The sequence below is a fragment of the Onychomys torridus genome, chromosome 2 (assembly GCF_903995425.1).
Source record: "Onychomys torridus chromosome 2, mOncTor1.1, whole genome shotgun sequence".
Taxonomy (NCBI): domain Eukaryota; kingdom Metazoa; phylum Chordata; class Mammalia; order Rodentia; family Cricetidae; genus Onychomys; species Onychomys torridus.
In genome coordinates this window covers 67,817,447-67,889,344 of record NC_050444.1, presented here as the reverse complement: position 1 = coordinate 67,889,344, position 71,898 = coordinate 67,817,447, and the positions used below count along the sequence as shown (strand labels likewise).

Genomic DNA, 71,898 nt, shown 5'->3' with positions numbered 1-71,898 from the left:
AGGACTCAACTGGCATAGCCCACCAATCCCGAGACCGTCACCTCTGACCTCGCAGAGACCCTCCCTCTCTGACCCTGGAAATCTGGAGTGAATTTGGGGGGAATTTAGACGGATGTTGCTCTTGCCAGTTTCCTGTGGAAATTAAGTGAAGCCAGGAGGCGACTCATTCAGAAGAGAGGCTACAGACTTGAGGACAGCAGGGGACCTGAAGGCAGGAGGTGTTTGTTTGCAAAGCTGTTGGTCCTGCTTTACTGGGCCCTTCTCAGGAGGAAGAAGACCTTTGGCAGGGCTTGTCAAGCAAAGCTCATCCCTGTCCAGCCAGCCTTCCATTCTCAGCCCCACCCTGGACTCTCCCAGAGTGCCCATGGCCCTGAGTCCACAGATCTCCACACTCTGGCTCTTTCAGGCTTCTGAGCCCAACACCAGTTGCTTCCTCTGCTTGGAACTTGGGGACAGATGGCCTTGACTCGTACCTTGGCCATGGCTACTAGACAAAATGCTGCCAAAGTATACCACCCTCACATCTTTCCTTCCTTAATGACAAGGTGCCAGCCAGGAAAGCTGAACTTACCAGCCTCCTTTGCAGCTAAGGAGTCCCAGGACCCAGGTCTGAGCTGTTCCTATGATCTGTGTGACACAAACAAATCTGCATGTGTTTCCTCTTCCTCAGGATGGAAGTGGGTAGGCAGCTGAGAGACCAAGGCGTTATGCTGATATCCTGGATACAGTTATACTTGAAGCTTGACTTCAGTACCCTAGAACTTAACCTGTTTATGTTAGGCATGAACTTGAGTGACGTCCTCTTACATAAGGAGAAGCCTCCCCTATGACTTGCCCCCTGCCTCTCGGGTTTATAGTACTTGCAGCTGAATACATTTCTCACTGGGTAACCCAGGGACTGTACATCTTAAGCCACACTTTGGGTGGGGATTCCCCAGCTAGCACATGAAGGTCGCAAGAGGACCCAATGGGATCCTGGGAAATGTGGCTCAAGAATGAAGGATGTCCACAGAAACGATGGGGAGGAAGCCTTGGGCAGGGGGATCCTTGTGGCAGCTGTGAGGAGAAAGAACTTAAGCAGAGATGGGGATAGACAGGGTCAAACAGAGCAAGAGGGTGTGGGAACATGAGGAAGAAAAGTCTTCAAGGGCTTGAGCAAATGAGACCCGTGACCTTGGCAGGAAGGTTCAGCTCAGGACTGGGGACAGAAGCCAAACCACACAGTATGATCAAATCCCAGCTTTGTGCAGCTCACTGAGGGAGGAGTGGGGGACACACACTCAAGGAAGGGTGATGCAACACAGAAATAGCTCCAGGGCCAGCTGCAGCCATGCTCCCTTGCAAGTCCACTTCTCCCCACCCTACATGAACTTTCAGCTCATCTGGCTGCCAAGGCATGGTCCTGACACAGGTGTGCCTCCCTCCCTAGCCCCATGTCCATGATGCAGAAGCTCACTGTACATTAAGACTTCCCTGTATATTAAGGCCTACTCACTGGCCTTTCCTGGTAGCCTATCACCCCTACTCAGACAAAAACCAGACCACACCTTCCTCCAGTCCCCTCTTTGGACCATGCTGTGTCCATCTGGAATCATAATTGGTGGGGCTCAAAAAGTTTGGTTCCTCAGAATGGAGTCAGTGTTGGCACTTGTGTTGGTGAAGAGCCCACGGCTCTGGTACACTTATGAGTGTCAATAGCCTTGGTGAGTGTCAGGCCCACAAGACTGTGGGGACCTGGATATCTCCTAGGCTCTACCAGGCCCTGTCATTCCTCAGACTTGGCCTCAGACATTCAGGAAGGAAGCGGAAGGTAGAGTGGCCTGTGGTGCATCCCCGCCCCTTTGCTGTTCCCTGTAGGGCCTTCCCAGAGGACAGCTGCTTCCTTTGACTCATTTTAGAACCAGAAGACATGATTATGACCAAATTTAGCAAACAACCAAAAATGAAAATCCAACCCATATTTTAAAGTGTGCTTCTGCAGCTCCACCCCACAGAAGGGAAAGTCCCCTCTGGGCCATGTGGCTGAGGAATGGACAGCTGAAGAGGCAAAGCCATGCTGTGTCATGATTTTGAGGGCAGTGGACATGGGCGGGGTCTCCTCACCAACTGTAGACAGTTGGCAAGAGCAGAGCCAGGCATGGGGCCCAGGGACTCATAGTCAAGAAGGTGCCTCTTGATTCTCACCAGAGACAGGGAGAAAAGAGGCTTCTACAAGCCAGGTCAGACACATGCCATCATGGGACACCCTCTTTGGTTGGCTCTACTTTTGGCACGTTGTTCTACTTCGCTGGATGAGGAGGAAAGCCCAGGGCACTAAACAGTGTGACCCACCTTACACTATCATAGTATCCAGGCATTAGGTGCTGAACTCGATAGACAAACTGGACTAGGGGGAATGCAAACTGTTGTTTCCAGGAAATCTGAGTTGAGCTGTCTCCAAGAGATTTTTTTTCATAAAGGAAAGAAGGTGTGTTGGAGTCAGAATGAGTGAGGTGGGTGCCCTAGGCACCGGTGCAAAGGCTTGCTTCACAAACCACTGTATTTGAGAGCCAGGACTGCCACGGCTGTCCTGAGAACCTTTGTGTCCTCTGGGTACATTAGGAGACAGAGTGGCTGGATTAGAGGAGGCTAGAATCTCACTGAACTCAGTTCCCATCAGCTCAGATAAGACCCAATCTACTAGGACTTTCTCCTCCTGAAACTTACAGCTAGAAAAACACAGCAGGGCCAGCAAGATGACTCTGTGAGTAAAAGCTGCCAAGCTGGATGACACGGATTCCATCCCCAAGACCCACATGGCAGGAGAGAAGTGACTCCTCCAAGTTGTCCTCTGGTCTACACACAGACAAACACAGACACACACACACACACACACACACACACACACACACACACACACACACACACACACACACACACACACACACACACACTGATGAAAGCATACATCTATGATGTAAAACAGCTCCATTGTGAGGTTGCCATAAAAATTCCACAAAATCATTCATGAAAATCAGTCAGGACAGTGTCTTACAACATCACACACAGCAAATGGTATACATTATTCTAGTTGTTAGAAACTTTGCCATTTATAGCAAAATTGACAGCCAGGTGTGGTGACATACACCTATAACTCCAGCCCTCAGAAGACAGAGGCAGGAGGATCAGGGATTTGTGGCCAGCCAGAGTTACATGAGATCCTGTCTAAGAAAGAAAGAAAGAAAGAAAGAAAGAAAGAAAGAAAGAAAGGAAGGAAGGAAGGAAGGAAGGAAGGAAGGAAGGAAGGAAGGAAGGAAGAAGGAGGGATGGAGGGATGGAGGGAAGAGACAAATAAGATAAGGCAAAGTTGAGGTATTTCTTCCAGGATTGGGAAGAGTCTGGAGGTGCGGGATGACTTTGTGCATCTAAACCATGAATATAGAGGAGCCTATTCTACATTCCCTGAGGGACAGTGCTTACTGGGCATGAGGGTCTTTGGGGGGGGGGTATTGTTTGTTTATTTTGTTTTTTAAGACAGGGTCTCTCTACAAAGCTCTGGCTGTCCCGGAACTCACTATGTAGCCCAGGCTGGCCTTGAACTCACAGAAATCTGCCTGCCTCTGCCTCCCGAGTGCTGGGATCACCCCACTGGGTAGGCAGCCAAATGAAAGGAACTGTGGGAAAGAAAAAAGACTGGTAGGATCCACTCTGATCCAGCTACACCACACTTGAGCACGTGTACCTGAAAGTCTCCAAGTCGCATACCACAGAGATCCTGCACATCCATGTCCTCTGCAGCACCACTAAATGGCTAAAGAATTGTGGTGCACATGCAGGATGGCATTTTTCTCAGCTGTAAAGAAGAATAACATTCATTTGCTGGAAAAATGAATGAACTAGATAGAGATCATCACATCAAGCAAAATAAACCAGACTCAGAGAAACAAGTGTTTCTCGCATATGTAGAATCTAGATTATGTACATGATCTATCTATCTATCTATCTATCTATCTATCTATCTATCTATCATCATCTATGAATATGACATAAAAGTAAAATGACACTCATTCCCTGGGGTAAAAAGGAAAACAGGGAGTCATGAGGAGAGGAGACTATGAACAGGGCACTTTTTTAGTTAAGACATGTTCACTCACACACACACATACACACACACACACACACACACACACACACACACACACACACACACACACAGAATAGCTTTATAGCTCAGTGGCTCCTTCCACAATGCAGCAGAAAACATAAACAGAAGACTAAAGGGAAATGCTTCAGTCTGTTGCTGCTGGACACAGAAAACTCAAGTGGTTTCTTAATGTTTTTCTAGTTTCCAAATTTTCAGCAGTGAGCTTGAATTTTTACTTTTTTATTATTAAAAAACTTGGAAATAATCGGGCAGTGGTGGCACACGCCTTTAATCCCAGCACTCAGGAGGCAGAGGCAGGTGGATCTCTGTGAATTCAATGCCAGCCTGGGCTACCAAGTGAGTTCCAGAAAAAGGGGCAAAGCTACACAGAGAAACCCTGTCTCGAAAAACCAAAACCAACCAACCAAACAAACAAAAAAACTTGGAAATAAAAACATCATATACTAATTAACTAGATTCAAAGATTATGCAACTTAAATGAAGTTATGTATTGTTAGAATTGGCTCATATTTTGTAATGATCTGGTGAAAATAAAGTGTTAAAGATGCCCGTTCACACATCAGGAACCAGCCCAATCTGGTTGTGTGCTGTAGAATGTTATTTTAAGATGTTACATTTGTTTATGCTGTGGAATTTTTAATGATGCAAAGATGTGTTGCATTCTTCTATGTTGCATTTGTTTAACTCTGTGAAGCTGTGTTACTTTGCCTGTCTAAAACACCCGATTGGTCTAATAGAGAGCTGAACAGCCAATAGCAAGGCAGGAGAAAGGATAGGTGGGACTCGCAGGCAGAGAGGATAAACAGGAGGAGAAATCTGGGAGGAGAAGATTGAGTAGCAGGAGGAGAGAAGGACATTAGGGGCCAGCCACTCAGCTACACAACCAGCAATAGAGTAAGAAAGAAAGGTTATAGAATAGAGAAAAATAAAGTCCAGAGGCAAAAGATAAATGGAATAATTTGAGTTAAGAAAAGCTGGCTAGAAACAAGCCAAGCTAAGGCCTGGCATTCATAAAAAAGAATAAGCTTCTGTGTGGTTAATTTGGGAGCTGGGTGGTGGGCTCCCAAAGAGCAAGAGTCAAATAGAAAAGAAGTTCAAACTACAGGTGTGGATTTAGTTCCCAAGCCCCCAAGCCAAAATCTACTCCCAACACAGACACACCAGCAAGCATGTGCCCTGACCCCTGTATCAGACCCACTCCCCTTATCCTTGGAAGGGAGACCACACACCCTAAACAAGAACCCATGAAGACAGTTCCAGGGTATGAGGGCCAAGGGACGTGTCACTGCGAGCCTAGGAGCTCAAGTGGCATGGTGGAGAGGGGCTTCTTTTCCATTCTAGTCAGCGGCAGCATGGCTCTACCATAGGGCCAGCTTTACCATCTGCAATGGTGAGTGTTCACAGAATCACCCAGGAGGTAAGGCTCTAGAGGGCCATGCCTGTGGGGGATTGTCCTAAGTTCATTGATGTAGGCATCCATCTTGATTGTGGGCGGGGCCAGTCCCTGGGCAGGGCATTCTGAACTGTCGGAAATGGAGGAAGCCCGCTGAGGACTAATGCGCGTGTACCCCTTTCTGCTTCTCAGGTTCTTCAGCTTTGACTTCCCCACCACAACGGACTGTGCCTTGGGCTGTGAGCTAAAACAAACCCTTTTTCTCTTCAGTTGTCTTTGTCAGTGTTTTTACAACAGCAACAAGAAAATAACCAAAGACACCAGAAGATGGCAGAGCCTAGCCTGCTTCTCACCAAAGACAGTCTTGAGCTGGGGCAGACCTTGGACCAGCCGCAGAACTGAGATTCCTGGTGCTGTGTGACACTGGGCTGGTGCCTCCCCAGTCTGGGCCTCTGCTTGTCCATCTGTAGTTGCTGGAGTTGGACAGAGTGAGTTCTCAGCAACTTCCCAGCTTGGAGGCAGCAGCTGACACCACAGAGCCTCGGCCACCCTGTCTTCATGGCCCAATAGACTGAGTGGATACCTTTGGGCTCTATTGTTCTAGCCCTGCCTTTAATGAGGCCACATCTGGAGTGGATCTCCTCTGAGCCCTGTTGTGTGCAGTTCCTCACAGCTGGGTCCCCATAAATCAACTGGTTCTGTGGACAAGTTCCCGGAATCATCCAGAACCTGACCTAGAAAAGGCAGTTTTTATTTCCCTCTAGTTTCTGATTCCAAAAGCTGTGAAATGAACTCCATCCATATCGGGACAAGCTCCCAGCTCCTCCAAATTCCAGCCTGGAGGATTTTAGAGGGGCCACGTGTCTCCAGGCAGGAAGCACGAACCAATTGGCCCCTTCTGGTTCCCTTTGAGGGGTGGGAGTGGCACCCCAACTCCACAGTAAATAGATTAGGCAGAAATGACCCAACCAGAATTCCTATGGCTCTCAGATTCTTATTCCCCCCAGAGCTGAAGTAATTATGGAGGACAGGAGTTGAAAATTAATATCTCTGTGGAGGGAGGGAAGCCCATGCTCCTCGGTTCAGCAATGTATTCTCTTTGCTGCTCCTGACACTGTGCAGTCCCCAGCTCTCTAGGTCTAAGACGCTGGAATCTGTCTGCAAAACATCTGCACTCCCTCCCTCAGTGAGTGCTCCCTGAGCACCACCAAATAGGCATAGTGCTGTTTCCATACTAACACATATAATGCTCAGTGCTCCCCTCCCAGCCCAGATCCTATTCTTATACATGGGGCAGAGGGTGGCTCAGCGGTGAGGTGGGTTGCCCAGAGTCCAAGCAGTCAAGCTCCAGTCCCACCTACTGTAATTCCTGATGTCATCTCTCCTGCTGAGCAAAGTCCAACCTTGGTCTTCAGTTGTTTCTGTCATAATGAGGTTTGGAATCAGACTCCATTTAGATGAATTCTTAAAGATAATTTTTGTTTTGTTTTTATTTCTTTTGAGAAAGGATCTTGCTATGTATCCCAGGCTGGCCTTGAACTTACTCTGTAAACAAATCTGGCCTCAAACTATGGCAATCCTTCTGCCTCAATCTCCCCATGGAAAAGAGTTGAGGCTTGGCCAGTTCTTATGTAGCCCAGGCTAGCCTCTATGTGGCCATGGATGAGATGATATTAAACTCTACATCCTCCTGCTTCTACCTCCCAGGTGTTGGGATTCCAGGTAGGTATCACTATGCCCAGCAGGTCTTTCTTTCTTGTGTTATATACACACACATCACAGCCTATCGATGCCCCTTTCATCAGCCCCGAGGTGTCTGAGTCCAGCCTGGACCGGTCGGCAGTGGAGCAGTACCAAATCCAGGCTTCTAGTTAAATGTAGAAGATTTAATGCTGCCACTGGCTTCTCCCCCTGGAAACCCATGAGACCCACACCCCACCAGGATGGTGGAAGAAGCAAGGCTAGCTGGCTGCGCTGGAGCAGAGGAGACTCTGGACATCTCCAATTTAATGGACTACCTACCCAGAGGCTAAGAGCAAACACACTGGGTGGTCTCTGAGGAGATCCAGAGCAAGAATGAAGCCCCCGGGGGGACCCATCCCAGCATTACCAGGAAGTGGGTGTCATGTGAAGACTGCTGCTCACTGGCAGGAGACAGGCTAAGGTTGGCTGACCACATGACTGGAGACACATATGAAGGGTTCTTGCAATGATGGGGAGGTGAGCATTTGACTTCTGGAAGTCTCTGTAGAATCTTCTACAGTTACTTGCTTTCTTCGCTCACAGCTGCCAATGGGAGTCAAATGGTGCTTTGCAATCCTTCTTGACTTTGCACCAGAGCAGTACCAATGGGCATTTGCATCTACTAATTCTTTTGTGGGGTGCTGAAATCTCTCTTAATGTTCTTGTGAACACTCTCTCTCACTGACCCCTGCCTTGTAAAAACTTCAGGATGATTCACAGAAGTTTCATGATTCAGCAGTTGGGTCAGAGCTTCCATTCCATAGGGACTGAATCCTTGAAGATGGCTAAGGGGTAGATGGAGCAATCACAGCTGATTTGGGCTCTCACTGTGGTCTCTCTGGCAGGACAGCAAGGATCTTACAAGGCAAAAACTGAAGAAATACCTCACCCAGTCTATGCCATTTTAAAGAGAGAGAGGGTGGAGGGTGGGTGAGGTCACAAATGATATTCTACCTAAGTGCACTCACACAGAGGGGCAGTCTGGCCCCTATGTGGCTCTGCGTGTGGGTCATGGTCCCTGGCTTTTCTCCTTGACTTGACACTTTCCACAGAAATGTGCTTGCACAGAGATATAAATCAGTCGCAAAATCTCCTGTGCTCTCCAAGTGGGGCAAACTCATTCATTCAGGCTGGAGCTAACAGTGTTATGTAAGTGGGCTAAGAGTGAGGGGATGGACCTACTCCAGGGGGTGGGAGCTGTGGGACCCTCAGGGATCTGTGAGTCACCTCTCCCTACTCTGAGAAGCAAGAAAGAGCAGCAACCACTGAGCTCTGGAGTAAGTCCTAGGTGCTATATGGCCTCAGACCAGTTCCCTGCCCTCCCCAGTATTTTTAACTAAATCAGGGCCAGGGTTTGTATGGACTGGCATCTTGGCAGGTATTTTAAGAATCTAGTGAGCTCACTGGTAGGGCATTCTTAGAACAGTGCCTTAATTGTGGTAATCATCATCATCAGAAAAGCTACACATGGGAGGCCACAGTCCTTTCCCACAACCAACCCGACAATCCAATGCCAGTAGAAAGCAAGCCTCTGAAACTACCCTTAAAGAAAGAAATTGAGGATACAGCTTATTTCGATTTTAATTTTATTCTATGTCTATGAGTGTTTTGTCTGCATGCCTGTCTGTGTATCTACCACCTTCATGCCTGGGTTTTGACGGTACAGGAAAGGGAGATGGATCTCCAGGTACTTGAGTTACAGATGGTTGTGAGCTGCCATGTAGGTTCTGGGAATTGAATTCAAGTCCTCTGGTAGAAGAGTCAGTGCTCTTAACCATTGAGCCATCTCTCCAGGCCACTAGGAAACAGGCCAGCATTTCCAGCCACATTTATCAAGTCAATATTGCAGCTGTGATGTGCCAGACCAGATGTCAAAGGCCTCAGAACCTTTTCTCAAGACTGGAACTTAATACAATCTAATGTAGCAAGCCAGTTTGTGAAGGGGCAGTTTTAAAAGAAGACCGGTTGACACTTCCAGAACTTCAACAAAGCCGAATTCAGATGACAGAAAATGTGAGATCCTGATGCGGAGAAGTCAGCTCTAGTTTGCTCTGGCTGCAAACACACCCTTCCCTCAACAGCCTCCACATCCCCATCAACTAGATTTGGCCCTGGGTGGCCTCTGGGTGTCTCTCAGTTATTCATCCATCTCATGGCTCTCAGACTTGCAGGATTTTAAAAACCCATTGACTTGTCTACCACAAAAGCACTGTCCCATTTCCAGGCTGACACCACCCCCTGGCATGTCACACAAGGAAGGCACGCCTCTGGAGGCTGGCCCCAGCCTCTCTTTGCCTTTCTTTCTTTTCAGGCAGCATCTCACCACAGCCCTGTCTCCTTCTTTGTCTCACTTCTGAAGGTCTTTGCGGCTGAAAATGCAGCCCCAACAGCAGGCAGGGGCCCATACCTGTCAACTCAGCACTTGGGAGACTGAGGCAGCCTGGGCTACATGGAGGATTCAAGGCCAGTCTGGGGTACATCATGAGATCCAGGAAAGAAAGAGAGGGGAAGGGGGAGGGGGAGGGGGGAGCCAGAGAGGCAGACACACAGACAGAGACAGAGGGGTTGCTAGTTGCAAGAAGACAGGAAAGCTATGGAGGAAAGGGGGCGGGATGAAGAAAAGCAAACGAAGGAAGAACGAAGGAAGAACGCGGGAGGTGCAGGAAACCTGCAGCCCAGAAGCATGAGGACCCTCCGCACGCGTCCCCCCCCCAAACGGCCATACCCACTGGGCCTGTTCTCCAAGTGGCGGTGATTCCCTCAGTGCACAGGAATGTGTGAGGAGCTGTCCTAACGGGAGGGGAGGAAGCTGCAAGGACAGGACACTTCAGCTGAGCAGATACTCAGTCCATAAAAACACTATATTACAAATAAACACAGTTTATATTTTTGTTTATATGTAAATAAGTTACATATCAAAATATAAACACAATAATCAGCCTTATAAGTGAAACAAGTCCCTTCTTGAGCAACAAGGTGCTTGTCACGTGAGGAAATTTTACTCCTTAGGAATTTTTAATCCGTCTCCAAGATAGAATCTTCTAGAATGGTCAGTAGGCATACCAGAGGCAGTCATCCCTGGTACCCCAAGCTGCACATATAGTGTCTGTGTTCCTACGATGGAAGAAAAGCACCGGTGTCTGTCTGCTCCTAGACCTTCAGCCTGAGCTTGGCTCCTAGAGGCCATCCTGAACCCTAGCCACAGCACACAGCATAGCAGCTTACTTCTTCACAGCCAGCAACATGTTCTCAGCAGTGACCTCAGTGAGCTTCAGTTCCACAACCACAGGGACTGATTTCCACTGTGAGTGAGCTGGGAAGCAGAACCCATGTCTTAGAGGAGATGGCAACAGGCCACATCTTGATTTCACTCAGAGACCCGGAGCTGAGAAACAAGTAACGCTGAGCACAGCCTGCCCTATGACCTACATGGGGCTGTGAGAAAGCAGGTGAGTGCCAAGTTCACCTGCTAACTTCTCGGCTGCAATAGGAAATACCTACCGACATCTGGAAGGGAGGCACTACTGTACCAGGCCTACAGCATGGCGGGGTGGGGCAGACTGTGAGAAGCCTGACAGAGAAAGCTTGCGGCTCCTTAAATAGACCTTTGGTAAAGACTGGCTGTTGGAGCTGCTGGATTACAGAAAGACGTGAGGGCCCTGTAGTGATAGCCGGAGGATGGGCATCCTTGTCACAGCAGAAAGTTCTGCAATCTGACTCATGTTACACGGACCCCAGTCCTAGAATAAACATATCTGTAAACTCAGCACTTGGGAGACTGAGGCAGCCTGGGCTACATGGAGGATTCAAGGCCAGTCTGGGGTTCCAAGGACGGTCCTATACCCATCTAAACTACCCACCTCACAAACACGGAAGGCAGGATAAAAACATCCCCAAATAAGCAAAGAGAGCCTGCTACAAACGATCTAACCACCCCTGTGAGAAGCACTATTATCCTTACAATGCAAGCAGACAATACGTGGAGCCTCAGAGAGCAACTGGTACATATGCCAGGAGACTAAAGGACTATGTGAGCACACTCTTGTCTTACTGCCAAAGCATAACTGTGCCATTCTGCTGCTGTGTTTATAAGCCATACCATGTCCAGAACAGAAAAGAGGGGGGAAACGGATTGATCCAACTAAGTTTTGCTAGAAATAATTCAACAATAAGCTGAAAACTGTGAAGCATATTGTGATTTCTAAGACACGTGCTTAACAAGTAACTTAAGAATGTAGCTAAGAGGGCTGGGGCTTGGTGGCAGAGCACTTGCCTAGCATGCACAAGGCAGTGAGGTTGATCAACAATGTGTGTGTGTGTGTGAGGGAGGGGGGAGAGAGGGAGAGAGGGAGGGAGAGAGAGAGAGATCACAAGCTACACTTATGCCACCATCACATAGATGGGCAATAAACCTGTAGTGGCTTCTCATCCTATAAGAACCATTATCTAAGTTAGATGATACTGTATGCACATTGTCTCAGCCTCCAGTGAGTATAGGGCTAACTTGCTCATACCAGAGACAGGGGCGGTCACCCTGAGCATCATTTCCAGCTCTTTTCTCCATCCCTAGTTCCTCAGTCTGAATTGTACACCCATCTCCTGGAGATCACTCTCCTATGAGACTCACCCCACCAATCCCCACAGGCAGTGTAGACTGCAGGTCTTCTGTGAGGACCGCCTGTCTCGGTGTGACTTTGCACAGTGCCTCAACTCTGACACACCTGCTGAACCCTGTGGGGGAAAAGTGCTAAGACAACACCCTGAACCCCAGCAAAGGCTTTGGTCACCAGTACCCCCACACCACACTTCCTTTCCACTCCCCGCTGACTGTGTATGTCCCTGACAGCTCCCTCTTCCTGCTGGCCCCATTGTCACCTTGACTACATCTAAAATTTACTAAACTCAAGTGGCTGGGCATACCTGAGAGGGTTTTTGTTTTGTTTTTTTTTTCTTAATTAAATCACTTGAAGTAGTAAGACCCACTTTTTAATCCAATCTTTTGAGGTGTGAAGACCCACTCTTAATCTGGGCCATACCTTCTGCTGCCTGTATAAATGACATGGAAGAAGAAGCTTGCTCTCTGCCTGTCTGCTCTCACTCTTGCTGGCAAGTCCATTCCTTCACGAACATTACAGCCTACTTCTTTGGGACCCTGGTGTCTACTAAAGACCAGCTGAGACATCCAACCTGGAGCACTGAGCAGCTACTGGGTTCCTGGACCTTCCACTGGTAGACAGCCATTGTTGGATTAGCGGGGCCACAGCCTGTGAGCCATGCTAACAAACCCCTTCTGTCTCTCTCTCTCTCTCTCTCTCTCTCTCTCTCTCTCTCTCTCTCTCTCTCCTTATCCTATCAGCTCTGTTCCTCAGAGCACCCTGACTAACACAAGCCCTGCCCCACTCCTCCAGATCTGTGATACATTGCTGTTTCATGTGATTTTCCTTCCCTCCCTATGGCATGCTGGCTGATACCCCTAACACTCACCTCACTTGGTTCTTTCCAGGTCAGGGCTCTCCCAGAGAATGGCAATCTTGCTAGTTATATTAGACTCGAGAGAGAGAAGAACCACAGCCATCTGCTAATAGAAACGAATTCTGTGAAAGGGACACTTGATCATTTGGGCATCAGGCTGTCCTCTAGGATACAGAAGTCATCCATGCAAAACATACCCTAACATCCACCATCAAACACTCAGATCCCCAGGAGGCCAGGCTAGGCTGACATTCCCCTGAGAGCTCCTCAGAGAAACTAAAAACGGAATCCTAGGCCCCAAGGCAATCTGCCTCAGCAACTCGGCACACCAGCACTGCATCCACACCTTCCCGTGTTCAGGTGGAGATGGGAAGCCACGGGCAAGACAGCAGGGGCGTCTCCTCACATCCATGGGGCCTTTTTTAGACCTGCTACCCATCACTGCAGGGAAAGCCTCCTCAAATATTGTAATGTTTCCAAAACTAAGAGGAGATTATTTTTTTGCGATCTTCTCAAACATTAAAGCTGACTGCTCCTGGTGGAAGGAGTAAGTGAGCTGACTCCTCCAGCCAAGCCAGCTGGCGGCCATGCCTAGGATGCACAGACACAGGTGCAGCCGCCCACACTCTGGGCACATTTGTGGACTCCAGCTTCATGTCTGGCCCACCCAGGCTGTTTTCCTGGGTATGGGGAGGGGTTCCTCCTACATCAGACACCTGACCCTACACTACAGAAGGCAGGGGGAAGCGGAGCAGTGGTCCCTCCCCTGACCTACAAGTCTCCACAGCAGGAGCAGGGGAAGGCCAGGCCCACCCTGCCCTCAGCCTGAGAGCTGAGCCACTGCCCTACCCCACACTCTCCCTGCTCAAGAGCTGCCTAATCCATAACGAGAAAACAACTGCATTATTTTGTATTTGCTCCTCAATAAACACCTGCTGACATGCATTGTGTTTTGTATTTTATACAGGATGTTCATGAGAATCTAAAGGGGTAGGATGGTTCAGTGGACAGGGTGCTTGACTTGAATGAGTGAGGAGCAGAGGATGGATCCCCAGTATCTACAGAAAAGCCTGACCAACATGGAGGTCTGCAGGGAATGATCAAGGAAGACACCTTAAGTCAAACTGACCTCTACACATATGTGTCCAGATATGTGGACATGCACATATATATACACACTACATACACTTGAAAAAAAAAAAAAAAAGGCAGGGAGGGACTCAAAGCCAATGTCTCAGAGCCCCTCCCACATACCCCAAACGAGGCTAAGCCCTCATCTGCTCCTGCCCCTGAACTCTGTTTCATGATCTCCATCTTACTTACAGGAACCGGAAGTACAGAGCAGGTAAGGTGCATCGGCGGATCCAGGCAAAGCAGATCTGTCTCTGAGGAGCTATTAGCATCATTCTAGAAAGATCTCCTCGGGGTAGAAGGCTTGAGAGAAGAGCTAGGGACATGAGGTGGCACTTTTTAATGAATCACATATGTGTTTTCACAACTGACTGGGACAAAAACAAGATCCACAGTCTACCTTCTCACTCATGTTTTCTTGAGACAGGGTCTCCTGTAGCCCAGGCTGCCCTCAAACTCTCTGTGTAGCCAGTGATAACCCTCAACTTCCTACCTCGACCTACTAAGTGCTGGGATTAGGGGTGTGCTACCAAGCCTATTTTAAAAAAATGGGGTGCTGGGAACTGAACCCAGGGCTTTGTGCATGCTACACAGACACTCTACCAACTGACCTACACCCCGAGTTCACTGACGGTATTTTTAATCGTTCCTATTGGCTTTAACAACTCGGCGAGCTCTGGGAACTGATCTAGGATCATCCAGACTTCTGAATTACTGAGCAGTATCCACAGCAGCTGCTTTATCACAAACCCTCACACTGATTTAAATAATCAAATACTATTTAAGAACCAACTTTAAAACTGAGTTTCATGTAGAATATGGCATTTCTCTCTGGCACTACCTAGTGATAAAAATTAAAAGTTATACAAACATGTTTTAAAGTCACAGTGGGTAAGTACTACTAAAAGCCACCCGCCACCCTCCTGTAGGCACTGTCAGAAATATACTCTCAAGTTTGGATGCTCTTGGTAATCCATAGTGTTTCTTTGAAGTTTCAGGTTTGGTTAGTCTGTTTCGGTCCATATGAACATTATGAGAGAGTTTTAACTGTGGCAGGAGCACATAAGTAAGCAAAAAGCACTCTTTATTATATAAATCTAGACCATCTCACCTAACTTAACACCTGAGCAAAAAGCACTCTTTATTACATAAATCTAGACCATCTCATCTAACTCACACCAAAGAAATCAACACCATGTTTCTAGTGTCCATCTCATCCCACTGCAAAAACTCTTAACTCGACATTTGAGGTATTATCAGTTTGTGCAAAGTACACATACCCAGGGATCCTTGTAAGTACCAAAATAAAATATGTTCCTTCTTGCTAGTGAGAATAAAAGGCACCATTGTTAAATGCATATCTTGATAGGGAAAAAAAAAATCCTTATCAGCCTTTCCAAATACCAAAGGTAGGATTGCCCTTAGAAAACAGGGTACTGGGAAACGTTTTCAAAATCTGTACAAAACTTATTCACATTCTTGTGAAATCCAACACATTCACAAATGGCAACCATGAAATTCATCCATCTCATGGGTACAGAGTCCATGGCCATGATGGGCTTCTTCCTTGACGAGCTGATACACTATGACACGTGTTCCTTGAAGACCCATTTCTGTTTATCTGAGTTGGTGCAGTCCCGCAAGAGTGGTACAAAGCCGTGGCCAGAGTCCTTCTTTGTGGCTTCGACGCATTTCCCGGTCTGTTTGTGAACTAAAGTGCCGTCCTACAAATGATAACAGACATTGCATGTTCAAGATGATTTTTAGCGACTCCTCAGAAAAGCCTCATTTCCTGTAAGGCAGATTCTGAAGACCCCAGGGAGTGATTTTTAGCATTTCAGAAATGTGTCAGCCATGCAAAACAGCGCCACCTACTGGCTACTTAAGAGGATGGGTCAGAACCTCTAGCTTGTCTCCCCCAGAAATCACAACTGAGATTCTTTATTTACCTCCCTTGTGTCTCTTCACTACCTAACTCCATCCCTGATAACTTCCTTCTCCTGAGCATTTTAACAGAGTCAGGAGACCTGGCCATACTCCTAACTTGGCTGCAGGTGAGGGCCCTGAGTGCCCTGGCTATCTGTTCCCAGCCTGGGTAAGAGGCAGTGGGTCTCACAGGATGTGGGATCTTTAATGGCCCTGCTTCTCTCTCCTCACCCTGGCCCAGGGCATGGGAAGCCTGTCTTTGCTGTGTCTCTTGTCTCTCCCTCTCTCTGTGGTATAAGCTGTATTCCTGTAAGGAACTTAACAAAGGCCCAGTCAGAATGCATAATCTCCCAGTTCTGAGGGAGAGGCCTTGTAAGCAGCTAGATGCTGCCGACCCCAACTTTTCCAGGGCCCCCCAAGTTGCCTCCTGAGGAGGCTAAAAGTAAGTGACTCACTATAGTACCTCTCGGCCCTGCCTTCTACACAAACTTACTTCTTAAGTGATCACTAAATTTTAAGGTAAAATTATTTGTGCGTGCGTGTGTACGTGCGTGCGTGCGTGTGCATGTGTGCGCACACGCGCGCACACACACATGTGTACACATAGGTGTGTGTGTGCACACAGAGACCAGAGGAAGACATGGCGTCACCTCCACCTTCTTTACTTGAGATAGGGTCTCTCCTGAATCTCATGCTCACCGGTTTAGCTGGCCAGGTTGCTCTGAGGATCCCCGAATCCCAAGCACTGCCTCCCAGGTGGATACCTCCCCAGTTTGGTCTTTTTAGGTGCGTGCTGGAAATCTGAACGCCTATCCTCTTGCTCATACGGCAAGTGCTGTATCCAGTGAGCCATCTCTCCAGCCCTACAGTGAAACTCTTAATGCCGCCATGTGAGGCCAACCTTGTTTCTACATTGTCCTGTCGCTCTCTGGGGTTCGGCACAGTTTACAAACGGAAGAAAAAAGACTTTTTTACAAATGGAAGGAGAACAGATTGTAGGGTGTATGGATTACACTTCCTAGTTGATTTTAGTTTAAGACAGGGTCTTGCTGGCCTGGAGTTCACAATCCCCCTGCCTCAGTCTCCCGAGTGCTGGGATTATAGGAGTGCAACACTACAGGGCTCAGCTCTTCCAGGGAGCCTGCAAGATCCACTGCTTATTATTACAGATTTCAACTTTGAGCGGGGTTTCAGATTAACCCATTCATGAGCAGTACAGAGCAAATCTCTGTCCATCCCTGGGGCTAGTCAGGAATAGATACTGGAAGATAACTCCTTTTGTTTGGACTTACTTCCTCCAGCACTTGGTAAAGCCTGCTGCCGGTGGGCTAGGGGCCTGGGCCTTCTAGGTGTGTGATGACACCAAACTCTCAATCAACAGTATCTGGAAAGCCAGTTCCATCCCAGACTGTCTGCTCGGTTACATCCACGAGTCTCTATAGGGCCTCGGCTTCCACAGGAAGTCCTGGGAACCCACTGAGTCCTTCCTGGGGCAGGACAGGACTGCTGTTATCAAGCCCATTTCAGAGCAAGGGTGAAATGAGGCTCAGAGAAGCAGGGCAACTCATGCTTGGGTCTAAGCTCATGTTCAAGCGATTAGACCACTATGACACTTGAATTAACAACTCCATCTCACTCCCATACATTTGTGATAACTCTACTTCCTATGACAACCTGCTGTCGCTCATGGTGTAAGAGCAAATACTGAAAGAGGAAAAAGCCCCACTGTCACCAGAAGCTAGACTCTGACCCTACATCACCTCCCAGAGTCAGTGTCAGAGACGCCCTGGGACCAGGCTAGAGAGGACACCTGGCTTCCACGCTGTCTAACAGACCTGGATAGATGGCAAGGAGCTACACACCACTGACCTCATGTAGGATGAACTCCTGATTCTCTGGGACGGTGTCTTGGCAGAGATGCATGATAAGGACATCCTTCCCTTCCTCCACAGCTATGCAGGCCTCAGGCTGGCGGGTGTTGTAGCGTATTTCTTTCTGGGATGTATACTCGAAAAACTAACAACAGGGTGACCAATAAGCATCAGTTTACCTTGTGATATGGAAGAAGATGCCCTGAACAAGATCATGCAGGGCAGCAGTTCTCAACCAGCACATTAAGGGTTTTCATCACGATTCACAACAGGAGCAAAACAGCAGTTATGAAGCAGCAATGAAAATAATTGTATGGTTGGGGGTCACCACAACATGAGCAACTGTATTAAAGGGTCACAGCATTAGGAAGGTTGAGAACCACTGATCTACGGGGAATAATGGGGTGGACTGGGTCACCACCACCCCACCCCACCTCTGCCATGACCCTGTTAGGGCTCCAGGTGTCTTGGGGCACTGAGCTGGCCTCTAATGCAGTGCATGGTCAGTGTGGTGGAGCTATCCTCTCTTGTCCAGCCCACTTACTAGACAGGGAGGGTGGGCTGGGGCTGGGCGGGAAAGAAAATGGGCCTGTCTTAGGGGCTGTCTGCAACCTTGAGCAGCCAGCCACTTCTCTGCCTCAGTCTCTCCCTCTTCCAATTAAACGGCTATAAAAAAAGGCCTGGAAGATTTGGGGCATGAGGAACAGCTCAGTGGTAGTGCATTTGCTTAGTGTGGGCCACCACACTGGCCTCTCACTGCATTAGAGGCTTAACACCCTACCCCACTCCATCCCCCCCAAACGAAAGACTTCTCTCATCCCAGGCAACATGTTTCCTACTCTGGTGTGCTTGGCATCTTTACAATACTTGGGAAAGATGCTGGTCCCTGGTCCCACTGCAGAGTGGGAATAAGGGTTCTTTCTCAGAAGGGCCCAAGAAGCTATACTTCTTAGCACTTTTGACAAGGCACCTTCTCCTGCCTCTAATCAGGTGGCCCCAAGGCAGACGGTGCAATGCTTCTCCATCCATCTCTAAAGGGCTCATCAAACAGGAGGCTAGGATTCGGGGTGAGATGGGCCTGAACTCTGAGGGTTGGAGGAGCAGGGCACTAAGAAGAGCCCAAATAATCTAAGGCTGGGGGATGGGGTTGGAATGATGGCAGTTCGGAAGTTGAGGTTAGGAGGAGGCTTATAGTCAAGTGGTAAGCAGGAGTGTCTCCTCCTCTACATCTCCGGGTGTCCAGAGGTCCTCAGAGCAGTGTAGATCCCAAACCAATCCATCCCCAACATGTGCGTCCCTGGTGGTGACCCACTCTGGCACATCAACCTCTTTCCTGGGCTGTCTCCTGCTCTAGTCCTCAGAAAACCTAAAAGTGAGCCTCTCTGCCCAGCTTGACCCACAGCACTTAAACCAGAACAATCTGCCTGGGCCCCCCTGAGGCAATTTCCCCAATACTGTTTTGTTACCATGTATCAAAACTTATTTTATTTTAAGAATTAATTCTGGGGCTTTTTGCCACCGAGCCTGATGGCCTGAGTTCAATCCCCAGAACCCCCAAAGTAGGAGAGAACTAACTCTCACAAGCTGTTCTCTGACTTTCACACTCATGTCTTGGCTCATGTATGCTCACGTATACACACACACACACACACACACACACACACACACACACACACACGATCTTTAAAAGAACTTTAAAGGAACTAATTCAAAGGAATCCTATAAAACATAGATCTATTACTTCTTTCTGATCCAAGTTAGTGACAGAGTTACTTTCAATGACAAAAACAGAGAGGCGAACGATCAGTTACCTAGACGATAATGAAAGCACCAAATCAAGTATCAAGAGGCCACATGAAGTGACACCTTCAACGAACCCCTGACAGCACACACGTGACTAAGTTAAAGCAGTGTGGAAGCACCGCTCTAACGACTCCTAGCACGTCATAGAGCTTTCACGCCAACGCAGGAGGGAGAACACGTAGGTTCAATTCAGGTGTCCTGAGCCTCGCCACTTACCCCTTCCTACTGTTTATATTATAATCCTCTGATGGATGGGCAAGTGGTGATGAGCAAGAAGGGGGCTTCCCTGGAGGAAGCATGTCTAGGGGGCATGTCCTTGGGACTGGATCTTGCCCTGGCCCTCTACTGCATCCCTTTTCTCTACCTTGACACCATGATGGGAACTGCTCCACCTCACATTCCTGCTCCCATGATGCTCTGCCCAGGCACACAGGGCCAAGCCACCACAAGCTGAATGCTCTGAAGTCCTGAGCCCAAAGGACCTTCCTCCCTTAGGTTCTTCCTGTAATGGTGACTCCAAAGTAACAGACACCAGTGAGTCCCACCCGCCAGGCTAGTGCTCTGCCACTAAGGCATACTCCAACAGGAAAAGCAAACAAAACCCAAATATTTCATTTTCTAAAGAACACACAGAGGGCTGGTGAGATGGGTCAGCTGGTAAGTAAAGGCTCTGAGGGCCTGAGTTCTATCCCTGGGACCCACACAGTAGGAGGAGAGAACAAATTCCAGCATTTGCCCACTGTTTTCAACACACACACTGTACACACACACGTACACAAATAAATATGTAAATAAATACAATAAAGTTTTTTTAAATTAGAGTGACAAAGCTTGCCCCTTCCCCACTGAGGCCCACACCTACCTGGTTCTGCCCCAACCCGTGGCAGAGGTACAAAAGGACCTGGGAGCCGTCGATCTGGTTTTCATTAGGAGGGTTATAGTCAAAGCAGTACCCTCTGAGACCTTTGTTCTGGAGCTAAAGGAGACACAAAGATGGCACCTGGGTCCAGATTTCTCCACACCAAGAGATGTCACACAAGGTTTAGTGGGGAGAACACAATGAGGAGAGAGGCGCCATCGGCCACCCCAGGGAGAGGAGCCCCGTGCCTCTGTTTAGCTCTTTCTAGTCATAAATGCTTTCCCGTGTTGACAACAGGTGGGAACTTGGCCCCACTTTAAGATGGCAAACCTCCCCTGAAAGCTCACATCTCGTTCTTCTCTGGGTCATGGCCTCACTTCCATGGTAAAGAAATATGGAGAGAGGCGCAACTTACAGACCGTACCTTGAGTAAAACCCTCCAGACAAACAAGCCTGGTACATGTAGTCATTAATGAGAAAATGTGGAGGTGTGACTCAGGCTTACGGAGCCTTCTGAAGTAAGATGTGACAGTCCAACACAGTGTGGGGATCCCCACTAGAATCTGCAACCACCCAAAGAGCAAGCCGAGGAATTGGAGGAGTGTGCATTACCTCAGCAGAGCAAGCAGCAGCTAGGCTGAGTGGTCATGTGGTGGGCCATGGTAGGTCTGACCCCTAAGATAATGCCGCATTTACAGGGCTGCACTCTCAAGAGCGTAGGAGCAAATGACATGACCCCTGGGGTTTGCCCCAGTAGATAAAAACCACCAAGAGTGGGACAAGGGGAAGAAATCAAGAGGAACAGAGTCTTGACTATTCTAGAATCACAGAGATGAGACTCAGTATTCCTGTGTTTTGGTACACTGGAACATGGAAAATATAAACTAACACTAAATCCTGGCTTTGCACTTATCAAAAATGGAACACCAGCACTTCAGACAAGCAACCGTGGAGAAGGCCACATGAGATGGTCTAGCTCCTAGCAAAAGCAAGACTCTTGTCTTAGTTGGCCTCAGTCCATAAATGTTTCTTTGAGGTTTTCCGAAGTACTGGAAGTGAGTCTCCTGTCTCCACTATCGAGTTTATGGTTCCTAAGGGTTGGGAATGACTAACTGGTCAGGGACATTAAGACTAAAAGTAATCTGAAAATAGCAAAAAGTAAGACACAGAAACATACAAGCCTCACCCCCATCCCCAGAACAGTAATTAATTAGCTGGAGAGACACTCGGTGGGCACAAGCACTTCCACACAGGTCCAACGACCCGAGTTTGATCCCTGGAGCCCACAAAACGACAGAAGAGAAACCACTCCTGAAAAGTTGTTCTCTGATCCCCACATATACCACAACACCCCACACCCCAGCAACAACCAACAGTAGCTCATCCTGGCCAATTTCCAGGTGCCTTCCAGCCCTGACATTCCGCACCCAGAGTCAGATGCTCATGGGAAAGGAAAACAGTACACCATCACACACGGTTGTGGGATGGGGGAGGTCTTCAGAAGCCACAAATGTGGAGTTTCTTCCCCCAGGGTCATTGTTCAGACCCAAGATGTGGCAACATCCAATCTGCCATGACCCACTGCTTACCATCCCGAAGAACCCAGGCCTGTCCTCTGGCACGTGCAGTTCTGGGTACACTGTCTCCAGGAACCACCGGAAGTCTTTACACTGGAGCTTGGCCCGAAGCTTCCTCCTCTCCGTCACGTCCCCAAAGGGTTCCTGAGAAAAAGAAATGCTTGAGTCCTATGGTCCCTGGAGCCATCCTCGCTGAAGGCACTAACTAACGTATAACCAATCCATGGGCTTTCACTGAGCTGGGTGCTGGGCACAGAATGTTCAAGCAACCATAGTGTTTGCTTGTGAGGAGGCAACTGAATACCACCAATTGTCCTCCGACTTCCATACATGCACCAGGGCATGTTCACACACACTCCCATAAAACAGATTACATGGATTACTTTTAAAAGAAAGAACTGGGGGACAGGAGTGTGAGGTACCCCTGGAACTTACTTGCTGCCCTTTGTAGGGGATCAAGTGTCAGCCTTCAACAGAGCAACACATTAGAGCAGGGACAATTACATCAGAGGCAACAACAGAAGCGACTGTCACACTGGCAGGCTATAGGGGAGTCTAGGAAGGAGAATGGTATCAGGAGACAAGGCACCCGCAGACAGAACATGGGAGCCAGATGCGAAGCCTGCATCGGCATCTCAGACCCATGCATTATGGGCTCTGACCACAGGCCACCCTCCACACCCAACCAGAGGAATGCCATGACTTAGCCTGTACCCTTCTTCCAACTGATATCTGAGTATTCATTTTCAAACACAGACTTGGGTCCTAGATATTATCGTGAGTGATCTGCATGTTCAATGTAGTGAAGTACAAATGTGTACTGGACACTTAACTTATTAATATGAGACCAATGCTGGGGTAAGCAAACTTCTGCAAGTCTGACTTCGCAGGCAAAGCCCCTGTGCCCATGACGCCTGCCACCACGTGGCACAGCAACTGTCTACCCAAGAACAATGGTGAGGACTGAGATACGAGTGTCCTTGCTCTGATGTGTCACCCTGTGGGAGACTGACATGTGACACCAAGGAAGGGCAGCAGTGTCTGGGTGTCACACTTCTAGCCCCCAGTTCTTTTTTAAGTAGTGTTTAACTTATGTTGTATGAGTATGTGTACACATGCCATGGTGCACATACAGAGACCAGAGAACAACTTGTGATTGTTACTTCTCTCCTTCCACCACGGAGATCCCAGGGATTGAACTCAGGTCTTCTCACTTAGTGGCAAGCCCCTTTATCCACTCACTGGCCCCAGATGTCCTTTCTTTAATGAGTCACTGTGGCCTAGCGTTGACCAAAGCCCATCTTCAAACACAGCCCAACAGGCATTGAGCCTACAGGTGCATTCAGCACCCCTCTCACATGTTCTGAGAAGGGGGGTGCACTCTGAGAACAGCAACCTGGAGTTCCAGGCAGGGTGGCAGTGAGGGGCAGGTGTTTTAGTCTGTTGCACTAGATAGGACACAGGAAGCTGAGGCAAATGACCGTGGAGTCCCTGACGCACAGGACCATGCAGGAGATTGGGCTGTTGGCTCTTGGGTTCAGCAGACCTGAGAGAGAGACACCCTGGAGCGTGCAGGCCCCAGGCTTGCTGCCACATCCTGTAGGCCAGCAGGCCTTGGGTAGGTTCCTTCAGTTTCTCAGTCTCCCCTCCCTCCCTCTTCTTCCTCCTTCTCTCCCATCCCCCGCTCTTCAGATTTCTCATCTATCAAATGAGGATTTGGTAGCTACCCTGCAGGACTGCTGGAAGGCCTCAGGAGAAATTTCCATCGAGGGCCAGGGCAGATGCCTTGGAGAAGACCTCCCTGCATTGCCAAGTGGCCCTCTGGTGTGCAAAGCTGGCATCTGATCTATAGAGCTTGGTGGTATAGAGCCTATGGGCCCAAAGCCTTGTGGGGAGTAAAGGGCAGATTCATAGGTCCCTAAGGCAAGGGCAGATGAGGCTCTGAGGCATAAGCAGCCCCTGAGCTATAATCCTAAGGAGAGACATTGGCTCACTCTCAGTCAGTACAAGGTCCATGGGCTCAGCTCTGCTCAGTGTGTGGCTCGAGTCCATGGGGGCAGTGATATAGGTGTGGAAGAATAGGCACATGGACTCAACCAAGCTGGTTACAAAGAGGAAAGCCAAGACACCTGCACCATGGCCAACAGATGACACTGCACAACCCAGACTGGCTATGCCAGCACAGTCAAGCCTGGCTAGTCTCTGGTTCTGTACTTGCGAATTCACCTCCACGCTGAGGTTGGTTTGTGACCCTACGTCAATTCTCATGGTGCTTTCAGTCACGGACACTCATAAACAAGACCTTCAAGTTATTCAACACACATGCTTCCAGAAAGGTCTAACAAGGCCATCTGTTTTGCACTCACACTGTAAATGTGTGTCTTTCCCATGATCCATTGTTTTTCACCATGCGTTGCTGACTTTACCAGTCATCAAAACTGACTCCACAGTTAGTGCTTCTTGCATTCCTAAATCTAAGAAAGTGATGTGGGGCCAACAATATGGATGGTCCAGCTGTTGTGGGCACTAGCTACCAATCTTGACAACATAGGTTCAATTCCTGAACATACACACACACACACACACACACACACACACACACACACACACACGGGGACATTTATGCATACATGCATGCACATGCAAGAACACACACACATCAATAAATAAAGGTAAAAGAAAAATAGAAGGTTGTGATGTGCCTCATAGGGAAAATTTTTGTTAGGTAAGAGCTGTTTAGGCATAGGTTATAGTGCTCTTGGCCATGAGGTCAGTGTTGATGGACCCGCAATGTCTATTAAATAAAGTGTCCTGAAACAGAAATACACATAACTATAGTCCCAACTGGTTGGTGAAACTGTTGTATCTGAGTCTCACAGGAACCTAATCCTGCTAGGAGAAATGACATGGAAATCACTAATTCAGTATTTGCAGAGACTATAAACCACAGCTCTGTGGACAGTGAGAATCCACTGGGCATCACCATGGATGAAGAGTAGGCTTTCCCAGGCTCTATCAGAAAGGCCCAGTTTGCCCCTGGTCTTAGAACCAGATCCACTTTGCTGGAGAAGTCAGACTACGGTGCTTGGTTCCCAGGAGGCTGCTTGTGTACAGATGGGCAGAGACTCACCAGGCGGGCCCGGGTATTGCGGTGATAATAGAGTTCTTTAAACTCATCCATCCACACTTCAGCAGCTCGGACACTGTTGGCCAGGGCCTTGCTGCGCGAATAGGGAGCTTGCTTAGGAAAAACATGGCCTACGTGCGAGCAGGGGTGTGTTTCCAGAGTGCCACCACACTGCCAGATCTGCAATGGAGGTAGAGAGAAGAGGCCACAACAGTGAGTAAGGAATGGCTGCTGGTCCACAGGGAGACGGCACCCGCCAAGACACTCAGCCTCCACGGGGACAGAGGCCACTTACCAGCCTGCACTTGACCCCAAGGGAAAGAACAAGAAAGCAGCCCGAGACAGACAAGCCACAGGAGCTAAGAACCCCAAAGACCAGGCAGTAAAGCTCATGCACTTGACCGGGGAGGGCCCGAAAGACCTCGCCGGCAACCCACTTCCTCAGCGGGTCAGACATGTCTTCATTACCTGATGCCACAGAGAAGAGAGCAGCAAGGAGGAAGAGAGGTTGGAAAGGTAGAGAGGAAGCTTCTAGAAGAGGCAGACTATCCTGACACCTAGGGAAGAGGCAGAAAAGCTGTTAGCATTACACCCAAAACTCGGCGGGCAGGGTCATTTAGGGCTTCATTTTCCCAAAGATGGTCTGAACAAGCATCTGGTGTTTCTAACGTAGGGTGTGAGAGCTGGAGGAGGGAGGAGGTCAAATTCTTCTCGGTTAACTGTTTCCAAGGGGGTAGAACAACAGACAAAACATCGCTAGAAATCTTAAGTTTTGATTCTTAAACATGTAAGTAAGTTTCTGCTGACGAGGAAATCACTGACATGCTAAGGCTTTGTGGAGGGGTTCCCGGGCAGCAGCAAGGCCTGCTGCAGAAGGCCACTTCCACCTCACACTAAGTCTGTCCATCCCAGCTGACTGTCTACGGGAACCTGTGAACCTGCGTTTTTTAAGACAGTTCCCCGAAGTTATCCAGTGTGCTACACCCAGAGGCTGCCTCCTGAACAGCTGGCCAGACAGCAGCTCCAGGTGGACTCCGGCTCTGGTATGTCAGTCCAAGCTCTGCCGTGGACTCTGAGTGACCACAGCACACTGAGTCAAAGCCCTCCTCCCAGCCTCAGATCCCCCCCCCTGCAGAGTGAGAAACTGAGAGACTTGGGATGTCCTTTCCAGCCCAAGTCTTACGGAAATGCAAAAATACACTTCTAAAATAGTTATATAAAAAGCCAAGCATGTTGATAAGATGCATGTGTCACTGTCTTACAGAATAATGGGGTACACCAACACACAGGAGGGAGGGAGGGAGGGAGGGAGGGAGGGAGGGAGGGAGGGAAGGAGGGAGGGAGGGAGGGAGGGAGGGAGGGAGGGAAGAGAGAGAGGAAAATAGGGAACACAGGATGAAATCCAAACAGAAGACAGGATTACTTACCCTAAAGGAGAACTCCAGGTTTTCTCCGCCCCAGACTTCCATTCCTGTATCGTAAGACCCCAGATATTCAAAATATCTCTTACTCACAGCAAACAGGCCCCCGGCCATTGTTGGAGACCTAGAAAAAAAGTGGTACCCATATTTTAATGGAAGAGGCACGAAGCCCTCATGAATGGCTAAACGACCCCCCTCCTGGAGTCTATGTCCCCGGAAGCCGAGCCCTTTCATGCATTCATCCATCCAGAAGCACACCTGAACTCACACTCTGTGCCCTGCACCAGTCTGAGCCTGGAGGCACAGACACACCCCCTGTAGTCCCTGCCTTGACGTTCACAGACAGCTCAACAGACAAGTCCCCTGTGTATGACACACTTCCACAAAGGCCACCCAGAGCTCTGTGAGGCAGGGAGGGGCAAGGGCAGGGAGGGTAGAACCAAGTTTCCCTGAGGAGACAAGGTCTGTGGGAAGAAGTGAGCTGAAGAAGAGGAAGGGGATGCAACCCCACCCACTGACATGAATAATGGCGGTGGGGGATGGGTAGGGGGAAGTAGGGGTGGGACGCCTGTGCTTTTAGAATATTAGAGGCCGGAGGCTGGAGAACTAGCCTGGCATGTGTGAGGCCCAGAATTCAACCCTCAGCACCACCAGGGAAAAATGAAAATTTGAACTTATACATATGTCCTCCATTAAAATTTTCAATCAATTAGCTGAAGCATACCAATATAAAATCTACTTGTGTAGCAAAGATACTTAATAACATAAATGCTCTGGGGAAACAACAGGTAGGGAATGGAGGCTGACAGCCAGTCGTCCATCCCTCCCTTAGGATGGCTCTGAAATGAGTAGCCAGGAAGGCAGACCTGATAACATCAATCGGGGACCGCATCGACTCCCGCTCCCGCTGGGGAACCACGTGCCACGTGAATACCAGTCGCCAGTCAAAGCCTCCAATCTGGGGCTCTCCAGCGTTGCCCAGATACTCGAAGGTGTTCCAGTCAATCACATCGATCACGGGGCACACCACTGCCGACTCCTTCTCGTGGATCCTGCAAATACCCGACACATCCAGGATCTGTCTCAGTTCCAGACGGCAGGGGGACCAGCCAGGAGTTCCAGCAGTCCAGGGTGAGAAGACCAGCCTCCCTTACTCAGGGGTCTGGGCCATGCTGGGGGCCACCACGGGACATGCTGAGAAGGCCAGAGGAGCCGGAATAGAACAGCCCCACAGTCTCTACCTTCTCTAATCCTGTCCATGGACATTCTGGCTAAACTCGAATGAATCCCTTTCAGAGGGTCAAGGTGTGAGAAAATCAAAGATGACTTTTAAAACAAAGCAGGTGTTCAATTTCTTGGGTGTGCAAGAGGTTCCACTACAATGAAACACCTTAACATCAAGAAATATTTATCTCTGGCCAGCAAGATGGCTCCCCAGGGGGAGCCAGGAAAGACTGACTCTTCCAAAGTGTCCTCTGTCTGTCTGTCTGTCTGTCTGTCTGTCTCTCTCACGTAATTGATTTTTTAAAATAAAAATAATTGTCTTAGGAACAGAAGATGTGCCAGGCACGGTAGTGTATGCCTTTAATCCTGGCACTTCAGAGACAGAGGTGGATCTCTGAGAGTTTTGAGGCTAGCCTGGTCTACATAGTGAATTCTAGGACAGCCAGGGCCACTAGAGGAACCATGTCTTTAAAAAGGGGGGGGGGACGAAGGAGAGGGGAAGGGGGGGGGAGGAGGAGAGTTAGAAGAGAGGAGATGGGGAGGAGGAGGGGAAAGAGGAGAAGACAGAAGAGGAGGAGGAGGAGGGGGAGAAGGACCGGGAGGCAGTGGGGGAAGGAGGTAGCCTGAGCTAGCAGGTTAGAGCTGCTTTAGACTCTCAGTGCTCCTTATTTGCTGTGTTAAATGCTCCTTATTTGCTTAGCCAAGTCACCTGACGTCTCAGAATCTATTGCCTCTATGGTAACAAGATGGAGATGTGTCCTCACAGGGCTACAGTGAGGATTCCCGAGGGCTGGTTTGCAAGCTCCCTGGCAGAGAACCTGGAAGGAACCAGTGCTTTTCTGGTTACCTTGAAATATGTGGTGAAAAAAAGAACTGTCATAACTCCCGTTTGTACGAATCAGCCTGTACATATCTTGGCTTTGCTCTCCACCAACACTGTTCCAAAGCCAACTGTCTGTCAGCACGCTCCTCAATGATGCCATCACCCATGACACCACATGGGGAGGGGATGAGCTGAAAGGGGACCCCCTCCTGAGGACTCGTTTCTGTGGGTTATGTTGTGGGGGCAGCTATCTCAAACGTAAGCCCTTCCAATCTAAGAGTCCCAGCATGGAGGACAATGAAACAGAGGAGCACACTGGGGCCAGCCACGTCCTAGACTAACGAAGAAAGTCAGAGAGACCTCAAGTGCCACCCTGAGGTGAGACTAGCAAGGTCAGGCCAGGTCAGACACAGGATCAAACCCAGGAGCTCACCAAAAGGATGAGTCTGTAGAGGAGGCATCTACCAACACTACCCTTCAAACTAACTGAGGGGTTGTTAGAGGGAGGCGCAGGCCGAGGACAGACCTGTTTGGCTGCTGGCCACTGGCAAGGCTCAAGTCCCCCATGACCTGCCATCCAGCTGGCAGGAACCTCAGACAGCCCAGCTTCACACAAAGAGGAATGTGGGGGAGGGTCAGGCTGATACTTGGGTGCAGGACTCTGTCTCAGAACTAGAGGATGTATTCATAGAGAAGTTTCCAGAATTAAGAGCTGAACCCTCCATTTGCATAACATGGATTACTCAGCATCCTTAGCCTGCAATGTGCCAAGAATAATACCTACCATGACAACCCAGACAGACAGCTCTATTTCCATAGGCCATCTGGAGGGAGGGGCCGTGATATAGTTAAGACTTCCTAGGCACAGTCTACACAGGCCTATGAGTCTCACTCCAGTGTATGCCAAAGTCCTGGTGAGCTCTGAAAACATCCAGAAGCCAGCAAAACCCTAAGAATCAGATGCAAATGTCCCCAGGATTCTCAATGGACCTGCAGGGTGGACAGCTCCTCACTGATAGTGGCCTTGCTTCCAGGGAGGGGCTGCCCTGATAGTCCAGGGTCTATCAGCTCATCAGCTCAGGAGAAAGGGTGGCATCCTCAGATTTCATACTAGTCCAAGGGTAGCCATCTATATGCACAGCAGGGGAAGGGGACAAGGGAGCCTGCCACAAGGGTGACATTCCTCAGAGGCAAGGGAGAGAACGGAGATACTGTCAGACCCCGCAGGGGACAAGGAGCCAGACCACAGGAAGCAGCAGAGTGGGGGCAGCTTGGCCTCATCCAGGAAGAGACTAGGGAAGGTCCCTAGCTCTTCCAGTCAGACACTGGCAACTAAGAGTCACAGGCCATGTAACAGGGTTGTCTGGCCTTTGACCTTTTGTCTGCCTGCAGAGGGGAACCCAGAGCTTCCTCTGGGGGAACTCCTGGCTTGCTGTAGTAGGCAGCTGAGAAAACATGGAGATCAGAGACTGGGAGAGAGACACAGAGAACCACAGCCAGAGCCACAGTGTAGACAGCTAGGTAAGAGGCTTGGGGTGACGGGGAATAGCCTTGAAGACGTGTGTGTGTGTGTGTGTGTGTGTGTGTGTGTGTGTGTGTGTGTGTGTGTGTGTGTGTATGTGTGTGTATGTGTGTGTATATGTGTGAGTGTGTGTGTGTATGTGTGAGTGTGTGTGTGTAAGAGTGTGTGTGTGTATGTATTACTAAAAAAGTATACTTTACAACTAAACTAGCATAAAGATGAAAATAATACAGGCTGGGTTCATTTATATTAATATATACTTGCATTTTTGTTCTGATTTTTAAAGAAATTAATATTTTTTTAAAATTGTGGGCTCTAGGGATATGCCTTGCATACATAAGGCCCTTGGTTCAATCTCCAGCATTATATACAAATATGCACATGTATACACACACACACACACACACACGCGCACGCGCACACACACGCACACGCACACACACACACAAAACTTCTTTTAGGGTCTCTGAGTTTCAAGGACCCCAAGCCTTGTACTTGTACTGAGTAAGTCCACTATCCACGGCTAAGTGAAGCCATGCTTGAAATAAATATATCCAAATGCATATCCCCATGAGGCTCTATCCACAACTCTGTAAGCCTGGGCTGATGACATTCTCTAGGTAGACTATAAGAAGCTGCAGCCCCCGCCCCCAAGCTGACATATCTGAGCACCTTCCACAGGTATTTACCACTGTGCCACCACAGAGGTCCTGCTGAAGGGTATCTGATGCAGGCACAGGCATCCCTCCAGCAGCCAAGACGAATCTGTCCCCGCTGCCACCCAAGCACCCTCCCCCCATGAGTGGCCCACACACACCTCCGCAGCAAAGGCTCCAGCCACCCCTCATGGCATTCACAATGACAGTCTAGGAAGGTCAGCACTTCACCCTTGGCCACAGAGGCTCCCAGCAGCCGGGCTCGCACTAGACCCTCTCTCTTGCTGGCACGGATCAGGCGCACCTTGGGCAGCTGGGACAGCTCATTGGCCAAGCGCTCCTTCAGGTGCTCTATGGACATAAACAGAACAGCAGTCACTGGTTGACAGCCTTGGCAAGGCACTCATCCCAGGTCCCACCATTTAGTGTTTGCCTGATCCTCTTAAACGACACCCACGGTAGCCTCTTTTTCTTTGTCACCCAGGACGCCCAGAACCAAGGGCAAGTTGGAGATCTGTCTGCAGACACACACACACTCAGTCACAGGCTTTATATAGGGGAGTGTTATGGTACCTGAGTATGACTCAGTAAAACTGATGCTAAGAGAATTTCATAGGGGACTGGAAAGAGGGCTCAGTGGTTAAAAATACTTGCTGCCATTCCAGAGGACCAGAGTTGGGTTACCAGCACCCACATCAGGCTGCTCATAACTGTTCATAACTCCAATTCTAGAGGACCCGGCACCCTCTTCTGCCTTCCAGGGGCACTGTACATACATGATGCACATACATATACTCAGACACAGGCACACACACATACACACACACACACACACACACACACACACACACACACACCCCTATTGATTGATTTTTAATGTTATATTTATGGGTGTTTTGCCTACATGTATATTCATGTACCATTTGCATGTCTGGTGCCTGAAGAGGCCAGAAGAGGGCATCAGATGCCCTGGAACTTTGGTTGTAGACCATTGTGAGCTATCATGTAAGTGCTGGGAGCCAAACCCAGGTCCTCTAGTAGAAGATCAAGTGATTGCTCTTAACCACTGAGCCCTCTCTCCAGTCCCTAAATAAACCTTTATTAAAAGCCCTTCGGGGCTGGAGAGATGGCTCAGAGGTTAAGAGCACTGCTTGTTCTTCCAGAGGTTTTGAGTTCAATTCCTAGCTCACAACCATCTGTAATGAGATCTGGTGCCCTCTTCTGGTCTGTGGGTGTACATGCACACAGAACACTGTATATGTAATAAATAAATAAATACATCTTTTTTTTTTTTTTTAAAAAAAAAGCCCTTCATAGGTTGACTTGTGCACATTTAAATGTGAATTGAATATTGAATATATTCAATATACCCATTAAACATGGTCCCTTGCACACTGTGATGAAAGTTTCATCACCAGGATGGGGCTGTTGAGAGGTGGTAGAACCTGCTGAAGGTGGGGCTGTGGGGAGGCGCTGAGGTTGCTGTAACAGTGCACTCCTAGGGGACACAGGACTCCTGTCTCTCCCTCTGCTCCTGGCTCCAGCTATGATCACCAGCTCTGGCACAACTTTCCACCAATGCCTTCCGCTATAACATGCTGAGAAGTGAGCTGGTAATGCACCAAGCCCTTGAACTCCAAACGTTATAAGCCGGAGAAACCTCTTCTTCCTCCTAAGTGGCCTGCATCAGGTGTTTTGTTATAGAGACAGGAAGCTTACTGAGACATGATTTTTATTAAGACAGTAATTATATTAGTAGACATTTTCTTTATATAGAAGCAGCACTCTGTAGTAGCAGTAGCAACAGCTTGTCAGGGGGGACTACACAGCCTAGGCTGCAGAAGAAATTATACATGGAGATGACAGACCCACAACCAGCCTCCAGGTCTCCTAATTCCAGGACAAGGAGTCACACCGTCAGAGGGTCAGGTGGAGGGAGGTGGGAACTTATTTGGGCCAAAGAAAAGGAAGAAGAGAATTTCCCTCACCAGTGTAGGTTTGGGTCCAAAGTTCTCACCTATCAGAGAATGTTCAAAGTATTTTCATAATGAATTTCTCTAAACAGCCTTAACACTTAGAAATATTCTTTGGTTGATTTTAAGCTCTAAATGACCTCCTGTGAGCTGCTGGCAGAAGTGAGGAAGGTAATTTTGCAAGCCATGCCAGTTAACCACAGTGTGGTGTGTGCACACTGAGACACGGGTGTGGCCTGCCTTCACTCAGGTGGATTTGCCAGAAATGACTCTGGGTGGGCCTGTGCTGTCCTCCTGGGCTAAGGAGCCAACCCTCCCCCTTACCAATCACTTCAGATAAGCAAAGAGGAGGCAAGCAGAGCTGCCAAAGGCATTCCAGGTCCTATGGCTTGTCCCCTACTCTCCAAGTAGCCACAACAGGACGAGGGGAAAGCCTGGGCCACCCCTCCCCACTGTGAAGGAGGGCACACTGTCCCGTGCCTCTTCCTGCTCAGGAGCTGCCTAATTCCACACAGATAGTAAAAGCAATCTGATATTTGCTTTTGGGTTCATATGTTTCTAACTGGAGTTGGTGTGGCAGACAAGAACTAAGTTTACAACTCTGAAAGCATTTCATTCAAACACAAGTTAGCGTTTAACAAGGCTTAAGTATTTGCCAGGCAATAACACAACACACATCCCTGGCCTTGTCTCATTTAGTCCTCAGGTGGTCCTACAGTGTAGGAATTATTACTACTTCATTTATAGAGGCTGAACTGGTTAAGGCCAGTGCTCAAAGCTGTAGAGTCCCTGGGGTTAGGGGTGGGGATCCTGGCCCACCCAGAGTGACATGGAGCAGGGTGTACATGACTGCATTTATTTTTCACTATAATTCCCTGACAGGTGTGGATAAATCCATTCACAGGTAAGAAACTGGGACTCAGAGAAAATGAGTGACTTGCCCAAGGTACCATGATGGTGTGGCCAGATCATAGTATAGCTTGCCTCAGACCCAGGAATCCTGATCCTGGCCCTGGGCTCCACTCAGCACCAAACTCCAGCCTGACTTGCAAGGACACTGTTGCTTATATCCTAGTCTCCTCCATGCCTGAAGAGTCTAGCTAAGCTCACAGTCACCAGGATGAAGACTAGTCCCTGACTCCCTTGCAGCTAGGTGTGGCTGTGCCACCATGCTCTCTACTTGACTGAAGAAGGTGGGGAGCTTCCAGAAAAAGGGTACAGTCCTTGCCCCCTTTTAACTTCTCTGGCAGTCTAGAATGAGCAAGAGGTGAGGAGCCAGCCTGGGCCAGGAAGACCACAAATGTAGAACCCTCCCAAGGTGAAGGCATATATTAGAAGGAGACAAGTCCAGACACCATCTTGACCTATCGCACAAACTTCTGGCATGAGAGAGAGCTCAATTTCTACTCCAGGTAAATCCCTGTAATTCAAAGGTTTGTGAGAATAGCTCAACACACATGCAGGTCAGAGCACACTCACTGCAGTTAGACAGCCCAGAGCAGAGCCCACAGGCAGAGGCTGCTGAGTCCATGATGACCCAGGATGATAATTTGGCCTAAAACTGCCCCCAGTAATGAAGCTCACAGTTATCTATCTGTTGCTGAATTCTTGACATTTCCCCTCAGTTAAGCCCAGCAGTCCCTACCTTAACCAGTCACCCAAGATCTACTAGCTAAAGACACTCCATGGATAGACTAGTCACAGCTAAGCCAATGCTGTCCTGTGCTTGAGCAAGAGATACTCCTCCCCTTCCTCACTTCCATCCTGGCCCAGCCCTGCGCCCGTCCTTGGCCATTTCTCACACAACACACTAACGCTTAGACTGACTAGACCCACTTGTCCCTCTAAAGCTCTGTGGGTGGCTCCTACCAGGCTCTTGAAATCCCAACATCCTATAGTGATTCCTAAGGCCCTCCTTGACTTGGCCAAGCTCCCCATATAGCCTCCCCTCTCCACTGGCCAAAAGTTGACCCTAGAGTATGTCCCAATTATTTCTGGGCACACTCTAACCCCTCGTTCCTCACCTCTCACCCCAACCCTACACAGGGCTTACCTCTGTCACTGTAATCATCAACCAGAATGACCTCTTCCAGCAGGATGTCAGGAGAGGTCTCAAGGACACTGTAAACTGTCCGAAGGAGAGTTGACCAGGCTTCATTATAAAAGGCTATGACAACAGACGTCTTGGGTAAATTCTCATAATCATATTTCTCCTCTCTGCACCTGTAAATGGAATATAACTTCAACAAAGTTGAAGAAGCCAGAACTGTTAGCCCTGGGGATGGAGCAATGATGGAGACACGGGTCACAGTCTTTAAGCTTCTCCTGGGAATAATCCACTAGTGGACCTCCCACGAAGAGCCCCAGAAGACACTTTAAAAAGTTGTAACCATAACAATGTTGGCTTGTGGGATATTGGTTTTAAACTATAAAGCAATGTGCAGATTTGAGCAACACACCAACTAGACAGAATCTGAGGGATAAGAGACCATTACTCCCTCAGCCCATGGCTGTCCTGTCTGTCCACCCCATTCTAACCCAGACTGCTCCCTCCTCTTGGCTGTTCCTGCTTCTCCCTCCCTTCTCTACTTGGCAAGCTTCCTGTGCTCCCCAAGAGCAGCTCAGCTGCTCCCCCAACTCCTCCAGGAAGGAAAATGTCTGTCCTGGGGAGTTGGTGGCCACAGAGTGCTCTTCCAGTCCCTGATCTCCTCAATTTCAGCAGGTGCAGATCACTCTATTCCTGTCCCTTGAAGGACTGAGCCAGCCTTCCACAGCACCTGGAAGTCATTATGCCTCAGAAAGGTGGGAAGCTGGACATATAAACCAGATGTGTGGCTAGAATGTCAGGTGGCAGCCTCTGGGGGTGGCACTGAGACCATTCAATCCCAGGGGTGGGGCCAAGATTAAGGCTCATGGGAGTCAATGATCGCCCTGTTTGTTCGGGAGACTGCTGTCACCTTGTACTGGCAGCTTCCTAGTCAATGCAGCATTCTATCCTCAGAGTGACAAAGCAATCTCAGTGCCATGGGACTGACCATGGGCAATGCCCGGAAATTATTAGCAGGAAGCGTTTGATGGCAAGATGGAAGGATGCCAGGAGACCACAGTTTAAACACTGAGGCCAGACCACTAGCTACACAAGGAAAAGCTAAGCATTGGAAAGTAGCCTGGCTACCAGTTTCCTGGCAGTCAGGGGAAGGCCTCAAAAGAGAGGTGAGTGACAGACTGGAGAGCCACAGAGCCACACAGAAAGAGGAGCACAACTCACAACTGCTAGCACTGTCCTGTGGTCCCCCTTAGTCAGTCACCAAGTATTTCCTGATTGCCTGCCATGTGCCAAAATAGGCAAGGGCTGTAACCCATGGAGCTTACCTTCAGGGGCAGTCATCAGTCAAGCAAATCAATAGTCCCCCAAATGACCCATGCTATAGATAAAGTCAAAGAGGGTAGTAAAAGAACAACGAGGGAGGGGTGGGGAGGAAGCAACCATAGCCTAGTGAGGTAGAGGGCCCTCTGCAGAGGTGACATTTACAATGACGCTCAGGACTGCATTGTAGCTCAGAGCGCTTGTCTAATATGCCCAAGTCCCTGGGTTTGACCCAAGTACCACATAAACTGAAAGCCCCCCCCCCCCGGTCCCAATAACTTAGCCTAAGAAATGCCATTCTGCAAGGCAAGCACCAGAAAAACAGGAGTTCATAACTATGGTCGGCCACCCGGCCTTGGGAGAGATAACTATGGTCGAACACCTGGCCTTGGGGAATAAATAGTTGGGCTTGGAAAATAGCCACTGTACCCTAGACAAGGCCAGGTCGGCCACACACAACACATTTCTGAAAATTAAAGATATGTCCCCAAGTTCACCCTGGCCTTATTTGAATCAACCAATGGGAACCCTGTAACTATGCTTCTCGCTTCTGTAACTGGACCTCTGCCCCTGGGATCCTATAAAAAGTCCCCTTTACCCTGGGAAGGCGCGCAAGTCCTCCGAGAGACTTTGTCACCCCAGGTACCTGTGCATTTAAATAAACCCTCTTGCTGTTTGCATCTGATCCGTGGTTTCGGCGTGTTCCTTGGGTTCGGGGTCTCTCCTGAGGGAAGATCTCCCATGGGGGTCTTTCATTTATAGGGGTCTTTCATTTGGAGGTTCCACCGAGATAGAGATCCCTCCCTGGGACCACCGACCCACCGTCAGGAGGTAAGCCGGCCGGCCTCGGTATATGTCATCCCTGTCCTGTCTGAATGTTGTCTGTCTGTCTGCGCGCATCTGATAATCTGTCTGTGGCGGTGGAAGCAGAAGGAGCTGACGAGCTCGGACTTTGCCCACCGTAACCCTGGAAGACGTTCCACGGGTGTCTGAAGTCCCCTCAGGGGCACGGTTTTTCGGGGCCACTCACGTATCCAAGGGATACATGGTGTTGGTTGGAGACGAGGGGTCTGGACCCTCGCAGTCTCCGTCTGAGTTTCTGCTTTCGGTTTGGAACCGAAGCCGCGCAGCACGTGTCAGTCTTGTTTGCGTTTGTCTGTCGTTCTTCATTTTCTGTTTAACCATTCTCCTCTCTGCCTGAGATTTCTGTTACTCTCTTTCCACAATGGCTCGCACCAAGCAGACGGCCCGCAAGTCCACCGGCGGCAAGGCCCCGCACAAGCAGCTGCCCACCAAGGCCGCCCGCAAGAGCGCCCCAGCCACCGGCGGCGTGAAGAAGCCGCACCGCTACCGGCCCGGCACCGTGGCGCTGTGCGAGATCCGGCGCTACCAGAAGTCCACCGAGCTGCTGATCTGCAAGCTGCCGTTCCAGCGCCTGGTGCGCGAGATCGCGCAGGACTTCAAGACCAACCTGCGCTTCCAGAGCTCGGCCGTGATGGCGCTGTAGGAGGCCTGCGAGGCCTACCTGGTGGGTCTGTTTGAGGACACCAACCTGTGCGCCATCCACGCCAAGCAGGTCACCATCATGCCCAAGGACATCCAGCTGGCCCGCCGCATCCACGGGGAGAGGGCGTAAAAAGTCTAGTAGGACCCACCGCCATACCCGGGGAATCGGGGACCAGAGGAACCGCGGCGGCGCCAGAGGGACCGGCGGCCCCCGAACATCCTCTGCAGAGACAGCGGGAGGAGGAGGCTCCGGCTCCCTCCCCAATTGCCGGTCGCCTACGAGGAAAGCACAACGAACCAGCCAAAGAATCCAGGGCCTTCCCCCTCCGGGAGGGCCCCAATCACCAGCTCCAATACTGGCCATTTTCGGCCTCTGATCTTTACAACTGGAAGCAGCATAATCCTCCTTTCTCTAAGGACCCTGTTGCCTTGAGACACAGACCGAATGGTGTTCGGACCAGTTGTCTCCCTCAACCCCGCAACCCTGCTGCCCTTGCCAGACCCATCCGAGGAGCACAATTGCCTCCAGATTCTGGCAGAGGCCTATGGCACCCGCTCCGACCTAACAGATCAACCGCTGCTGAACCCAGATTTCATCTGGTTCACGGATGGGAGCAGCTTCCTCCAAGAAGGAGAACGGAGGGCTGGAGCAACCGTCACCACTGAATCAGAGGTAGTTTGGGCCTCGCCGCTGCCGCCCGGAACATCAGCCCAAAAGGCAGAGCTGGTTGCGCTGACCCAGGCCCTCCGGATGGCAGAAGGTAAACCTCTTAAGGACTTTGTTCCTCCCACATCAGCTCAGCATTATGCATTGTCCTGGGCACCAAAAGGATGACTCTGTCGTAGCGCGGGGAAATCGGCTGGCCGATCTGACGGCCCGGACAGTCGCCTTACAACCCCCCAGGGGCGACCAGCTGCTGGTCTTGCAGGGCCAACAGCCAAGTAGGGATCCCATGCCCTACAGCCCGGAGGACCAGGAACTAGCAAAGAAAATGGGGGCGGGATGGAGCCCCAAGCGACAAGCTTACATCATGAATGACTTTTGGTTTGAGGAAACAGTTTAAAATATAGAAATTTGATGGCCTAGGCATGTCATGAGGGTTTGAGTATGTGATATTTTGGGTCTGAGGAAGTAGTTTGAGAAGTTTCAGTAAGTTATGAGGTTTGAATATAAATAGAGTTTAAGATGTAAAGATTTTAGATATGAGAATATAAAAGGAATATTTTGGAAAAAAGGAGAGTTTATGAAATGTAAATTACTGGAATGTGTAAAAGCAAGTTATGAAGATCTGAGGATGAAAAGGCTTAAGTAATGATGATAAAAAAAATGACTTAAGGTATATAAAAGAATGTTGCTTCTATGCAGATCATACTGGAGTAGTCAGGGATAACATGGCTAAATTGAGAAAAAGATTAAAACAGAGACAACAACTATTCGAGTCTCAACAGGGATGGTTTGAAGGATGGTTCCAAAGGTCACCCTGGTTTACCACCCTTGTCTCCACCATTATGGGCCCCCTAATCATCCTCCTGCTCATTTTATTGTTTGGGCCATGCATCTTCAACAGATTGGTACAATTCGTCAAGGATAGGGTTTCTGTTGTCCAAGCTTTGGTCCTAACCCAGCAATATCAGAGGCTCAGACAGTCAGAGATGGAGCTGACCCCTTATTCTCCATCCTAAAATGAAATATTCCATTTAGAACAAAAGAAAATGGGGGGATGAAAGCCCCCCGGTCCCAATAACTTAGCCTAAGAAATGCCATTCTGCAAGGCAAGCACCAGAAAAACAGGAGTTCATAACTATGGTGGGGCAACCTGGCCTTGGGAGAGATAACTATGGTCGGCCACCCGGCCTTGGGAGAGATAACTATGGTCGAACACCTGGCCTTGGGGAATAAACAGTTGGGCTTGGAAAATAGCCACTGTACCCTAGACAAGGCCAGGTCGGCCACACACAACACATTTCTGAAAATTAAAGATATGTCCCCAAGTTCACCCTGGCCTTATTTGAATCAACCAATGGGAACCCTGTAACTATGCTTCTCACTTCTGTAACTGGACCTCTGCCCCTGGGATCCTATAAAAAGTCCCCTTTACCCTGGGAAGGCGCGCAAGTCCTCCGAGAGACTTTGTCACCCCAGGTACCTGTGCATTTAAATAAACCCTCTTGCTGTTTGCATCTGATCCGTGGTTTCGGCGTGTTCCTTGGGTTCGGGGTCTCTCCTGAGGGAAGATCTCCCATGGGGGTCTTTCATTTATGGGGGTCTTTCAAAACCAGGACTGGTGATGCATGCCCATCGTCTTGGGATGTAAAGACAGGAGAAGTTCAAGAATCAGAAGTTCAAGGTCATCTTCATCTACATGGCCATGTAGGTTACATAAGACCCTGTCTCCAAACAAACAAACAAATAAGAAGAAGGAAAACAAAAAACAAAAACTAGAAACCTGCCTTTAATCCCAGCACTTGGGAGGCAGAGCCAGGCGGATTTCTGTGAGTTCTAGGCCAGCCTGGTCTACAAAGCGAGTTCCAGGAAAGGCGCAAAACTATGCAGAGAAACCCTGTCTCAAAAAAACCAAACAACAACAACAAAACCCTAGAAACCCAGACCCTTCAAAGCAAAGTGGGGGCATTTGGCACATGGAACTTAACGTATTTCTGGCATTGTTTCCATCTTATCTTACTTTGAAAGTTTTCAAACATGAAAGGCAGAGATACTCATATGCTTCCAGTGACTCCAGCCAGCATCAACAGCTGTCCACACACAGCCAATCTCAATCCATTTTTCACATTGTTTTTAAAGGAAATCCTGCCTATCATAGCATCCATACTATTTTTAAATGCATCTCTAAAAGACAAAGATTTGTTTCTTACTATATAACAAACATATTTGCTTTGGTCAAACCTTAAAAATGGAGTGGCTCCTTGGGTCTCGCTCTCCTAGCTCCAGCCTACTGTTGTCCATCAAAGCTAATCAGACTGGAGACAGAGCTTCAGGAACCAGAAAGGCGAATGTTGCCGAGTGAATTTTACAGAACATATTCATTTTAGAGATGTCAAAATGGGGCTGGAGGGGTGGGAGGACACGACCCCTGTAGATAAAATGCAGTATTTGATCGTTACCTTTGAAAGCACTTCCTGGGCTAGAGAGACAGTTCTGTGGTTAAAGGAGGTCACTGCTCTTGCAGATGACTAAGTCTGATTCCCAGCACCCACAACAGATGGTTCACAACTCCCTATAACTCCAGCTGCAGGGGGAATCCAACTCCTCCGAGTCTGCCAGCACACAGGTACATATACACACAAAAAACGTGTGTCCCGGGTCAGCTTCACTGCCTTTGTTTAAAGATGAAGCTCAGAGAGGTCAAACGGCATGCTCAGCTCACAGAGCACAGGGCTCCGAGTCCACTGGGATGGGATGTTTGTGTCCAAGGGTCTTCTTGGGAGGCCCTGGCTCATTCCTTGCATCTCTCCTTGCTCGGGAGACCATCTAAACAAAATATCTAAATGAAGATCCCTGGACCACTTCTCTCTCCATGGCCCTTCTTCCTACCAAGCTCGGAGCATGTTTCTCTTCTCCTTCCCAGGTTCTCCTGTAGATTCCAAGTCCCCAGTATAAATGCCATGACTGCCTCTTCAGTGAGCAATGAGGCTCCACGGCCACAGCCTGGCTCTGCTATCCCTGAAATGGCTTCTCCAGAACCACAAATGGCCTATCAAGACGCTCTGTTTAGGGGAGGGGGCTGCTCTTCTCAGCTGCCTCCACATTCTCATCCCTATGGCATCCAGAGGTCCTGCTCAGGCACTCCAGGAAAAGTCAGCTGGGCAAGGCAGGCAAGAGCTATATCCTCAGATGCTGTGGACTGTATGTAATTCATGGACACCGTAGCACCAACATCAGGAAAATCTAGTAAGCCACACAAGGGAGTCTGGTCCATATTCAAGGGCAGAATTCAATCCAGCTTTGGAAGGAACAGAATCAAAGAACTTGTGGACATATTTCAAACTTCCACACAAGAATAGCAGAAGACATGGTGGGTGACATTTCTTCGTTATTTCTTCGGTGGAAAGTTCCATGGAGAAAGCCAACTGCCATGCTGTGAGAATACTCAAGCAGCCCCATGGCTATTAACAGCCAGGTAAGTATGCCATCCTGGGGGCAGAATCTCTAGCTCCATCGCATGCTCAGATGGCGAATGACTCAGGCATCATGTTGGCTGAGACTTTCTGAGACGCTGAGCCAGATCCACCCATCTATGGTATTCCTAAGTCCCTGACCACAGAAACAATGTGAAATAATAAATGCTTATCATTATTTAAATCACAACATTTTTGTGGCATTCCATACTTCAAAATAGACCACAAGGAAGCCCAAGCTGAGAAACTCTTATCAACCAGCATCACTGTACTCAGCAAGTACAACACGTACTCACTGTTGTACTCAGTGGTCTGAGACAACCAAAGGCTGAAGAACTGCTGCAGATTGAGGTCACTGAGGAAGCAAGACACAAAGCCGTGGGTGTTGGCCTGTGATCCAACGCTAGGGAGGTACAGGCATGGGGATCAGGAGTCCAATGACATCATCAGGCACATAGGACATTCCAGACCTACATAGTGAGGCCCTGACTCAAAACACAACAAAACAAATATATTGTACCAAGCCAGGTGTGGTCCTTGCACATGTAATCCCAGAACTTGCAAGGCCAAACAGGAGGAGGATGGTGAGTTCCAGGGCAGCCTGAGCTACAGAGAGAAGCCCTGCGTCACTGAACAAAAACAAATGACCAAATAACCAAAAAACGGAGAGGTGGCGCACTCCTTTAATTCTAGCACTCAGGAGGCAGAGGCGGGTGGATCTGAGTTCATAGTCAGCCTGGTCTACATAGCGAGTTCCAGGACAGCCAGGGCTACACAGAGACACCCTGTTTCAAAAAATACCAAAGCAACAACAAGAACATAACAAATAGGAAGCATAAAATAAGATGGTATAAGCAAATCCAAAGGTATCAATGAACACAATAAATGTAAGTGAATATAGACATCTGGTTAAAAGTAAATGACTGTGGGGAGAGTGGTGTGTGTGTGTGTGTGTGTGTGTGTGTGTGTGTGTGTGTGTGTGTGTGTTTAGGATCTTGCTATACCCTCAAACTAGAGATTCTCCTTGTCCCAAATTCCAGAACACCATCACAACTGGGTGAGACTTACGTGTGTCTGTGTGTAATGTCCACTTGATGTGGGATGCTTTACAAAGGTAATTTGCTAGAGCAGATTTGGTTGGGTATCTCTCCAAAAAAAAAAAAAAAAGAGAGAGAGAGAGAAATTCCACCAGCTTCCTCCTGCCAGCTCCTGCAGGGTACTCTTGGTCCTGTGGCTAATATGATTACGCTGACATTCTCTGACATGCCAAGACCTGATCCCTGAACTCAGACACACATGTAGCTACAGCGGTCAAGGTCAAGAGCAAACAAGGTCAAGCAATGGTGCTCTTGCACCAGCAGCGCACAGCTGAGTGGATGGCGTTGCACACACACCATGTGCATGGACAGGTCTGGGGACACCATAACACTGTCACCACTTCCTCTCCTGCTAACCGGGTCGGAATGTAAGTGACAACGGCATTACAGCAGACACCCCATCACTGTGGTCAGTGAACCCTACTTTCCTAAGGTGCTGTCAGCAATCCTCGGCTCGTGACACACACCCTTGCTAGCTAGTTTCAACTGTACTTACTATTAACCACTACTTACTCTAACTTCCTCCTCACCATGACTCCTGAGCCAGCAATCTGCGGTGACTCAGTCAGCAGCTTTCAGCCAGGTCATACATCAGAGTCAGCCTGGGACCTAGCCACAGAAATTCTGATTTCATTGTTCTGGGGAAGGTCCCTGGCACTGACTGTTTCTAAGAGCTCCCGAGGGCTGCAGAACCAGCTATGTAGGAGTGAAAAATCCTCCCTCCACATTAGCATCCAATGACAGGCAATGGTGACTGACCGAGGACCCTGCATTCACTGCACTGCTATCCAAGGGTACCTGGCTTTCTCCTCCTCTTCCTCAAGTCAACACTGAACTAACAAAGCAAAGCTGTACGTGCCACTGTCAGCTCCCCCAGCACATCTCAAGGATGCAAAGCCAGCTTCCCAAGTCTCTTTACTGGTCTGGCTTGTCCAAAGGCAGAGACCTGGTGCTAGACCTTGCTCTTGCCAGCAACAGCCGAAGCAGATGCCCCTGAGTTGACCCACGCTTGGTCTCTTGTAGCATGTATAAGCAAGGCAATGCAAAGACAGCAAAACATTATGAGCTTACACGCTCTCACTCACGCATCTATGTGTCTATTTTCCGAAGTCTATTTTTATACTTGGAAAAAGTCTAGACAGATACACAGCAAAATGTTAATAACAGTTTCCCCGGGTTTGTAAGCTGATTTTTTTTTTCTTTAACTTTTTGAGAGAGTCTTGCTATGTAGTCCTGGCTGGGCTGGTACCAGACATGCACCACCATGCCTGGCTTAATGCTCTATTGTTGGCTTTTTTCACTTATTTGGGGTTTTTGTTTTTCTTATGGTAAAATTTCTGAAGGAAAAGTTTTATAATAAAAACAATCAGGTAAATGACTTTTCCTTCCCAAAAGGACCCAGGCTTTTCCTTTGGTTTGTCTGGAAGTCCTCTTACAGGCTATCCCTCCTTAACATTCAGGGACCTTGAGTACCCCTCTGCTTATTAACTGGACCCCTAAGTGAAAGACCCCTGAAGAGATCTCCCTTCAGGAGAGACCCCCGGCTCAATGAGCACGCAGCGACCACCGATCAGATGCAACAGCACGAGGTTTATTCAAACACAGGTACCTGGGGCAACAAAGCCTCTCGGAAGACCTGCGCGCCTCTGGGTTGGTGGGATGGGTTTTTATAGCAAGAAGCGCGGGAAAGCATTAGTCAAAGGGTTCTGATTGGATAATTCAAGTGAGGCACGAATATATAAGCATAAATCAAATGGGGCGTGGATTCAGGCTCAGGGCGGTTTGTGGGTTTCCTTGGTAACCAGATATGTGTGTTGACTCAACCCCTATCTAGAATTCCAGCTGCTCTGGTTGCCTTCTAGCTGAATTCCTTTGTTCCCTTACGTGCCTCACAAGCTAGGGGGTTTGCACAACAGGGCAATGCTTATCGGCTATCTGGGCTGCGGTGGGGCCATTCTATTTCCTGGAACTGTCTTTTGTTCCCTTATAAGCCTTGCAAACATAGCATTACTATAGGGGTGCCGGGGGGGGGGGGTCTTTCATTAGGACCCTACACTGTGAACACTTAATACCATCTGAATTCTCAACCCAAATATCAAGACCCTGATTAGCTTGTCACTGTTGTAGACGCTCTAGTAGTCCCCTCTTACGTGTGGATTCACTGTCTGTAGCTTTGGTCACTCAACCACATTCCAAAAATACTAAATGGAAAATTCCAGAAACAAATAATTAACAAGTTTAAGATCGTATACCTTCTCAAATAGTATAGCGAAAGCTTGCCCTTTCTGCGATATGAATCATCCATCCCTTTGTCCAGTGTGTACACACTGTACATACTACCAACCATTAGTCACTTAGCAGTTACGCTGTTAGCAGATAGACTGTCATGGTACCAGTGCTTAGTAGCCATAACATTTGGTACCATATGAGAATTCAGGTATCTACTGGGATCTGGAACCTGTTCCCAGAGAATAAGGGGAGGGGCAGACTATTATTTGTTTTTGTTTTTGCTTTTTGTTTTTTTGAGCTGAGGATCAAACTCAGGGCCTTGCACTTGCTAGGCAAGCGCTCTACCACTGAGCTAAATCCCCAACCCTAGACTATTATTTGACAGATGTGAGACTCCAGGCAAGGCCCTGACACTCCTGACCACATGAATGTTGTGCCTCAAAGCCTGTCCTAGTGGAGACCGGTACACAGCTTGAGCCCAGCCTTTCTTTCCCAGACAGTAAAATAATGGGACAGGCTCTGTTACAGGAGTCAGAGGCAAGGCCCATCCTGCTGGGTTGGATTAATCCCCAGGGTCAACGGCACAGCAGGATCTATTCTCAAATCCTGATAGGACACAAGGCAGCTGCATCACCATGGAGACAGGATACCATAAGCCCCACAGGTCATCTGAAGTGTTTCAAAGAGATATTCACAACTTCTAACAATAAAGGAAATTGGATGTGGAGAAGAAAATCTTTATGACCAATCCCAGAGGACCGGAAGAGAAGCCCCGAAGTATACCCAGGGCAGCCAAGGATAGGGAATTTAGGAGCGCACTCCCAGGTGTGAGCCGATTATGAAGTCCAAGGATGCACTCTTTCTACCAGCTTATGTGGAGTGTACAGACTGGTCAGTTCCCTAGTTTGCAAATGAGGAAACTGAGGCCAATCAGCAAAAGACTGAACCCACAGTCTGAGATCACAGAGGTGGTGAGCAAAAGACCTGGGGTTGTTATCTCCCAGGACTCGGGTGTGACTCCTGGGTCTAGCCTGAAAACGCTCCCTAGACCTGATAGAAAAACTCCGGGGCTTGAAGGAGTTGAACATGCCTTGAGGCATTTGGCAGAAGCGGAGAATTGCTGCCAATCGCAAGAAAGTTTACTCGGAAAGATTAACAGTGAAAAAGCAAAGGCCTAGGGCCGAAGCATAGCGGGACGCATGAACAAATCCAGGTATGATGTGAAGTCAAGTCTATTGTTAAACTTTCCCTGAGTTGCGGGGAGGGGAGTGACAGCAGCTGCTAGGAGGGTTACAATCCCAGAAGGCCCATTTCATCATTTTACAGCTTAGTGTTACCTATGCCCTCTGAGTCAATTTCCAAACCGAGAAAAAAGGCCAGCATGGCCTGCGGAAGAGGAGGTGGCAAATGCCTGATGCTAACAGCAGGCCTGCCCTCTGGCTCTATCCGGGACCCCTTCCTGAGCCCTGTTCCTGGAAAGTCGGTACGCGGAGCTCAAGTGGGGACTAGAAATTCTCTAACCAACTTAAAGGACGGAGGAGTATGAGAGGCCCAGGGTCAAAGGTGGCAGCAGCTGCTGCAGGCTGTTTGCTTCCTTGTACCTCACCTGCTGAAAAGCCAGCAGCTCCAACAGGAACTAGGCTCAGATTCAACAGGATCGGCCCTGCACCACCTACAACAGTGAGCTGGGCTGGACTGCAGCCAAAGGCGCCCTTCCCACCAACCTCTCCTTCCCACCACCCTCCACCCAAAGGCAGAAATTAAACAGCCAGAGAGAGGAAACCGGCTCCGGGCCTCGGACACAACCATTGGGTATCTCCATGATTCTGCTCTGTCCCTGGGCAGCGGCACACCCACACCAATGAATGGAGCCAGCCCTGTGCTAGTCGCTGGAAGTCACAGCCACACACCCGCAGAGTCCTAATGGCACCACAGGCTCGGACTTGGGGTCTCTTCGCCAGTCTGCTTACCTCGAATCTTACCCCCTTGGGGCAGAATGACAACTTTAAGGCGTCGAATTCAAGAGACTACCCAGTTATCAGCTCTTCAATTTCTGAGACGTTCTTGGGTTCGTTTTAATTTTTTTTTTTTAACTTTCCCGCCTCCCCGCCCTCAGGATACCCTCCTCCGCTACCGCCTCCTCCCGAGGAGGATGCATCATCCCACGCGTCCGTGTTCAGAAACTACTCACAGAGGGTTCCAGCGTTCAGGCAGGCGTCGGTGCAGCGAGATGCGGTCGCTCAGGTAGATGTTGATCTGGTGCAGCTGCACGCTCTCCTCTTGCAGCCGCAGCTCCTCACCCTGCAGCTGCAGCCGCACCGCCTCCCCCTGCGCGCCCAGCGCATCGGCGGCCAGGGGCGGCCTGGCCAGCACCGGCCCGCGACGCCCAGGGCGAGGAGTGCGCGGGGGCACCGAGTCCACCGTCCCGGCCCGCGTCTCCACCGTCCCAGACCCACTTCGAGCCCGCAGCACCGCGCCCAGCCCAGCCAGCGCCAGCAGCGCTAGCAGCGCCTCCCGGCCGCGCCGCAGCCCCCGTGGGCAGCGCCTCCGGAACGCACGCCCCAACATGCACCCGCTGGCGGCGCCCGCTGAGCCCCAGCGGCCTCGGGTCGAGGCCGGACCCGGATCCCGGAACCGCACTCGCCCCGCCCCCGGCCCGCCCCACCTGCGCTCCGCCCCCTTCCTGGCTGCCGCCTCCGGCGCCCACCTGCCTGTACCCACGTGGGAAAGCACTAAGCGTGGCGACCCCACGGCGTGAGTGTATCCAGGGCGCACCGCTTAGGGCGCTGCGGGGACAGTTCCTTGAATTCACGTGACCCTAGCACGGTCACAGATGGAGGGTCTCTAACCTTAGCCACTCCATGTTCAGAATGTGCTCGCCGAGGCGGGAAAAGGCTGCGGCTGAACTCTCTGGAAACTCAGTGGAGCCTTGAATAGCACTTTCATTTGCGTCCCATGTTTTGTCAAACTGTTTTCTAGTCTTCGCTTCAGAGACAGCTACACTGCGTAGGCTCAAACCCCATTCCATCCTTTCCTGTGATGTATCCTGGGTCTTGAGTAGGGTTTTCTTTTTAGGAGATAAAGCCTCAGGGACCCTGCTTCCAAGCTTGAAGGATAGAGTTCATTCATCCCAACACACACGGTAGAAGGAGGACTTCATGTCCTGACCTCCACAGGTGATGCATGACTCTTGTGCATGTCCCTCCATACGTACATACATACATACATACATACATACATACATACATACATACATAAATGTAAAAAAAATTAATGGAACAAAAGGAAAAAGAGAGTACCACAAGGGTGTTAGAAATATTTTGTAGATGTATTGGGGTCAGATTCTCAGGTAACCCAGGCTGTCCTCCAACTCCTCTTCCTCCTGCCTCCACTCCTGAGTGTTGGAACCAAGCCTAGCTAAACAGCACAACCCCGGAATTCTTCTGAAGTATGGTTTCACTCTGTAGTCCTGGTTGATTCTGAACTTGCTATGTACCCCCAGGATGGCTTCTAACTTTTAGGAATAAAATATCCTCAGTAATTTATACAAACTGCAACTTTTACCTTTAGCTGTGGGGAATGAAGGAGTCGAGGCTTGGCTACTGCCTGCTGCCTTTGCAAATGCTGTTCCCTGTACTCAAGATGCCCTATTCCATTCGATAAGCCCTCTTTCGGAAGCCTTCAGCAACTGCGGCATTTTTGGGAGGACTTCTTAAGTCTTTTTGCCACTAATGACCCCTTTTCACTAGAGAAGGTTTTGTATAACCCTGGGTGTACAGGTATATAAAGCCAGTATACAAATCAAACATTTTCTCATGGTGAGTCATAAAGAAACTCATTTTAAAACAATAGTTTTGAATACATATAATTTCACTATTTATTAAAGACGAAAGCAGTTTACATGCTTAGATAGATGGGCTTGCTTATTTTTGTTGTTGTTTTTTTTTTTTTGGAGCTGAGGATCCAACCCAGGGCCTTGTGCTTGCTAGACAAGCACTCTACCACTGAGCTAAATCCCCAACCCCGGGCTTGCTTATTTTTACAGAAAGGCTTAAGTTGTGGCTAAACATTTGATACTACAGACCACAGATCATCTTCATAATTTTTCAGAGTTGACTGATATTTTCATTTTATAATCACCAATGCTGAGAATGCCATTTTGCATCATAAATATGTGGTGTAAATAGCAGAATTATATTTTGGACTACTTTTTAAATTCTGTCCCAATCCCAAGCCAATATTGTTTTTAAAGATTTATGTTGGGGTTGGAGAGATGGCTCAGCCATTAAGAGCACTGGCTGGTCTTCCAGAGGACCTAAGTTCAATCCCAGCACCCACACTGCAGCTTGCTACCATTTTCTGGCCTCCTCAAGCACTGTATACACACACTCATATACATAAAATAGAAAAATAAAATCTCCCAATTTTTTAAAATCTGTGTTTATTTTGAGTGTGTGTGTGTGTGTGTGTGTGTGTGTGTGTGTGTGTGAACATATAACACATATGCAGAGTGTCAGCAGAAGCCAGAAAAGAGCATGGATCCCCTGGAGCTGGAGTTGCAGGTTGTTGTGAACAGCCCCATGTAGGTGTTGGGAGCCCAACTCTAGTCCTCTACAAGAACAGCAAATGATGTGAACTAATGAGCCATCTCTCCAGTCCCCCAAGCCAAGCTCTGTTTAATGATTTTTTTTTTTCTATTGTTGAGTGCCAGGAACTCAAACAGCTATTTTTTAAATTGAACACCCTACACCACACAATCCACTTAACATTTCAATGCTAAGGAATGACAGTAAAATACTTTGTTTTTCATAAGCAAACCCTGTTTGTTTCTGTGAGAGTGAAAACTGTATGTTCAGTTAAAAAAGAAAGAAAGAAAGAAAGAAAGAAAGAAAGAAAGAAAGAAAGAAAGAAAGAAAAACGAAACACAACACTGCAGTTCACATCCTACAATAGTCTCAAATCTGAGCTGAGGTGGTCCAGGCAGCAGTCCCCGGCATTGCCAGTTCTGACGGCTCCCGCAGTGCAGAGCATGACGTGTGTTCGGAAAGGAGGTGGCAGTGAAGTCACTTGATGTAACAGGGCTGCCAGAAACACTTGAGATCCCTTACATTTGATTTTGAATTGATTTTTGGTCTTTGTGTATTCAAAAGCTTTTTCTTGATCCCCACGTAGTTCTGTCTACCCCGTGTGGGGCACAGACCCACACTTTAAGGAGCTGAGTGTTAGGCAGTTGTATTACCATGACAGCCTCACCCCTTTGTGTCAGGGTTCTCCTGGAGAAACAGAACCAGGAAGAGAGAGACTAAGTCCTTCACTATAAGGAATGACAGACTATGGAAGAGGCTGGGAGGTGAATCTGAAATCCACGAGGTGGGCCATCAGGAAGAATAGACTGGACTCATGGCCATCAGACATCTGTGGTAGAGAAGCAGAATTCCTTCTTCTCCAAGGCAATCTCAGACTAGCTTAGGCTCACCCAGGTGATAGATAGGTAGGTAGATAGATAGATAGATAGATAGATAGATAGATAGATGATAGATAGATAGATGGATAGATGGATAGATAGATAAATAGATAAATAGATGATAGATAGATAGATGGATAGATAGATAGATGGATGGATAGATAGATAGATATATGGATAGATAGATCTTTTAGGAGAAGTAGGCACAATCTGGCATTTAGCACCATCACCTTGCTATGGCACCTGACACACGGTGCTATGTCTTGTTCACACCTGCCCTTACAACAGAAAGAACTGGGGTGGGGCCACTGAGTGTTCTGGTACTCCAGGTTGACTCTAGTGCTTGCTTGTGATTCCAGCCCTCAGGAGGCTGAAGCAGGAGGATGACAAGTTCCAGGCCAGCCTGGGAGCATAGGTACATCATGAGACCCTGTGTCGAAGCAAAGCAAACAACAGCTAGAACCTAGGGTGGAGATAACACCCCTTCGCTACTTATACTCCAAAGGGCATACTTGACTTAGGTAATGATTTTAAGTCAGGGGGAGGGGTCTGAAGGAGGATGATGCCTGGGCAAGTGCAGGAGACTCTGCTTCCAAAACATGACAAGCAGCCAGGGCTGGGGAAGCATGCCTAGAATCCCAGCAATTGGGAAGCTGAGCCAAGAGAATCAGGTCAGGGCTAGAGAGATGGCTCAGAGGTTAAGAGCACTGGCTGCTCTTCCGGAGGTCCTGAGTTCAATTCCCAGCACCCACAGGGTGGCTCACAACCATCTATCTGGTGCCCTCTTCTGGTGTTCAGGCATGCATGCAGGCAGAACACTGTATACATAATAAATTTTTAAAAAGAGAGAGAGAATCAGGTCGTTCTTAGCTGTGTGGTGAGTTTGAGAAAGCCTGGGCTACATATGAGCTCTTGTCTCAGGAAAAACAATATACATATACACATATACATATATATGCACATATACCTATATATGTGCATACACACACACACACACACACACACACACACACACACACACACACATCATGAAGATCAAGCAGGAAGATGACAAAGAGGTCGCCTGGGCAGCTTTCTGAAACCAGAACATCGGTATTTACTGAGTGACACTTGGCACTTCCTGGTTAAACACCAGTGCCCTCCTTGAGAACTGGTGATACAACGGGGCACCAGGCCCAACGTGTGGTACTGCAGGAGGGAGGATAAAGTGAGGGGAGATAGGTGGCCAGAGCCGTTCTTCTCTCTCTTCTTCCTTAGCGAAAGAGCCTTTAAAAAAAAAGCTTAAAAAAAAGACGTAGTTTCACTCTTTGGCCTAAGCTGGCCTCAGTCCTGAGGCCTTCCTGCCTCAGCCCCCACATTAGGATGACTTGTGTGTGACCTCATGGCCTGCAGAACCTTTAGTTGCTAATTTGTTTGAGAGAGTCGGTTTTCAGCTTCTCTTGCAGGGTCACAACTATGAGACTAAAATACTTACTGTCCAAGGCTTCCAGAATCTACTGAAAGGGCTAGGTGTGTGCTGCTAATAATGGTGGGACAGAAATGCTCTCTTTAAACATTTTTAAACGCTATAATTGAGTCCATTTTCATGATTACAGACAATATAGGGCAATGCAGATAAAGTCAGCAAGCACCTTTTGCTCGTTGAACCAGACGCAGAACTTTGTGTGTAGATTGACTTAATTAGTTGACTTGAGTTGAAAGCTGACCACAGAGAATCTTTCACCTTCTAAACGTGAGTGAGTCTTCCATGAGTAGCTTCACTATCCAAAGTGGTGTCTCTCAATACCTTAAACTCCCCTTTAAGGCTGTCTTCCTTTTTGTGGACCCAGCCACCAGCCATCAAGACTGTCAGTCACTGTATAAAGATAAAAGTGGCTCCCCAGCATTGATTAAAACCCTTCTGCCTCTATCCTTTTTAAGAGCATAGTCTCCTTGAGAGGAACAAAGACAGCAGAGAAAGACGGGGAAACTTAGAAGGACATGAAAAGGGTAAAGAAACCCTGGGGTGGTGTGAATGAGAACGGCCCCCACAGGCTCACATATTTGAATGCTTGGTCCACAGTTGGTGGAACTGTTTTGGAAGGATTGGGTGGTGTGGTCTCAGAGGATGTGTATACAGGAGATGAGCTTTGAGGTTTCAAAAGTCCATGCCAGGCCCAGTGTCTCACACACTCTCTTTCTGCCTCCAGATTACAGATAAGATGTAAGCTCTCAGCTCCAGTGCCTGCCTGCCTGCTGCCATGCTCCCCTCCATAATGATCATGGACCAACCCCGTGGAATTGTAAGCAAATCCCAAATTAAATGCTTCCCTTTTTAAGTGTCCTTGGTTATGGTGTCTCTTCATAGCAACTTAATAGTCACTAAGACAGAAGTTGGTACCAGGGACTAGGGCATTGCTGTGGCAGGCCTGAGCATGCTGTTTGTTGGAAAAATGTGGAAGATCTTGGGACTTTGGACTAGAAAATTGGTGGACTATTGCAAGCAGGCTTAACCAGCCATCCAAGTAGGGGATTGGAAGACAGTAATGTTGAGAGCAATGTGGATGATGCAGGCCCAGTTCAACAGGTTTCAGAGGGAACAATATTAGCAGCTGGGCTAGAGACCATCCTTGTAGTATTTTATGTCTCTGCCTTCTGCTCTTGCCCTAAAAATCTGCCCAAGGCTAAATTGAAGAGTTTAGGATTAATATCATTGGCAGATGAGATGTCAAGGCAGCCTAGTATTGACTGTATCATGTGGCCATTTGTAATCACTCTTATGTAGATCTACAATGATAAAGAACAAGCAAGGAGAAATAAAACACAACACAGAAAATTTGAGGTGGAAAGTAGTACCAAGGAGTGTAATGGAGTCAAGTCTTGAGCTCAAAGAGTGTCTGAGTCAGGGTTTCTATTGCTGTGACGAGACACTGTGACCATAGCAACTCTTATAAAGAAAAACATTTAATTGAGGTATCAACTTACAGTTCAGAGGTTCAGTCCATTATAATGATGGGACATGGTGGCATGCAAGCAGATATGGTACTGGAGAAGTAGCTGAGCATCCTACATCTCGCAGGTAACAGGAAGGTGACTGTGACACTGGGTGGTATCCTGAGTATAGCACACCCCCACAGTGACACACTTCCTCCAACAAGGCCATGCCAACTTCAACAAAGCCATATCTCCCAAGAGTGTCACTTCTTATGAGATTATGGAGACCAATTACATTCAAATGGCCACATTGCACTCCATGGCACCCATAAGCTTATAATAATATCATAATGCAAAAAGCATTTAGTCCAACTTCAAAAGTCCCCATAGTCTATCACAGACTCAACAATGTTTAAAAGTCCAAAGTTCAAAGTCTCTTCTAAGATTCACACAATCTCTTAACGGTAATCACTTGTAAAGATCAAAATTAAAAAGTAGATCAAATACTTCCAACATCTAATGGCATAGGATATACATGACCATTCCAAAATGTAGGGAAGGGAGCATAATGAGGAAATACTGGACCAAAGCAAGACCAAAAACCAGCTAGGCAAACTCCAAACTCTGAATTTCCATGTTTGATGTCAAAACACTCTTTAGATCTCTAAATTCTGTTTAGTGTTGTTGACTGCAACACACTTCTTTCGCTTGGGCTGGTTCCACTCCCTGTTAACAGCTTTCCTCAGCAGGTATTCCACAGCTCTGGCATCTCCAACATCTTGGGTTCTCCAAGCCAATCCAGGCTTCAACTTCACAGCTTCATGCAGTGGCCTCTCTAGGCCTCCATTCAGGGATACCCTGACACATACTGGGCCTCAACGGCTTTCTTCAGGCGAGGAGGCAAATTTCATACCTGTTTTTTCTATCCTTAACTCTAAAGCCAGAACCATATGACCGAAGTTGCTAAGTTCTGCTGTTTGCTGGGGCTGGAGCATGGCCCCTCATTCGATTACATCTTCACCAGTTTTCTGTTTTTATGTATACAGCATGTATGTCTGCAGGCCAGAAGAGAGCACCAGATCTCATTACAGATGGTTGTGAGCCACCATGTGGTTGCTGGGAATTGAACTCAGGACCTCTGGAAGAACAACCAGTGTTCTTAACCTCTGAGCCATCTCTCCAGCTCCTAGCTTTCTGTTTTTGCTTGTTTCCTTTACTGCCTAAGCTACCTACTGTCCTAGAACTTGCTCTGTATACCAGGCTGGCCTTAAACTCAGAGATCCGCCAGCCTCTGCCTTCCAAGTGCTGAGATTAAAGATGAACACCACACGTGGTTCTAAGCTTCTCTTTAATTCCTTTTCACAAGTTAGAAATTTAGCTGGGTGGCATCTTGCCCTGGGGTCACCATTCCCTTTACTTAATTTCTTAATCCGTTTATCTCCTTGAACACAGGACTTAGCTCCATCCCACTTCCTGTTGCTCTTTTTCTCCTCAAAATTTACATTTTGTAATTTATCCAACTCAGCTTGCTCCTTTTCACTATAAATCTTCATAGAGTTACTACTAATAACCACACAACAGAGTCTGTACTAGGCTGTTTGGAGATTTCTTCTGCCAATGGAATTAGTCTAAAACTCTTTACTGTAGCCTCAGGCAGACTCTCCAGACAAGGACAAAAGACAGCCACATTCTCCACCAAAATATCACGAGACCAGTCTGTAGAGCACAGACTAAATTCTTCTCTCTGAATCTCTTGATCCATCCCCACAGCTCATCAAATCACACTCAGCACCACTCTCTTCCATGCGCCTGCTAGTATGGCCCATTAAGCAATGCTTAAAGCATTCCACTGATTTCCTAACCCAAACTCCCAAAGTCCATATTACTCCATATTTTTAAAAAAAGATCAGGCCTATTAGAGCAATATCCTAGTCCCTGGTACCAACTTTTGTCTTAGTTAGGGTTTCTATTGCTGTGAAGAGAAACCATGACCATGGCAACTCTTATAAATAAAAACATTTAATTGAGGTGTCGGCTTACAGTTTAGAGGTTCAGTCCATTATCATCATGATAGGACATGCAGCATGCAGGCAGACATGGTCCTGGAGAAGTAGCTGAGAGTACTACATCTTATAGGCAACAGGAAGTTGACTGAGACACTGGGCAGTATCCTGAGCATAGGAATCCTCAAAGCCCACCCCCTCAGTGACACACTTCCTCCAACAAAGCCATATCAACTTCAACAAAGCCACACCTCCCAATAGTGTCACTCCCTATGAGATGATGGGGACCAATTACATTCAAACTACCACAAAGAGATAAGAAATGAAATAAAGGGAATGGTACCCTCAGAGCAAGACCCCAACCACCCAGCTAAGCTTTCAACTTGTGAAAAGGAAATGCCTAAGGACTTTCCTCCTAAAGTAAAGGAAAGCTTACTTAACAGAGGAAAGCATCAAGCCAAAGCTTATGAAAATGTAATTCAAGGAGAGGTCCAGGTTTTAGCCCAAGCTAGCAGAGCTTGGCTGCTATGTGGTTCTGGTTTAAGAGACAAAAGGGATACAGGAGTAAAAGGGTTGTCAGAACTTCCTCTGTGGTTAAGAGAAGCCTCCCTCTGGTGTCATTTTGTGAAGTCTGGAGTGTGTTGGAGATTGATGTTAGAGACATCATCAGAGCCATGGGATGTTTGCTGGGGAGAGGTAAATACAGAGAATGGAACCAGCCCAAGAGAAAGAAGTGTGTTGCAGTCAACAAAGCTGGAAGGAGTTGGAGATCCAAAGAACCATCTAAGCCCTTTGACACCAGACATAGAGTTAGAGAACTTAGAGTTTGCCTTGCTGGGCTTTGGTCTTTCTTTGGTACAGTATTTCCTCACTTGGGCCCCTAGTACCCCTTTTGGAATGGTAATGTATATTTTGTTCTATTGCATCTTGGAAGTATGTAGCTTGCTTTTTGCTTTTGATTTTATAGGATGTTACAGATAAGAGATTGCCTTGAGTCTGAGAAGAGACTTCAGACTTTTTTTGGTTTTTGGAGACAGGGTTTCTCTGTGTAGCTTTGCGCCTTTCCTGGAACTCACTCTGTAGACCAGACTGGCCTTGAACTCACAAAGATCTGCCTGCCTCTGCCTCCCGAGTACTGGGATTAAAGGCATGCGCCACCACTGCCCAGTGAGACTTCAGACTTTTCATATCTTTTTTTTAAAGGTTTATTTATTTATTATATATACAGTGTTCTATCTACACATATTCCTGCAGGCCAGAAGAGGGCACCAGATCTCACTACAGATGGTTGGGAGCCATCATGTGGTTGCTGGGAATTGAACTCAGGGCCTTTGGAAGAGCAAGCAGTGCTCTTAATCTCTGAGCCATCTCTCCAGCGCAAGACTTCAGACTTTTAAACAGTCTTGAGTCTATAAAAGACTATGGGGATTTTTGAAATTGGATTAAATGAAGTTTGTATTTTGATATGAATATAAACCTATGGGGGCCAGGGAGTGGAATATGGTGCTTTACTGAGAATGCCCCATAGGCTCATATATTGGAATTATTGGTCCCTCGGTAATGGAACTGTTATGGGAAGAATTAAGAGGTATAGCTTGTTGTAGGAGATGTGTCACCGGTGATGGGCTTTGAGGTTTCAAAAGCCCATCCGAGACTTTCTTTGTTTCTGCCTCCAATTTGCTGATGAGATCTAGGCTCTCAGCTACTGCTCCAGTGCCATGCCTGCCTGCCTGCTGCCATGCTCTTACCATGACAAATAAACTCACTCTCCGGAACTGTAAGCAAGTCTGCTCCCCAATTAAATGCTTACTTGCTAGCTTGCTTGCTTCCTTCCTTTTTTGTTTTGTTTTGTTGTTTGGGGGGGTGTTTGTTTTGTTTATTTTTTGAGACAGGATTTCTCTGTGTAGCTCTGGCCATCCCAGAACTCACTTTGTAGACCCCGCTGACCTTGAATTCAGAGATTTTCCTGCCTCTGTCTCACCTCCCAAGTGCTGATATTAAAGAAGTGCTGCTGTGGAGTAATCCTTCTGACACTGTGAAGATACTAAACTTAGTATCATTATTACTAAACTCCAAATTTTACTTTGATATCAATCCTCATGCTTCCAAGAATATTTTTATTCTTTCCTTGAGTGTCTTTCTTTGCATTTTTAATAAAATCCCAACTTTGCCCTGCATGGTGGTGCATGCCTTCATCCCCAGAATTTGGGAGGCAGATGGCAGGTGGATTCCTGTGAGTTTAAGGACAGCCTGGTCTACATAGCAAATTCCAAGAGGCCAGGCAAACTCATGCCATCCTGACTAGAATATATTACATATATGATTATAAATAATGATATAATTATCATAATTTATAGGCAAGATATAGTCAAGGCTGATTCTACATCGTGTCATAACCTTAACCCCAATAAATTGTTTAGGTTTTGCACATTGGGTTTCTTTGGCGTGTGGAGCAAGGGAGAAAGCCTCTTAAAGGAGCACTAGTGGCTCCTCTCTATCACATGGAGATGAGAATGACAACAATGGAAACAGATTCTCCCACCTAAGCTCATCAAACCCTGGGGCTATCTATCTTCATACCTTAGCTGATGAGCTTTCCTGATGTGAGGAATCCATCTTTGAAGCATGTAAATACATATTTCCTTTCCTGACCGCCCTGTCTCAAATAACCAACTCAGAGGCTGAATATGAATTATAAATGCTCAGCTGATAGCTCAGGCTTGTTACTAGCTAACTCTTACATTTGAATTAACTATAGTTCTTTTCCATGTTTAGCCACATGGCTTGGTAGATTTTCTCAGTATGACATTTTCATCTTGCTTCTCCAAATTTACCTGCAACTCTCTGACTCTACTTTTCCTCTTCCCAGAATTCCCCTAGTCTAGTCCTCATGCTCAAATCTCTTCCTGCCCAGCTATTGGCCAATCAGCTTTATTATTAACAGTGAGCATAATCCACAGCAGAGGCAACTCTCAGGCTTCTCTGTGTGAAGGACCACGATGAAGATCATGCCCTTCAACAGGAATCTCTTTATTGCTTTCTGAATACACCATTGGTAGCATTAGAAGGGGTTGGTGGGGAGATCCACATGGCCACCCACACACTTTGAGGAACTTCTTGGTAAGACAGAATAGTCATACTTACACTTCCTCAAGGCTGTTCATAGAGATGGCCTGCAGTGTTCTTAGGCTTCTTTCTTCCTGTTGGCAGATGCTGCAAGGACTGAAGCTTCAACAGCTACTTTGAAACATGAGGTAAGTCATCTATGAGACTGGTGAGCCAGTCCCGACTGTCTTCTTCAGGCCTCAGTAAGTGTCCAGCTCCACTGAGTCACTGTCTATCTCTGTTGTTGGTCCCAAGCAGATATATCAAGTTGTCACTGAAACAGCTGTAATGGACACCCCACCCCCCAAAATCTGGTGCCGACAGTGTGGCAGCTTAGAACAAAAGCTTCAAATTCTTGATGACTTCCTTTTGAGCCAGCAGACTCCTCACTACTTCAGTCAGTAGAACATGGTGGAAGCTAAGCTCTGCAGGTCCAAGGCTAGTCATAAGAGGCAAGGAAGCGTCTACTTTGAGACCAGGCAAGCCATCCAGCTGCACAGCTACTGCCGTTCTGGAAAGGCTGAGCCTCCACACCCCAGCCAGAGGCCCCAGTCATGCAGGCACCAGGCAAGCAGCTGTTGCAGGCATGGCTCCTCCCTTCTCTTAGCTCTGCAGTCACTCCAGCTCTCAAGTCTCAGCCATGACCAGGAGTCACCAGAGTCCTGGGCCAGAGGTCTGTCTCAAGGGAGTTCCCACAGACCAGGTCCAGACCCTCACACCAAGAGATCCTAAGGAAGGGAGAGTGGTGGAGAAACAGGAAAGGAACCGATTTCAGTGAAGCCGATGCCGGGAAGGATGGGGGCTCACACCCAAAGCCCTTGGTGAACGAGAGAGAGAGAGAGAGAGAGAGAGAGAGAGAGAGAGAGAGAGAGAGGGAGATTGTGTTTCTTTCTTAGTTCCTCTCTATCTTAGTTTTAGTCAGAATCTCTCACAGAACTGGTTTGGCCCATAAGCCCCACAACCCCCAGGGCTGGGGTTGCATATTTGTACTACCATGCCTAGTTTTAAATATTTTTTTTATTACTTTTGTTATGGGGTGCTCAGCAGGGATGGCCACCCAGACACATCCCCCACTGGTTCTATGGATATGAATCAAACCATTGACTCATCCTGTTCTAGGGAGGCATGGTTGGTCCTAAGGACCAGTAGCTTACTTAGTTGGCCATGCAGTTGAGGATGCAAAGTGCCACTGTTAGCTCAATCAGAATAAGAACCAATGGCTGGCTAATGCTAACAGTAACGTGGTCAGCCATGGAGACCAGGTGAACAGAGACTGACATTAATTATCTCATCTGTCTCTTCTCCTTCCTGTCTTTGAGGTTTCCATGACCATGGCAAGGTCTTCCCTAATTACCACTGATTGGTTGGGGTAGAAACAGCAAGTTTCTCCTAAGGCCATGCAAAGTCCTCCCAAATGGCCTAGGCCTAAGTCTGACAGGGGAACTGAGTTCCCCAAAGTTTTAGTTCCCAACAATCAAGGCTGAGGCGCCAGTGGCAGCTGCCCTGGCTATTGCTTGTTGATGCTGTGTGGCCAGTTCTTGTTTTGCCCAGTCAGCCTCACCAGGGGTATATTCCAGGTCAGCTGGGCTCTGGCAGGGCTACCAAGACTTGCAGAGGCCCCACTGGTTCTAAGACCACTTCTTAGGTGACTAAGTCAGCTGCTCTGTTGCCTCTGGCTTCCGGGAAATCACCTTTTTCGTTTGTCCTTTGCAATGGACGATGGCCACTCTCTTGCATAACCAGATAGCTTCCAATCGAGCTAAGATTGCTTCTCTATTTTTGATTTTTTTTCCTGATGAAGTTAGCAATCCTCTTTCCCTGTATAGAGCCCCAGGGGCATGGGATATAGGGAAAGTATATTGGCTATCAGTGTATGTGGTGGTAGCCTTCTCTTTCCCCCAGCAGAATGCTTGAGTCAAAGCTAAAAGCTCAGCTCATTGAGTTGAGCTTCTCCTGCTCAAAGATTGTTCCCAGGTACTCTTATCTTGGGTCACAATCACTTCCCTACATACCTGACCCCATCTCAGATAAAACTGCTCCCATCTGTGAATAATTTCTTGTCTGGTGTCACCAATGGATGCTGGTGGCCATATCAGAGGTGCAGCGGGTGACAGACAACTGGAGTTCAGGTATCAGTCCACCAAAAGGAAAATCTCTGATGGATCAATCTCATTTTAGGCAAAGGCACAAGATTACAGACTCTGAACTATCTTTGGCTTCTGCTGTACTTTTGATATCTGATATGATGTATATATTTATGGGAAATCCCCCACTGCCCATATTATAATGTATTTATCTCATAAATACATTTCATCTATTGGACATTTATATCTGTAGCTTGTCAGGAAAATGATTTCTCCTTAAGCTGTATAATTTTGATGAATAAGAATAACGTTTCATAACTAGACCTTCTGTTCCTTGAGGATTATGAGATACTTAGGACCTTTTTTATATCGTAGCTCAGGATGACATAGGAAAATAGTTGTATCGACCTAGTTCTAGGACAGCTGTATACCATTAGCTGATTTAAAGCTTCAAAGTAACTGTAAGATTAGACCAGGTGCCTTGCTAATGGTTTTTTAGATAAACACTCCTTATCTTAGTTCACAAGGACATACTGAGCTATCTGGCTAGGTCATAAATACAAAGAGTTCAATTATTGCTAGCTGGCAGATAAGATTAAGTCCTTGCACCCATCATGACCTCAGTTTGTGAAAATATTCTGACTAGTCTAGCCTACACAAAATAACTCAACTCTGTAGTCCTTCAAGAAGGCTACAGGTTAGCTGGGTGGTGGTGGCGCACACCTGTAATCCCAGCACTCAGGAGGCAGAGGCAGGCGGATCTCTGTGAGTTCGAGGCCAGCCTGGTCTACAGAGCTAGTCCAGGACAGGCTCCACAGCTACAGAGAAACCCTGTCTCGAAAAACAAACAAACAAACAAAAAGGCTAAGGTGTTTTTAGATAATTAGAAGTTACACACAGGACAGAGAAATATAATTTAGGATTTAAAATGCTTTTAACGTCACTGTGCCTTGGAGAATGCTGAAGTGAGCTCATATCAAGAAAATTAAGGTAAACTTGAGTTCCAACCAAAGCATTTATGACACAGCTCTCTCTCTCTCTCTCTGTGTAAACACTCCTGAGTATGTCACTACACTTAGAAATATAGAATATATGCATGAATTCCTTATTTTTCTTAGACTTCTCAATAGTTTAGCCTTATATCTCTTTCAATCCTTTATAAGATTATCTCTTTAATTCAGATAACAAAATGACTGGTTCTTTCTTTTAAGCTGCAGCTACAAATTACAGCCCCCACTAATTAGGAGGCTGAGATTTATTACATGTCAATTGTCAGGATGGTTCTGTTTCTTATCATTTACTGGAATGTGGTCTTTAAATGTAACATCTATATTGCCTGAAGAATTTCTTTTGAGTATATATAGCTACGCAGAACAAAGGAAGAGATTCAACGTGAGAAAATAAACAAAGTAACCATCAGAATGCCTGTGAATTCATTCCTTTCCTAAAAAATCCCCTCAGATGAAAGTCCTAAATTTTGCTAGGCTCACTGGAGCGGGTCTTCTGGGCTGCAATAAATGAGATGTCAGTCAGATCAGGCCTGGTGGACTGGATCCTGTCAGCCACCTCAAGACAGCCACGCAGGGGACTGGCAGGGTTGCGGGCTGACGTCTTGGGGAACTGAATGTGGGGTTGATCCAGAAACAGTGTATTGGGTCATCCAGACAAGAAGCATCCACTTCTCAGGTGTCCCCTCAAGGGGACCTCAACAAAGTGTGGGGCTGTCAGGAACAGCGTGAGACTTGAAGTTAGTTTGTTAGCTTTCACCAGCAGAATAGTGACAGCTATAGCCCTTATATATGCTAGCCATCAGGCTGCAACCAGCTCAAGACTTTGACAGATACTCCACTGGTCTTTCCCAGGATCCCGGGGTTTGCAAGAGGACCCCCGAGGCAATGTCTCTCGTCTCATCCATGTACAAGTGGAATGGCTTAATAATGTATGGGAAGGCTGGGGCTGTGGCAGACACTAGGGCCTTTTTCAAGGCGTTGAAAGCTCTCTGCTCAGTCTCAGTCCATTCCAAAGGCTGCAAACCTCTGCTGCTGGCATAGAGGTCCTTGGTTATCCCGGTAAATCCCATTAACCATAGCTGGCAATATCCAATCACCTCCAGGGATTCCCAAACTTTTGGAAATGGGGATTGCAGGTTGGCCAAAACATGGTCATGAGAAATCGTCTTTTTTTCCTTCCTCTAAGTTGTAGCCTACATATGTGACCTGAGGGGCACATAGCTGAGCCTTTGTGGATGATACTCTGTACCTCGGGCTTGGAGGGCCCCCAAAAGGCCTTCTGTTGCCTGCTCACATTACTCTTCAGTAGTCAAAGCTATGAAGAGGTCATCTACACACTGAAGCAAGGTGCTTTGTGGCTATTTTTGTCTAAACTCCAACAGGTCTGCACCCAGGTCCCCATCAAATGATGCTGGTGGGTCCCTGAAGCCCTTCTCCTGTCTATCTCCCCCATTTCCTCCTGTTTGTTTCCCCAAGGGCAGCAATTACTGCCTGGAAGAGTTTCCTTCCCTGTCTATCTTCAGCGGAATCTGGGCTGTTGTAAACTTTCTGAGCAATTAGCAAAAGTTGAGGCCGTGCCTTCAAATCCCTCTAATTTCTAGAACTTTCTCTGTATGTCTACGGCTGACTGTGTGACAGGGGCTGGCGGGGGAGGGGGGAATCTGGGTCTATGGAAGTAAATACCTGATATGTCTCAAGAGCTATTCCAGAAGCCCAGTGGGAAATTCATCAGGTCCTGAGTACCCTGACCTGTCTTCAATGAGTTGGCAGGTTTTCTGACTACTGCTTTTAATCCTACCAATGTTTGGTGGAAAAGTGTCCAATGCCCTCTTACCTTAAAACAGTTTCCATAGTTTCCAACAGGCTGATAAGGGCTGGTGGCTTCTCTTAAAAAAGAAAGAAAGAGAGAGAGAGAGAGAGAGAGAGAGAGAGAGAGAGGAGGGATGGAGGGAGGGAGAAAGAAAGGAAGGAAGGAAGGAAGGAAGGAAGGAAGGAAGGAAGGAAGGAAGGAAGGAAGGAGGAGGAAGGAAGGAAGGAAGGAAGGAAGGAAGGAAGGAAGGAAGGAAGGAAGGAAAGGAAGGAAGGAAGGAAGGAAGGAAGGAAGGAAGAAAAAGGGAAGGTTTGGGATCTTCCAGTAACACAAGTCACGGGTAGAGAAGGCTTATGAACTAATAAACCATGAACAAGGAAGGAGTTGAATTTTCAACAGCTCCACCCAGGCCTGAGACACTGAGGGAACCACTTCCCCCTTCTCTAGGCCTAACTAGCTGCTTGGAGAGGGGGGAGGGAACAGAGAGAGAGAGAGTGCACACACACATAACCATTTCCTCCTTCCTGCTGTAGAGCCGGGAGAACAGGCAGAGTTTCTCTGGGTGCCCTGGTCAGGTCAAAAGGATCTGGGTCCCCCAAAACCTGAGGCCACAGGTCTTAAGCAAAGGGGTGGATCTCACACCAGAGAAAGCCATTGGTTTTACAGGGGAACTGGTGGCTCCAGTGCCCACTGCCACCACTCAGGAGCCCCCAGTATCACCATCACCATCGCAACATCAGCAGCTGGCAGGTAGCTTAGCTGCAGTCACTATCAGAAGGGTATGGGCAGACAGCTGTGGTCCTGGAATGGCTCATTCCCCCTCCATTTTAGATCTGTTTGTGCAAGCAGCAGATCTGACAGAAAACACAGAGAGACAGTCACACACAGAGACACATATTAAAGATTCAGTGGTGGCCACCACACATTCATACACCTGAACAGACCAGGAGAGTAGAGTGATGTCTCACGGATCCCTGACACAGGATCTACAGTCAGTCTGACTTCACCTCTTGTGTCCTAACCAGAGGTTGCCTCCTACAGGATCAAACTTGCCTCTGGAGGTGTTCAGACCAGATGACTTTCAATTTACTCTTTTTTTCTTTTGGGTAGCAGTGTCAGGGTGCCTCCAGAGTACTTGGCAGCGATTCATCAGAGAGGATTTTCCCTAAATCCTGGAACATCTCAGGTTATGCATCTCCTAGAAGCCATCTCCAGCCAGCACACTCTTCCCCTATCTTGGACAGTCCTGAGGCCCCTAAGTGTCAGGGTCCAGTCTCTGGGGATCTTGCTAGGGGCCTCCAAAATGTTATAGGGATAAACACTCATCAAAGATGAACACTCAGACACAGTTATAGCCAGTTGAGGTCTTTATCCCAGCCAGCTGGGACTACACTCAGATGTTTAGAACCCAAGTGTAGTCCCAAGTGTTTAGGGTGAGAGGTTTTTATTTTATGTATGTATGTATGTATGTATGTATGGATGGATGGATGGATGGATGGATGGATGGATGGATGGATGAATGGATTTGGATTTTTTCAAGACAGGGTTTCTCTGTTTAGCCTTGGATCTCCTGGAACTCACTCTGTACACCATGTTGGCCTTGATCTCAAAGACCCATCTGCCTCTGCCTCCAGAGTGCTGGGATTAAAGGCCTGTGCCACCACCACCACCCAGCTGTAAGGGGTTTCAAAGGCAAAAACCACATCCTTGTATCTCACTTGCCAGCTGCAAGTGGAGTTTTTGCACAAGCAAGAAGTTTAACAGAAGCTTAGATAAGTTAGCTGGAGCATCTTGACCTCAGGTTCCTACAACAGAGTTGGGTTATTTTCCACAGGGTTCTCCATCAAGGAGATCAAATCTAGTTTAAACCTAAAGTGGCCTCAGCAAGAATACAAGATGAGCCAGGTGTTGGTGGCACACTCCTTTAATCCAAGCACTTGGGAGGCAGAGATAGGCAGATCTCTGTGAATTCAAGCCCAGCCTGGTTTACAGGGTGAGTTCTAGGACAGCCAAGGCTATACAGAAAAACCCTGTCTTGAAAAATAAAACAAAGCAAACAAAAAACCAAGATGAAGGAACCATTGAACTGTCTTGTCCTGTCATACTTTATTGATTGATGGATTGTGTATTACCACACCATATGTGAAGATGACTGGCTGTAATTGATTCTTTCCTTCCACTATGTGGGTCCCAGAGATGGAACTCAGGTTGTCAGGTGTCTTAGTTAGGGCTTCTATTGTTGTGGTAAAACACCATGAACAAAAGCAACTTGGAGAGGGAAGGATTTATTGGGCTTACACGTCTCAATCACAGCCCATTATAAAGGCAAGGCAGGGCAGAAACTCAATGCAGTAACTGATCCAGAAACCATGGAGGAACACTGCTTATTGGCTTGCTCCTCAAGGCTTGCTCAGCCTGTTTTTTTATAGTACCCAAAACTACCTGCCCAGAGGTGGCCCCACCCACAGTGAGCCGTCCCCCCCCCACACACACACACTTTAATCACCAATCAAGAAAATGTACCATATGCTTGCCTACAGGAAAATCTATGGAAGCATTTTTCTCAGTTGAGAATCCCTCCTCCCAAATGTCAAGTTGACATAAAACTGACCAGCACATCAGGTTTAGCTGCAAGCACCCTTACCCACTAGCCATCTCACCAGCCCACACTTAGCTTTTACTTGGGTACTAGGGATCTGAACTCAGGTCCTCATGTTACCAGAGTTAAGAGTCAGTGACTAGGCTCTGGCTGCCTTAACAAGCCAGGCTCAGATCATTTGTCTTTAATAAGTAAATTAAAAGAACCAAATTAATGGTGAAAAGCAGAAAAAGGAGATTCATTAGACATGGCCACATTAGGAAGAGGGGCAGAGAAATCAAGTGACTCCCCCAAATCTGTCTTCTAGCACACAGTTCTTTTTTTATATGTATAATTTATTTATTTTATGTTTATTGGTGTTTTGCTTGCATGTATGTCTGTGCAAGGGTGTCAAGTCTTGGAGTTACAGACAGTTGTTAGCTGCCATGTGGGTGCTGGGTATTGAGCCCAGGTCCTCTGGAAGAGGAGTCAGTGCTCTTAACCTATGAGCCATCGCTCCAGCCCATAGCACACAGTTCTTAATTGCAGTAAGAAAATCCACTCACAAATCTACACTATCTGGATAAAAAAAGGAGTTGCCTGTGGGGCATCTACATTAAAAATCCAAAGTCCCCTCGTGGCTCCCAGCATGTTTTCTGCCCTGGGGATTGTCCCACTGACTCCTAAGCAGAGTCCTGCCACAGGAGAGCCTATGTCGGAAAAACACACTGCTGCACATTCTCACTGATCTCAGTCTTCGACCAGGGACATCATCCTAAGACAGCAGAATCCAAAATACGACATCATTGCCTCAGTTCCCAAGGTCATGCTCTCCCGAAAGGTCCCTGATATAATAAATCTCCCAAGGCAGACAAATTTGTTCTCCAGCTGAGGCCAGGCCTTCAGCCTTCCCCTCACCCAGCAGGAGAGTCCTGGGGGAATTCTGATTTCTTGGGGTCCATGTGTCAATAATCTGACACCCAAGGGAGGGACTTGAACTAGCCAATTGTGCTCATGCAGGCACTTTGCCCAAGCTAGCCATCTCCCCAGCCCCAGAAAGCCCTGTCTTTGAATCAGAAAGAGTAGCCCCACACTATGACAGCTGGAGAAGCTGGGCCAGGCCACTAAGCCCTGGCAGGTCAGAACCAGGGGTGTGTGTGGAGGGTGGGGGTGGGGGGTCCAGTTGACCATTAAGTTCTAAGGCCTGTCCTGTGGGCTCTTGCTAGCACCTAATAATTATTTCCATTTGGGAGGACAGTTTTGCTTCTCATCTGAGACAGGTGCCTGCAGGAATCACTGTTCCAGAGACCTGAGAGAAGCCGGAGAGAAGAAATAGAAACTGGGGAGAAAGGTGCCGTTTTCAAATTTCCAGACCCAGAACCTAAAAGCCTGAGGAGATGGTGTGTGTGAAGATTGGAAATGGTTTGTTATACAATAGCTAATGGGAACAAATGAGAGGGTTTAAGCCTCATTTTCACAGCCAGGAAGAACTTTCCGGCTATCTGCTATGCTCCAGGCACCAAGCTGAGATCTAAGCACATGCTAAGAAGCCAGTGTCAGAGTCTCAGAGACACTGCAGTGGGAAAGACTGGTGTCACACAGTGTGCCAGGGCAGCAGGAGGGGCTGGTGTGAACTGAACCTAACTGGGGTTTGTACAGAGGAGGCTGTGTCTCTAAAGGGAGATGAAGGAGTGGGGAGGGGTGGGTGGGACTCAGTAGAAGCGCATTGCAAAGGGCTGATGTGATTGGTGACATCTTCCTAGAGGCGGAGAGAGTTCATACTCTCTAACCATGCGTGCAGGTGTGCGTGTGCGTGTGCGTGTGCGTGTGCGTGTGCGTGTGCGTGTGTGTGTGTGTGTGTGTGTGTGTGTGTGTGTGTGTGTGTGTGTGTTTGAGTCTATATAGCATAGGTTTGTCTTGAACTTCCAACCCTTCGGCCTCAGCTTCCTGAATGCTGGGGCTGTAGCCATGATCCACCACACCCCTCTTGATGATAATACTTTGAATGCTGGGCTTTCAGTAAGGGGAGAAACTCTCCTAAGTTGTGGGAGGTAAATGCACATCTCCAAGGGATAGAGGAAGGATTCGGGCCTGCGAACCCTTTTGCAGTAAATATTCTGAGAAAGTCTTGTTAGGGACCTGGAACCACGTGGCTCCATCAGCATTCTAGGCAGATATTTGGCATGATGCTTCTGAGGTTAGCCTGTTGGACACAGTGTTGGCTTAAGTCATTGAACTTTGAAGAGACAGGGAGACAAAGCAAAGAGTGTTCCCAGAACACAGTGGCGCTCAGCCGGGAGGCATGATGCTCACTGTGGGGCGTGACTGTACATACTTGAACCCCCAGCACTTGGGATCTGAGTGAAGATGAACATGAGTTTGAGGTCAGCTTTGGCAATGTGTCAACCCACCTGCCCCCTCTACCCTGGGGAGGGGGATTAAAAAAAGAACACTCAGAAGAGCCTGTGAAGAACCAGCTTGCCTCCATCATAGGCTTAAAAGGCATCTGATAGTAAAGATAAACTAGGTTAATCCCTCTTTATGAGTAAACCTCTGTTTCTCAAGGATCGGGCTATGTTCCGCTTGTAACCCTAACAAAAATGATTCGGTACTGCCTGTTCCAGGAATGGCAATGGTGTCTTTGTTTCAAAAAGTTGTTCATAACCATCTTGCAACCCTGCCTTTGTTTCCAAAGGTTATGTGACCACCTATGGCTACCTTGCTATGCTCACCTTGCAATGGTGTCTTTATTTCAGGAGGGACTAACTTGTTATGCTTATGTTCTGCTCCTGTAACCCGGCCCATTTGGAAACCTTATACTCCTGAACTATTAAAGCCCTTATCTTCCCCATGTCCAATGCTGTTCTCCTGAACCCTGCCTTAGGGGAGGCAGCATGGGTACACACAGGAAAAAAGAGCTTGCTTTAATTAATTTAGCCATGATGATTTGGGTGCGTGGTCTTTCTCCGCCCATCTTTGGGATTAACACCTGTCTAAAGCCAGGTGAGAGGGAGAAGCTGACACAGCCTAGGGGTCCTGACAGGTTTGTAGTCCCTGCCAGTTAAAGAATTAAAAGGCAGGGGGAATCGCCAGCGCAACAGGTGGCATTGGAGAACTCTCTCTCTCTCTCTCTCTCTCTCTCTCTCTCTCTCTCTCACACACACACACACACACACACACACACACGCACACGCACACACGGCGGACAGCAGCAGACAGAATCCGCAGTTGAAGAAAGAGTTTATCGGGGGTAAGAAAACACACTCAGAGAAAAAGACCCTCTGTAAAGCAGAGGGGGACTTGGAAAATCAAACACTTGAGTTGCTTCTCAAGAGCTGGGGGTTTGAAAGCAATGAAGAGTTTTTTCTCCGCCAATTTAGGGTTGGTCCGTCTGAAGAAAGCTAGGGTGGTTGGCGGGCTCAGAACTGCTGTGTGACTTGTCCTGAGCAGGCCTTGAACTTGTTGAGCCTGTCCATCAGTGGGGGCCTGCCGGTGGAAGACAAAACCCTCAAGGCCTTTGTTTGAAGCTGCCAGGCTTTTGTCTCAAATTAAGAGAGTAAAGAAGAAGAAGCCAGCCATTTTGGGGAAGCTGCCGTATTTATTACCTAGTCATGGCCCCTCTACCCATCTGTCTGTCTACCAGGGAGTGGCCTAAGTCCCAGAAATTCAAAGGTTTGTCCCAAAACTGTTAACTGAAGTTCCTGGGCAGAAGCTGACTGAAGAACTTCAGTGATTATAAAGAGTTGGAATGCTGTAAATACAAAGCCAAATTATCTTAGTCTCCTAAATATCCATTTTTTGCCCATTCCTGTGTATGACCTAAAATCCTTGTGAATGTTAGGTATCCTTTTGGAATGTACAGAAAGACCCCTTGCTTCCACCGACCCAAAAGCTAAGAAGGTCATCACACAGCATCTGAGGCCTGCAGCCATGGTTTTCCCACTTTACTATAAACTGCCTAACTGATGTACACACCAATGTATTTGAAAGTGTTCGATTTATTACTTTCTTTGTCTTAAATCAACAAAGCAGCCCAAAGCTTTTTATCAACTATTTTCATGTGAACCATAAGACAAATAGTCCAGAAAGCACCGAGTTGGTCCAGTTTCTCATTTCACAGATGGGGTCTGAGACACGGGTGAGAAGATGGTCTCCCTCAACTTGTAGGCTCTGGGAGAAAGCCTGAGGAGGAAGTCTCCCCAGGATCCAGGAGGGCATAGGGCTTGGGTGACCCCTGCAAAACACAATTTACAGGTGGTTCCATCCAGTGCCCAGGGCGCCCTGCTGCCTCCAGGTACCACGGCTTTAGCTGTGCAGGAAAGCCTGGAACCTCACCTTTGGGCTAGTCTCCAGACAGTTAAGATCTGCGGTCAGATTGGAAAACAGGCAGTGATGACAATTCCTAAGGGCTTGGATGGACTGCCAAATTGGAATGCTTCTCTGCAGAGGCTTTGGTGAAGGGGCGGGGCAGTGGAGCCCGGATAATTGACAGCAAGAAGCAGATGATTATTGGCTCTCAGTGAGGGCTGTAAAGTGCCGGGCTTGACTTTTCCCGTTGTTCCTCTGCTTCCTAATGGTAACCTTGCAAAGACAGAGACAAGGAATCGGCCTCCTGGGGTGAAGTGAGCGGGGGAAGGAAGGGAAGGAAGAAGGGGGAGTGGAGGGGGGAGGAGTTTGGAAAAGAAATAGACAGAAGTAGAGAAGACCCAGAGGGAAAAAGAAATTAAGAGTAGAAGCCAGCAAAATGGCTCAGCGGGTAATGGCACCTGCTGTCAGTCGTGTGGACCCAAGCTCTGTCCCAAGACCCACATGGGTGGAGGAGAAAATCCATTCCTGCAAGCTGTCCTCTGACTTCCACACACGTGCTGTGGTGCGTAAGTGCCCACCCACCCATCCACACCAAATAAGTAGATGCAATAAACTCTTTAAAGAAAAGAGTGGAAGGCCAGGCATGCTGGTGCACATCTTTAAATCCGGCACCCAGGAGACAGAGGTAGGCCCATCTCTGTGAGTTCAAGGGCAGTCTGATCTACACAGCCAGTTCCAGGCTAGCCAAAGTTACCTACTGAGACCTGGTCTGAAAAAAAAAAAAAGAATACAAAAAGTGAAGAAGGGGTCCAGGTCAAGGGGTAGAGGAGGACAAAGGGAAAAAAGGAGAGAAATTTAACAATAAACTTATCGGATGAAAGAACCCAGAAGCCATTACAGAAATGATTTATAAATCTATTAAAATGTATATATTGGCTGAGTGGTGGTGGTGCACACCTTTAATCTCAGCACTAGGGAGGCAGAGACAGGCAGATCTCTGTGAGTTCGAGGCTAGCCTGTTCTACTGACGGAGGAGTTCCAGGACAGCCAGAGCTGTACAGAGGAAACCTTGTCTTAAACTCCCCCTGCCCCCCCACCCCCCGCAAAGTGTATATTGTATAAGGCTTCCAAAGAAACACAAAGTTAGTCAACAAATCAGGAAAAGGTTTCTTCAGGTGACATTTACCTGGTATAGGAATCAACAGGGAAGTACAAAGAACAAACAAATTAAAATGGTCAAAGGATTTGAATAGCCAATTCCTCTCCCCAAGAGATAGGTATAGTTGAGAAAGACAGAAGAGAAACTCAATCTCTTTGCCCAACATGTAGGCAAATTAAACTTCCTAGCACCTAATTTTTCACCTATCAGAGTGGCAGTGATTTTTAAAAGGTTGTCATGGTAACTCTATTGTTGCCAAGGCTGTAAATAAGCACGCCCTTGTGTGCCTGGGGAGGAAGGACTGGCGGTAAGCTTTGGAAAGCTTTTAGGCAGCATTTATTTCAGCGTTAGTGTTACTATTCTTTTGGTTTTGTGAATCCACAGTTAGACATTTTGCCACCAAAAATAAGCTAAAAAGTTCCTAAAAGAGTCGTACCAGAAACTCAAGGCATCGTATGAAAAA

The 71,898-nt window shown here is 47.9% G+C and overlaps 1 protein-coding gene and 1 pseudogene across 1 annotated transcript; one reads left to right on the top strand and one right to left on the bottom strand.

Annotated features, from left to right (window-relative positions):
• Positions 1 to 15,013: 15,013 nt before the first annotated feature.
• On the bottom strand, positions 15,014 to 47,623 carry Galnt12 (polypeptide N-acetylgalactosaminyltransferase 12). Its single transcript, XM_036177206.1, has 10 exons — positions 47,193 to 47,623; positions 34,719 to 34,888; positions 30,854 to 31,043; positions 27,334 to 27,519; positions 26,474 to 26,591; positions 25,050 to 25,226; positions 21,932 to 22,063; positions 20,346 to 20,459; positions 17,679 to 17,825; positions 15,014 to 15,607 (listed from the first exon to the last, which is right to left on the bottom strand). Exons 1-10 carry the CDS (start codon positions 47,567 to 47,569, stop codon positions 15,467 to 15,469), a joined length of 1,752 nt encoding a protein of 583 aa, XP_036033099.1. The 5' UTR covers positions 47,570 to 47,623; the 3' UTR covers positions 15,014 to 15,466.
• LOC118577148 lies at positions 37,249 to 37,668 on the top strand (annotated as a pseudogene).
• Positions 47,624 to 71,898: the final 24,275 nt, after the last annotated feature.

Bases quoted from the DNA above. Each gene is read 5' to 3' on its own strand.
- Galnt12 (XM_036177206.1), bottom strand. From the start codon at position 47,569: ATGTTGGGGCGTGCGTTCCGGAGGCGCTGCCCACGGGGGCTGCGGCGC. The intron at 31,044-34,718 runs GTAAGCCCTGTG...TTATGTCCATAG, and splicing joins TGATGATTACAGTGACAGAG to AGCACCTGAAGGAGCGCTTG. The intron at 26,592-27,333 runs GTCTGCCTTCCT...CTTTTTTTCTAG, and splicing joins TCCCCGATTGATGTTATCAG to GTCTCCAACAATGGCCGGGG.